The 60,948-nt window shown below is 44.8% G+C and overlaps 5 protein-coding genes across 6 annotated transcripts in view; 2 read left to right on the top strand and 3 right to left on the bottom strand.

The window, feature by feature from the left end:
* Positions 1-1,176: 1,176 nt before the first annotated feature.
* On the top strand, positions 1,177-30,206 carry mpv17 (mitochondrial inner membrane protein MPV17). Its single transcript, XM_084483566.1, has 8 exons — positions 1,177-1,234; positions 1,686-1,759; positions 19,934-20,049; positions 21,885-21,977; positions 26,239-26,334; positions 29,197-29,229; positions 29,384-29,436; positions 29,649-30,206. The coding sequence occupies exons 2-8, from the start codon at positions 1,687-1,689 to the stop codon at positions 29,716-29,718; spliced, it is 534 nt and encodes a 177-aa protein (XP_084339692.1). The 5' UTR covers positions 1,177-1,234; position 1,686; the 3' UTR covers positions 29,719-30,206.
* LOC311364190 (uncharacterized protein) lies at positions 8,145-13,772 on the bottom strand (the record flags this gene model as incomplete). Its single annotated transcript, XM_084484203.1, has 2 exons — positions 8,145-8,197; positions 13,046-13,772. The coding sequence occupies 2 exons, from the start codon at positions 13,770-13,772 to the stop codon at positions 8,145-8,147; spliced, it is 780 nt and encodes a 259-aa protein (XP_084340329.1).
* Positions 30,207-32,035: 1,829 nt separating the features above from the next.
* On the top strand, positions 32,036-33,952 carry uts1 (urotensin 1). The gene has a single exon (XM_084483611.1). It carries the CDS (start codon positions 33,215-33,217, stop codon positions 33,716-33,718), a length of 504 nt encoding a protein of 167 aa, XP_084339737.1. The 5' UTR covers positions 32,036-33,214; the 3' UTR covers positions 33,719-33,952.
* An 8,645-nt stretch (positions 33,953-42,597) lies between these two features.
* dnajc5ga (DnaJ (Hsp40) homolog, subfamily C, member 5 gamma a) lies at positions 42,598-59,221 on the bottom strand. The gene is made up of 7 exons (XM_084483922.1): positions 59,043-59,221; positions 52,037-52,175; positions 51,542-51,755; positions 50,998-51,154; positions 50,485-50,663; positions 45,772-45,799; positions 42,598-45,103 (listed from the first exon to the last, which is right to left on the bottom strand). Exons 2-5 carry the CDS (start codon positions 52,153-52,155, stop codon positions 50,488-50,490), a joined length of 666 nt encoding a protein of 221 aa, XP_084340048.1. The 5' UTR covers positions 52,156-52,175; positions 59,043-59,221; the 3' UTR covers positions 42,598-45,103; positions 45,772-45,799; positions 50,485-50,487.
* A 720-nt stretch (positions 59,222-59,941) lies between these two features.
* The window catches only part of cad (carbamoyl-phosphate synthetase 2, aspartate transcarbamylase, and dihydroorotase), a 36,145-nt gene continuing 35,138 nt past the window's right edge, over positions 59,942-60,948 (bottom strand). For both annotated transcript variants that reach the window (XM_084484179.1, XM_084484180.1), the window contains one exon: positions 59,942-60,766. In XM_084484179.1, coding sequence (XP_084340305.1) covers positions 60,667-60,766 — 100 coding nt within the window. In that variant the 3' untranslated portion in view covers positions 59,942-60,666. The remainder of the gene's footprint in view (positions 60,767-60,948) is intronic.

Genomic DNA, 60,948 nt, shown 5'->3' with positions numbered 1-60,948 from the left:
CTGGTTTCTTGGGGTCGCTTCTTGATATTCACGATGGGCCAACTGCATAATCAACCATCGGCAAAACTGTTTCCCAATCTAAATGCATCTTTGAAAACTCATTGCTGCCTGGATCCAGAGGTCATAGCCTGTGATCCAGAGGTCATAGCCTGTGATCCAGAGGTCATAGCCTGTGATCCAGAGGTCATAGCCTGTGACCCAGACCAATCTGCCTGCTCATGTATTATTTGCCCTCGTATTTGCTTATTTGACGAGCCAATCTCCAGCTACACAAGCCTGGCAGTACTTACCAAGAGACTGTGTTAAAGGCTGAGGTTTAGCTCTTTAAGGTCATTCCAATACTCCTTCCTTTCCAATTCAGTTGTCATTGATATTAACGTTTGATGACACTTTAAGCCCAGCGTCACAATCTATCATGGCACCACATTCTGTCGATGGCAGACATTAGTGTTGCTTTAACGTGCACTTGACTTGCAATGATACAATGCTTGCATATGATATGACTCATATTAATGTGTGTAGTCAGATATGAATGAAGCTTCTCCCTCACAAGGAAGCCTGTATTTGCTGCTGGCAGCTTGGGTAGCGGTTTAACAACAGCCATTCATCCAGGTTCAATACTTGAAGTTTTGTATGTAAATGTCTCCTTATTGTAAGTTTTATGTTAAGTGTAAACTGCATCCCTCCCTGTCTCCACAAAGCCTGGTATATTTATTGATGTGTTAAAATACCTAAGGTCATAATTTACCTCCACAAATTTACATTAAAAGTCATGATGCAATTTTACCAGTGAAGTTTGTGTTCAGTTTCTGTTGTCATTGTCGTGGGTTTGTTTTCATTTTGGGCTGCTATTCTTCTTTGTTTTTTAGTAAGTCTATGAGTGATGTGTTTTTTTGCGTGTTTTATTTTGCCCTCTTTTGTTCATGCCGTCCTTATTTTATTTTTTTTGGGAGTAACTGGTATGCATAAATCTATAGAGGCTAAATGATGCTGGATTCAAGGTGAAATAATAAAAATGTGTGAATGTACTTGAAACGACCTTTCTGTTGTAGGTGTTTCAAAGGGTCACTTACTCTGCTTCTTCATGTCGGGTATTGGATTCAACGGTCGGTCCTTGGTGTTGAAGGCAGGTCGGCGCACAGAACGGCCTCTAGGTGGCAGTAGAGGATCCACTGTTTACAATGGAAGTGACGTATCTGTAGGCGCACACAGATCTGTGGCTGTGAGGTTTGAGGTATGTTGTCCTTTTCATTATTATTGAAATAGTTGACTTTATAGAGTAGCTCGTCGGTTTATTTTATAACAGTCATCCGTCTTTGGAAGTAGATGCTTGTGGTTTGCTCCTCATAAAGTAACGTCACTGTGACAACTCATTCAGGGATAACATGGTGACATTACCAACTTATGTTACCGGTTGATGTTAAACCATAATGTTCCTTTGGATTTATGTTGAAGCGTTCACGATAGTAGACTGTTTAACACGCGGCCATGAAATTAACATAACACGTTCAAATAAATCGCAAAATTAACAAATGACGACTTGATATGGAAGAAATACCTCAATTTAATCAGACAGCCAGGGTTGCCAGATTGAGCGGAAAATCAACCCTGCTGACCTCACGTGTCTCATCAGCAACATCTCATTAGCCACTTATCCCTCCCTCCCGACGCGCATGCGTCCTCAGCATGGCGGGTCTGTGGCGGTCGTACCAGGCGCTGATGACCAGGCACCCCTGGTCCGTCCAGATACTGACTGCAGGTACACGACATTACACTGTGTGTGTGTGTGTGTGTGTGTGTGTGTGTGTGTGTGTGTGTGTGTGTGTGTGTGTGTGTGTGTGTGTGTGTGTGTGTGTGTGTGTGTGTTCAAGGTCTAGTCTGCCCTGACCAATGTATGACTGATTACTTTCCATGGTTGATATAATAATGGAATGAGTCTTTTTCTTTGTTACATTTAGTCTACAAAATGTCCTAATTGATGATGTGGTCAACCCGCCTGGTTAGTCTTACGTGCACCGAAGGATTCATTCATGGAAAGCCATAATGACATGATCGTTGGTCAAAAAGCACTTGTTGGATTGAAAGTGGACCCTGTGGACCGTTCAGTTCAATGTACTTCCTTTGCGGTCAAAGGACCTCGGTGTGTTGACCCAGGCTGGACCACTGGCAGTGATGTATTGATCATCCTACTTATATACGTAGCTAAGTATATAGGCCCAGGGGGGGAAATATTATACTAACAACTATACTTTTGAAAGGATGTACTAAATACACTTTTAGTATGTAACTGTATTTTGTACTCATTTCGTCGCATTCAAGTATACCAAAATGTACTCAAGTAGTCATTAAGTACTACTTTAGAAGTACTTGAGTATACTTTAAGTGTAAATAGTATGCTAAATTGGCCCAACTTTTGACAAACTTTAAGTGTACTGAAGTACACCAGTGATGTTTTCTCGCATTTGAAACACACTTGCAGTACAATTGCATTATATCACCAGTGTGTTTGAAATATACTTCAAAAGGCATTACAGTTCAATTGATGGAAGTGTATTTTGAACACACTATAATCATACCTCTGTCATATTTCTAATTAAATTCAAATACATTTTCTGACTATATTCAGTACTTTTAAAGTGTGCCATTATGTTAATTAAAATGTATTTATAGTAAAATTCGAACACAATTTAAGCATCAAAGGCATGTACCTTAAGTATGTGGAAGTGTATATGAAGTGTATTTAATCACTGCTTAAACTACAGAATAGAAGTCTATTTTGAACACACTATTATCATGTGTCATTTGTGTCATTTTCCATTAAATTGAGATACACTTTCTGACTAAATCGAACACTTTTAACGTGTGCTGTTAAGTTGGTAAAAATGTATTTATAGTTAACTTATATCACATTTTAAGCGTCATGAAGGCATGTATACTACAGAATATTGTGTATTTTAGTGTGTTTAAGTGTATTTTAAGTACAATACTGTTATACTTCATAGTACTTGCATTATACTGATAAAAATGTGGTACCAGATAAAACTTATAATGTAAAAATCCTTAGTAGATTGACCTATTATGTGAAGGGAAGGAATCAGTTGGGTATAAGGACACGACTCCTCCCCATCCAAATGATTTGACACTAAAACATTTTGAAACTATTCAAATTATTAACATATTTATTAAATAACTACAAAACTGTACAATGAAGTATTATTCGGGCAGTCCTCGACAGTTTATAATGTCAGCCTTTTCTGGGGCAAGGCGTGCTCTTTCCTGGAGTTGAACATATTGTCTCCGCTGGAGTGGAGGATGGTTTCCTCAGTGAACAGCTCCCCCAGTGCAGAGGCAGACATGCCTAGTCACAGCAGTCTATGATAGTATCAACGTAAAAACAAAGGAAAAAATCAAGATCACTTGAAATATGACCGAGTTATGATTATAGTGTGTTCAAAATACACTTCTATACTATCAATTGAACTGTAATGGCTTTTTAAGTATATTTCAAACACACTGGTGATATAATGCAATTGTACTGCAAGTGTGCAATTGTACCGGCACTGCAAATTTCACTGCAAGTTTTTCAAAAGTTGTGCCAATTTAGCATACTATTTACACTACTCAGTAGTTCTTAAAGTGTAATTCCGGCGAAAATTGAACCCAGGGTCTTCAGCATGAAGACCCATAAAATTAGCCTTCCAGACATTTTTTCGTTGATAATGGACCGAGTATAGAGCTTGCCCCAAGTTGCCCGGAGCAATGTAACAGCCCAAATGGCTTCCATGTTATTGGCTAGCGGCACAGCGAACGCTTCCAAATCTGCATTTTTTTTAACCACTAATTTTGCTAAAAATTGCACCAAACCTCTGCAGTAGCAGAGGTTAGGGTAGTTAGTTAGTTAGCGTACCGGGACTTGTGTGGACTTCCTGGAAACATGGACCTACCAGTAACCGAAATGTTGCCACATACACAGCAATCTTTTGTTTGGCCCATTCAGTATCATTCAGTACGTTTACATGCACAGCTTAATTCGATTAAAGCCATAGCTCGACTATGCTCCTCAATTGGACAACTGCAATTGTCTGCGTATACATGGTGGTGAGTAAATCGATTCATTGGCCGAAGCGTGTCATGCCCCGGTACGATAGGTGGCGCTGTGCCCATTTCAACTAGTGGTAATAGAGCCACCGGTTGACCTCTTTACGTCACCAGCAACAACAAACTCATTCGAGGAAGATGTTTTCAGTAGAAAGCTTTCAGTTCACTTCGGGTCCATATAATTTCTCCGAAGCTCCATTGTTCCGACCTCTCGGTCGTATGCCGAGTCCTCCGGCTGCTCCGCCGGCGGAGCAGTCCGCATACGACCGAGAGGTCGGAACAATGGAGCTTCGGAGAAATTATATGGACCCGAAGTGAAATGACAGCTGTCTGCTAAAACATCGCTTTCTCCTCCATGTCGTGTTTCAATCTGGACTTCAGAGAGTCAAAGCCAAAGTTAATTTCCCCCAATTCCTTTTCCCCATGGGTGAGATAAACCCGACTAGGAGTCTTTACTTGTTGTGGAAGTACCAGAGAGTCGGAGAACCCGACGTAGTCTGTAAGATTCATAATATCAGAGAATAGCCCCGTCAGTTCAGCCGCGGCGCAATGAATGAATAAAGATCGTAGTTATTTTACAACCTTGTTGATGAGCAACATTTAGAAAAACATGGACTTTTAATTCAGCCTTGGGTTAAATCGAAGCGTAGTGTGTACTGAATGCATGTTGATGATAATACACTCCTTATAGGGGGTAACTACATTGGCACGACACCGGCTTCCTCCATCTTCTGCGCCATCTTTTTAAATAAATCGCAGACCCAAAGTGAGTTGACAGCTGTCTGCTGAAAACATCTTTCTCCCGCCGGAGCAGCCCCTCCGCCGCCCGTCCGTATACGGCATTCCCGCCGCGGCGCAATGAATGAATAAAGATCGTAAACACGTCGGGAGAAAAAAACATTTATTTTGATAGATGTGCCCGAAGTTACTACTTTACAACCTAGTTGATGACCCACATTTAGAAAAACATGTACTTTTAATTCAGCCTTGGGTGAAATCAAAGCATAGTGTCCGTGTGCTTCCACCTTTAATGAATGCATGCCATGCACGCTCCCGCAGCCGGGACACAATTCTTATAGGGGGTAACTACATTCACCGGCTTCCTCCATCTTCTGCGCCACCTTTTTAAATAAATCGCTGTTTCTCGTTATCCCTTATCCGACGGCGGCGACAACAACACGACTATCGTCTCTTTCTACTTCCGGCTCACGGTCCCGGGAAAAGATCTCGAGCATGCGCAGAACGCAATTCAACGGATAATCCAATTCGACTCCGTACATGCACGCTTAGCTCGATTATCTAGGGGTCTTAATTAGACTATGTGTAACCCAATTTGATTCGAGTATAGCTCGACTAAGGTGTATACATGCATTTTAGTAATCCAATCATAGTTGGACTAAGCCAATAAGTCGACTTTCTTGAGTGTCATGTAAACGCACTGACTGCCACAGCAAATGCAAAAACATTTGCCACTTACCGCGCTTCAGTGGTTCTCAATGTATTACTCAGAGTGTACACGTAAAACCAATTGACCCAACAGTCAGATACTAGACACAGTATGGCTCATTTTGTGCACATCTACTTTGGGATTCTGTATTTTAAAAAAGTTAATAGTAACCACATATGTAGTATACATCACTGGCACCATCTCTGGGGGGGTGCAAAAAACCCTCAATATTGAAACGAAGTGAACCGGCACGTTTTCGTTGTCTGGCCCTTTAAATAAAGCTAGAGTGATAGAACGCTGCGCTGTGTGATAGAACGCTGCGCTGCGTGATAGAACGCTGCGCTGCGTGATAGAACGCTGCGCTGTGTGATAGAACGCTGCGCTGCGTGATAGAACGCTGCGCTGTGTGATAGAACGCTGCGCTGCGTGATAGAACGCTGCGCTGCGTGATAGAACGCTGTGCTGTGCTGCCCGGCTCTGCGATAGCCCCCCGCCACCTCCCTCCCCTAAAGCATCGCTGGCAACATTCCTGACATACTCAATGATTCCCTGCTTAGACTGGGTTTGTCCTGGTCAGACTGTAGTCAGGACAATGCTACGATGGGGCTGCAAATATGTCAGGGAGCAGGTCGGGCTTACAAGCGCACGTCAAGGACATACAAGAAGAGGCAATGTACGTGCATTGTGATGCCCACAACATGAACCTTGCCTTTCAAGATGCTTTTTCAAAGGTTAACATATGCCGAGATGTGATGAAGACAGTCAAAGAGCTGATCAATACAATCAGAGAGTCACCAAAGAGACTGGCATGGTTTGACTCTTTCCGTAAGCCTGCAGGTGGGAACAGTTTGTGCCCGCTTTGCCCGCACCCGCTTGACGATGCCAGTGAGCAGTGTGAAGTCAGTTCTTGTGAAGTCAGTTCTTGTGAAGTCAGTTCTTGCGAACTAAGAGAGCCTGCCGAGTTACTTCCATGATTTCCCAGAAAAATCGAATGGTGATGCCGGTAGCAAATGCTAACCCTAACCCTAACCACTACTACCTTAACCCTAACCCTTACCACTACTACCCTAACCCTAACCACTACTACCTTAACCCTAACCCTTACCACTACTACCCTAACCCTAATCACTACTACCTTAACCCTAACCCCAACCACTTCTACCTTAACCCTAACCCTTACCACTACTACCCTAACCCTAACCACTACTACCTTAACCCTAACCCCAACCACTACTACCCTAACCCTAACTACTACTACCCTAACCACTACTACCTTAACCCTAACCCCAACCACTACTACCCTAACCCTAACTACTACTACCCTAACCACTACTACCTTAACCCTAACCCCAACCACTACTACCCTAACCCTAACCACTACTACCCTAACCCTAACCACTACTACCCTAACCACTACTACCTTAACCCTAACCCCAACCACTACTACCCTAACCCTAACCACTACTACCCTAACCCTAACCACTACTACCCTAACCCTAACCCTAAAAGGCGGTACTTGACCCTACCATCCTACGAAAAAAAGATTTGCGGGATCGCTTTCCCTGGGCATCAGATATCGCCGTGGAGGGATTACAAATCCCCTGCTTCAAATGAAGACGCACAAGGACACCTTTTGCATCAATCAGTTGACGCCAAACCCCCTGGCGTCGATTTTTGACGAACTCAGAGTGAGAATGTGTTGCATCACAACCAAACTTTAGAATAAATCCAATTAATTACGGATGAGTAATACGTAAATAATTCATGAACTACTGTTCTGAACCTCAAATTCTGAAAGCAGGACTTTGGAGAAGTGATATAGCCTACTTTTTGGTGAAACACATTTGAACGAAATATTAGAAATAGAAAATAGGAATAATGGGAGAAGGTTCAATATTGTATGCTAAGTGTCTCCCTCTAATCAGCTAATTAATCAAAAACACCTGCAAAGGGCTCCTGAGCCTTTAAAGGGTCTCTCAGTCTGGTTCAGTAGAATTCACAATCATGGGGAAGACTGCTGACCTGACAGTTGTGCAGAAAACCATCATTGACACAAGGAGGGAAAGCCTCAAAAGGTAATTGCAAAAGAAGTTTGATGTTTTCAAAGTGTTTTCGATAGAAGGTTAAGTGAAAGGGAAAAGTGTGGAAGAAAAAGGTGCACAAGAAGCAGGGATGACCACAGCCTGGGGAGGATATGTCAGGAAAAGGCCATTCAAAAGTGAGGGAGCTTCACAAGGAGTGGACTGAGTTACTGCATCAAGAGACTGAGCCAAGACACACACATTTTGCATCTCATTTGAAAACCAATGTCCCAGAGTCTGGAGGAAGAATGGAGGGACACACAATCCAAGATGCTTGAAGTCCAGTGTGAAGTTTCCACAGTCTGTGTTGATTTGGGGAGCCATGTCATCTGCTGGTGTTGGTCCACTGTGCTTTATTAAGTCCAGAGTCAACGCCGCTGTCTACCAGGACGTTTTAGAGCACTTTGTGCTCCCTTCTGCTGACATGCTTTATGGAGATGCTGACTTCATTTTCCAGCAGGACTTGGCACCTGCCCACACGGCCAAAAGTACCACAACCTGGTTCAGTGACCATGGGCTTACTGTGCTTGATTGGCCAGCAAACTCCCCTGACCTGAACCCTGTAGAGACTCTATGGGGCGTTGCCAAGAGAAAGATGAGACATGAGACCCAACAATGCAGAGGAGCTGAAGGCCACTATTGAAGCATCCTGGTAACACCTCAGCAGGGCCACAGGCTGATAGCATCCATGCCACGGCGCTTTGAGGCAGTAATTCATGCAAAAGGGGCCCAAACCAAGTACTGATAACATAAGCATGATTATACTTTTCAGAGGGGCTGACATTTCTGTATTTAAGAGATTTAGAATTTGGGGGTTTCATAAGCTATAAGCCATAATCATCCAAATTATAACAAATAAAGGCTTGAAATATCTCCCTTTGTATGTAATGAGTCTATATAATATATTAGTTTCACCTTTTAAGTTGAATTACTGATAAACCTAATGCAGAGGTTGCAAGTGTCTCTTGCGGCTATTATACAGTAGGGGGAGCAGGGAAAGCTGCCATTTTTGCCGTGACAGGTAATTTAACCATGGCAATGATTTCTAAACTGTTTTATCAAGTTCCCCTTTAAATAAAAAATAATAAATACATAAAGTTTAACCATGAATTCAAACAATTCCAAAATTGGGAGGCTACTGTCAGTCCTTAAGTGCTGTGTGCCTTATTGTATTTGCTTGGGGCCTTTGAGGCCTTGACTTCTTATCTGGGGAGGGCACTTGAAGCAGGGCTCCAGGCCAGCTATGGTCATTATGGATGACGGGGTTCCATCCAGAGCCAGGCTGTTCCTGGTTTTGGTCTTATTTTGCCCCACCACATTTACATCAGTGGGGTTAACACCAGGACCACGCAGCTTTGCAATGGTGGCAAGACTGACTTAACAGACTTAACTCTGTCACCTCTGAAGAATGAACGAAGAAAACAGTGCAACAAATCGGTTTTATTACTTTGTAAGATAAGGCAAGGCAACTTTATTTATATAGCACTTTTCATACACAAGGCAGACTCAAAGTGCTTCACATATAAACATTGTCATACAATAAAATAAAATAATAGATAAGTAAAAAGTAAAATAGATAGAAAATAAAGGCAAAGTTAAAAAAAAACATTTTAGAAAGGCAGAGTTAATAAAAATGCATTTTAGAAAGTGAGAAAATAAAGGCAAAGTTACTAATAAAATAAAAAATAGAAGCATTGTAGATTTAAGATTTAGCAGAAAGCTAAAGCAAACATAAAAGTCTTCAGTCTTGTTTTAAAAGCTGTCAGAGTTGGGGCAAGTCTTAAATCCTCGGAGTTTATTCCAGCTATTTGTTGCATAGTAACTAAATCCTGCTTCCCCATGTTTCATGTTGACTCTGGGGATAATTAACAGATTGGTCTCAGAGGATCTTAGTGGTCTAGAAGGCTTATGTAGTGGAAGCATATCAGTTAAATATTTTGGCCCTAAACCATGTAGGGATTTATAGGTTAGCAACATGATTTTAAAATCAATTCTCTGACATACAGGGAGCCAATGTAATGATTTAAGAATTGGTGTAATATGTTCACATTTTTTGGTCTTTGTTAGAACTCTAGCAGCAGCATTCTGAACAAGCTGTAGTTGCCTTAGAGTTTTTTTTGGGAGACCTGTAAGGAGACCATTGCAGTAATCAAGCTTGCTAGTGATAAAGGCATGTACAAGTGTTTATAAGTCTTCGGTAGACATGAGCCCTCTAAGTCTTGCTACGTTTTTAAGGTGATAATATGCAGATTTTGTAACTGATTTGATGTGACTGTCGAAATGTAAATCTGAATCCATGATAACCCCTAGATTTCTGGCTTTGATTGAGGTTTTCAGGGACAGAGAGTGATGGTGTTGGGTAACTTTAAGCCTTTCGGTTTTAGCACCAAATACAATTATCTCTGTTTTGTCCTCATTTAGTTGAAGGAAATTTTGGCACATCCAGTCTTTGACTTGCTCAATGCACTGGCACAACAGATCTATGGGCTGATAGTCATTTGGTGATAGAGATACATATATTTGCGTGTCATCAGCATAGCAGTGATGGTCAATATTGTTATTTTGCATGATTTGCCCTAGTGGGAGCATGTAGATGTTGAATAGAGAGGGTCCTAAGATTGAACCTTGTGGGACTCCACATGTCACGTTTGTTGATTCTGAAACAAAGTCGCCAATGGAAACAAAGTAGTTCCTATTTTGTAGGTAGGACCTAAACCAATTTAAGACTGTGCCTGAAAGCCCCACCCAGTTTTCTAATCTGTCCAAAAGTATTGTATGGTCTACAGTGTCGAATGCAGCACTGAGGTCTAGTAGCATTAGTATTGAGATTTTGCCAGAGTCTGTGTTAAGACGGATGTCGTTTACAACTTTAATAAGGGCGGTCTCAGTGCTGTGAAGGGGTCGAAATCCTGATTGGAAGGTGTCATAGCAACCAGTTGATGCCAGGAAGTCGCTAAGTTGCTGGAGGACAACTTTCTCAATGATTTTACTTATGAAGGGTAGATTTGATATTGGTCTGTAGTTATTAATAATAGAGGCATCTAGGCTCCGCTTTTTTAAAAGGGGTTTGATAACTGCAGTTTTTAAGGCTTTTGGGAAAGTGCCTGATTGGAGAGAGTTGTTAACTATTTGCAATATGTCTATTGCTAGGCAGTCAAAAACATTCTTAAAGTGGTTGGTAGGTAAAGTATCAAGGCAACAGGTGGATGGCTTCAGTTGTGTCACAGTTTCTTCAAGAGTTTTAGAGTCTGTGACATTAAAGCATGTCATTGCCACGTTACTTTTGCCTGAATATGGTGGTAGTCCAGCATTTTTGTTTAAAGTGGAGACATTGATGGCGCGTCTGATGCCTTCAATTTTATCAGTATAAAATGCTGCAAACTCATTGCATTTCTGAGTGGAATGAAGGTCAGGTGGAATTTGTGTTGGGGGCTTGGTCAGTCTGTCAACAGTTGCAAATAGGGTTTTGGCATTATTAGTATTGGTTTTAATGATATTGGAGAAAAATGTTTCTCTAGCACTTTTTAAGTCTAAATTGTAAGCACGGAGGCTCTCTTTATAGATGTCATGGTGAATATGAAGTTTTGTTTTACGCCATATGCGTTCAGCCTTCCTGCATTCTTTTTTCTGGGCTGTTACAAAAGCAGCTTTTCTCCAAGGTGCCTTTTGCTTTCCAGAAATCGTTTTAACCTTATAAGGTGCAATGACATCTATGACTTTCAAAATTTTCAAATTAAAGTTTTCTAAAATATCATCAGCAGAACATGGGTTGAGAGGTGGTAGCAAGGAGATGGCCTTTTTAAAAAGTACATTAGAATGTTCATTGATATACCGTTTTTCGACAGTATTTGATTTTGTCTGTATGTCGGGAATAAAAGATATATTAAAGAAAACACAGAAATGGTCAGACAGTGAAGGATCAGTCACAGAGAGATCTGAAACATTGAGACCCTTTGTGATAATGAAATGAAAATGAAATGAATGAAATGAAATAATTAATAGGAAAACTCTGGGGGAACATTTCAATACAGCACAAAGGAAAATGGAAAATCACCAAATAGCATCTGTTTCCCCTGAAATACATTTTTAAATATAGCAGCAACCCCTCCACCTCTTTTTCCAGATCTACATACATCAAAAAAGTTATAGTTGGGAGGAGCTGTCTCTATCAGAACGGTTGCACTGTTATTTTGTTCTAGCCATGTTTCAGTTAAAAACATAAAATCCAGTTGAGAAGTGGTAATAAAATCATTAACTAAAAAATATTTGTTATTAAGAGACCTAACATTAAGTAGACCCATCCTGACGGTGTTATTGATAGGCTTTAAGGTTGATTTTGGTTTGGAGGGAATAGGTATGAGATTTGAGAGGTTAGCAGTGCGTCTAAGTTTCCCTTCGTTTACTCTCTTAGTGATTACAGCAGGAATGCAAAAGTTGCCATGTTTTGATGTAGGCAACCTTGCAAAACTTCCTTTGTGCTGTGTCTACGGCTGAACCCTTTTTTGTCCCAGTAATAATCAGGACTACTATCAGTACAGGGAGGGGGGGGCTGGGGCGCCCTCCGCTTGGGTGTTATCAGACTGTGGTCATGACATGGGGATGGTATCATTGACGCAGATGCAAGTTTGATGCCAACATTTCTCAGTTTCTTAAATTCATCTGGAAAATCATAAAGGGAGGAGACAGTGGAACTGGAGTTGTCGTTGTGGCTATGGGAGAGATGAGGCTGGTGGTCATCATCAATGGGGGACAGCTGGAGGTCATCATCGATGGGTGAGTGCTGGAGGTCATCATCGATGGGGGAGTGCAGAGGAGGGGGGTGGCCGTTCCTCGCCAAGCCAGCATCAGCAAAGGGGGGAGGCATGGTGTTGATGGTGTCGGGCAGGCTGTTGTCTCTCTTCAAGGTCTGTGGTCTGTCTGCTATCTGTGTCAGATAGTGGGACAGTAGATGTGTGGGGGAGGCTGTAGTCTCGCTTCTTCTCATGGTGGGAGAGTGAGAAGAGAAGATTGTCCCTTAACAGTTTTGAGCCTAACCTGTTTGGGTGTAGGCCATCTGCTCTGAAAAGATATTTGCGCCCCCAGAACAAGTTGAAATTGTCAATAAAGCCCCTTCCTCTTTCATTGCAGACTCTTGAAAGCCATGTATTCAGTGCAAGTAGACGACTGAATCTGTTTATTCCCCTGTCAACGGCTGGTATGGGTCCACTGATGAATGACCTAACGTGTAATTTGTCCAGTGTGTCCAATAGTTCAGTGAAATCCCTCTTCAGAAGTTCTGACTGTTCTCTTCGAATATCATTAAGTCCTGCATGCACAATAACCTGTGAGATTTTGGGGTTTTCCAATATAATTGTGGTTAGTTTCTGGTTGACATCACTAACCATCACATCTGGGAAGTAGCATGTTTTGATCTTCTTACCGGTTATATCCTTTATGGTTGAGTCTCCTACAATCAGAGTGTCTGGTTCATCTGCTTTCTGTGAGATGGGCCCTTGTTGGCTTGAGGTGGCGGTGGCAGACGCATGCACAGCTCGACTCCGTGGCGACTGGTTCTTGTTCCGTCTCTGTCCCCACCGTCCGTCCGGACGCATCCTGGGGCTCAGGGGTGCACGGGTGGCAGATGCATGCGCAGCTGGCCTCTCTGGCAACAGGGTCATGGTCGGTCTTTGTCCACACCATCCATCTGGACGCATCTCGGGGCTTAGGGGTGCATGGGTGGCAGGCGCGTTCGTGGACTCCTGGAGTGGCAGGAACCGGTTCTTCAGCGGCATGGTAAACTTCAGCGATTGGCTAATCCGGCTGATTTTAGCTTTGGGAAGCTTAGCATTTGGCGTTGAGTGAACTTGTTGATTCACTTTGGAATGTTGTTTGGGCTTAGCGCCGACTCTGTGCCAATGAGAGGCAGTTGGAATTGTCTCTCTCTTGTCCAGTTTCGGGAAGGATACAGTATAGCTTTGATCATCCTGTTGTGTATTTGTCTGAGCTAGCTCAGCAAACTCACCCATCGGCACTGTATCCTGGAGAAGTCCTTTGCATTTTTCTAATGCTGCTAGCCTCGTTTCAAATAAAGCCACTGTCTGTTGCAGTTTGGTGCAGTCTGTGCATTTCCCAGTCTCTGTGCCTGAGACATCCGAGTACAGAGGCATGTTGGCGATAGGAAAGTCCAAGGCTTTTGCTGCGGTCTGATCCGGTAGTCAAAGTGCCAAAAAGTATTGTTGACTCGAGCAATTGAGGTTGACGGAGTATTATGATCATGAAATAAAATAAAATAAAATAGACCTGAGCGTTGAATTAAGTACTTTTTGGTGTTCAAAGAGATGTGTGCAACGAAGCTGTTTCTCACGGTGAGATCCTTGGAGTAGATACGTCTGTATGTGTTGTACGCAATTATTGTTTGAGATATTCGATGTAAACACTTGTGAAAATGCCTCTAATACATTACTGTTATACGTTACTTTTGATTAAGAACACATGCTGGCATGACTAGCTTGCTAATTTCAACTCGCTAACTATGTAGCTCATGGTTATCATCCGATATGATTAGCATGTTGCTTGTGAATATAAAACATGTTGATGAGATAGTAATTTGACGTCATTCTGTTTATTTTTTTTATAGTTTTACAAAAAAGAATGAGAGCAACAATGTAAAGAGTGAAAGAACAACTGTGAACAGGCATGAGTTGTAGGGACCAAACCTTCAGTAAAGTTCATTGCATCGAAGAAACGTTCTGGAGCTTCATTCTTTCTAGTTAGCTATCTGTCTGCGTCTTGCAAGGACGCAATTGTTAGGACAGAATAGTAAAAGGACAGATACACAGCGGGTGAAGACAAAGGAGCAACCTCGTATCACTCGACTCATCAGAAATGCACAGCTACAAAATGACGACTTCTCAGGAAGAAGATAAAGCACATGTGACTTTAGAAACGAGGTCACACGTAAGCAGTTTGTCAGTTAGGTCCAGCGCATCAACAGCTAGCAGCGCTGCCACAAAAGCAAGGGCCAGGGCAGAAGCATCTAAAGTAAAATTTGCCTACGCTGAGAAGGAAGCTGCTATGCTTGGGGAGAAAGCTCGCATTGAAGAACAAAAGCAGAAAGTATTAGCCGAAGCAGCACGCCGCAAAGCAGAGGTGGAGGCTGACCTTCACATGCTACAACTAGAGAAGGAGGCAGAAGCAGTGTCCAGAGAAGCAGACGTCTACCAAGCTGCAGCCAAGTGGGAAGACGACCAGCCGCTGGATTTGGGAGATGAAGACAGAGCTCAGCGCACCGGGGAGTATGCGGAACACTCCAGTGCAACACGCTCCACAGACATTTCTTGGATCACGGCAGACGAAGGAGAACCAAGTCGTCCTCTTCAAACAACAACTCAGCTGCATCCTCCTCAGCCGCAACACCCTACTCAATTGTACCCCCATGCAACCAACCACGCACAGCCGAGCAGAGCCGACTACATGGACCCACACAACAATACAACACCAAGCAGGTACCCCCCAAGGCCCCCTTCTCATGCACCATCGGAAGACTGCACAATGCTCCATCTCCAATGCCTGATTTCGCCACATAATGATAAGAAGAGAGATGGTGATCTCAGGATTGACCCAATTCGACTATCGATTCAACTATTGGGCATGGAAAACGTCTTTTCAAAGCATCACACAAGACCTCAACCTGACACACAGAGAGGGACTCGACCTACTCGTCAAATGGCTCAGTCTGGAGTCAGCCACTCAGGGCAAACGAATCAGGTCAGTCCATGTCACAAGTCCAGATAAAGCAGCGCTGATCATATGGCAGCGTCTAGAGGACTGCTACGGATGCCCGGAAGTAATCGAACATGCTCTACTGAAACGGCTTGAAGATTTTCCTTGCATCTCAAACAAAGATCCTCGCCAATTGAGAGAGCTGGGGGATCTGCTGCAAGAGCTGGAGTCTGCAAATGGGAGTGGCCTAACACCGGGGCTTGCATATCTCGACACGGCTATAGTTGAAAAACTCCCATACAGCCTTCAAGAAAGATGGGTCACACAAGACTCCAGATACAAAGAAGAGCTCAAGGTATCCTTTCCACCTTTCAGTTTTTTCGTAAGGTTTATCTGCAATCAAGCAAAGACTCGGAAATGACCCGAGTTTTGTCTTCTCCTCATCCAACTGCTCAAACAGCATGAAAACAGACAGAGCAGTCAACGTGAATAGCAAACCGTCCATCTTCGTCAAGAAAACTGAGGTGTCAGCAGGAACTCAAAACTTTCCCGGCAACCATCAGACGAGCAAAACAATGAGCCAGACAAACATTGTGCCATCCATACAAGCCCCACCCCCTCTTCAAGTGTCGGGCCTTTAGAATTAAGCACCTGGATGACCGGAAGGCCTATCTTAGAGAAAATTATATTTGTTACCATTGCTGTGCCTCCACTAAACATGTTGCAAAGGACTGCAAACTATCTGTGAAAGGCATGTATCTGCCCTACATCCTGGTCCCGCCCACTGGTCATCTGAAGAGACCAGAAGTGAACCAGAACAAAGCGATGTCACTACGAAATGCACAGAAATATGTGTCAATTCTCCCCAGCCCAGGTCGTGCTCCAAAATATGCCTGGTGAAAGTTTATCCTTCAAAACATTGTGAAAAAGCCCAGCATGTGTATGCAGTATTGGATGACCAGAGCAACTGGTCGCTGGCCAAGACGCAGTTCTTCGACCTGTTTTGCAGTGAAGGCGACCCCTCTCCCTACACTCTGAGGATGTGCTCAGGCACAGTTGAGATGGCGGGGAGAAAGGCATGCAGCTTCACAGTGGAGTCACTCGATGGGAAATCTGCAGTAGCACTTCCTCCCCTCATTGAATGCAACACGATGCCAGATGACAAATCAGAAATACTGACGGCAAACATCACACAACTCTTTGCTCACCTCTCTCCGGTGAGAGACAAGATACCACCTCCAGATCCTGATGCTCAGATTCTTCTCCTAGGGAGAGACGTCTTGAGTGTGCACAAGGTACGTGAGCAGTACAATGGACCTCACAACACACTGTATGCACAGCGCTTAGATTTGGGCTAGGTCATTGTAGGCGAGATCTGCCTTGACAGGGCCCATCAGCCAGCTGAAGTCAATGTCTACAAGACTAACATACTTTCTAATGGCAGAACCTCATTCTTCACACCATGCACTAAAAGCATCCAAGTCAGAGCGCGAATAGGCCCTCAGTTTCTCTGGAACTGCTGTAATTGGCAAACGTTCACTCACTTGGAGTTTCTCTGGAACTGCTGTAATTGGCAAACGTTCACTCACTTGGAGGCGGGTGTCTGTTGAAGTTTAAAACTATTGGATCTGCCCAGTGCCACTCTGGATCTGCCATAACCAATCGCAATAACGTTTGGTCGTGACGTATGTCATACGCCGGGACCGGCCGGAAACTACGTTGCGCGCATGCGCAGGCTGTGTACACAAACAAAACAAGATGAAGCGTGAAGATGTCTGTCAACGATAGCTGCAGGTTTTGTTCATCTAATTTTAGAGTTCAAGGAACAATTACAAATTCTACATTAATATTCGATAGTAAGGACAGAGATAATGTTTGCAGTCAACTGTCGAGGCTGGGTCTTGTCATTGACAATACGTCGCTACTTCGACGTCATCGTTCTCAGCCACTTCCTCTGTTCGCTGATTGGTCACACAGAAATTTGTTCGGGCAAAATCCCACTAACAAGCCCCAGCCCCAGACTGACTACTGAAGGGAAAATGAAATTTGGGAGGAAGTAGGTGGGCGGGCGGAGCCAGGCTAGGACAAGAGCGTGTATCTGCCATTCCGCTCACCGAGAACACAGCTGCCGAACAACAAGGAGCAGGCAGTGCAGAGGCTGACCTCGTTACAGTGCACGTTCCAGAAAAAGACAGGTATGAAAGAACATTTCTTTGAATTCATGCAGAAGGTGATAGAGTCAATGTCAACTTTAAGCTTCATCAATGCCTTCCGTCGTTTCCTGGCAATCAGGGGACCAGTTCAACATCTGCGGTCAGAGAGAGGCACAAACTTTATCGGGGCCTGCAGAGAGCTTCAAAAGAATACAGAAGTGTGAATCACCCTCAGGGTCGAATCTCCTGATATACAAATGCGGAGGACATCTCTGAAATCGTATCATGACATGGGAAATCATGAACATAAATGCTGGAATGTTCCCTCAGGATTCTGTGGGAAATGGAGTTGTGTGAACCTGTGTTCACTGCAGCATCATCCACAGAAAGACCAACAAATATTTGCCAAGGAATAGCCTATTCTTCCAAGGTTGTCTTGATCTTTCTGAAGATGGCTTCTGCTGTCCCACACCTTGTTCCGCTAGTAGTAAACATCCCCAGGAAGCGGTGTTCAACCTTATCTTTCATAACTATCCGGATGGTCAGGGGCTTCATCTTCTCTACTCCTGCAATGATAGCATAGCTAAGCATATAAAACATCCCATCTTTTTATATACATGTCTAAAAACAAAATCATGGCAGATTATTGTGGAGGTGAGAAACATGTTCGATAGTTTGGGAAATACCCAAACTAGTCATATGAGTCATATGATCCATCTGTGATGAGGGTGTTCCCTCATTTGAACGACCAACTCCCTCATAAAATGTGGTGCCAGCGCCTTGTTTATGGAGGACGTTTTTGTCCTGGCACACCTGTATTCCTGGGCTGTTCATGTCATTTCCATCTCAGTCTTCTGTTACTTTAACAGCGGTTTGGTAATGAAATGATGCTGCCTCTTTAAGTTGTGTATGCCTGACATTTGCTCTGCCCTAAGAGGGCGTTTGTGTGTTTTATGTGTTATCTTTTATCATCTGTTTGACATTTCCTGAATAGGTTATGTGCCAATAGTCCAGCTGGGCCTATGAGCTCCACTTGGTGGGCGCTCTTCGGGACGCGAGCCGCGTGCTCGTCGTGACTGACTGCAGGTCTGATCTAAGAACATTAACATTAGCTCTGAATGGATCTTGGCCAGTTAGTGGGTTCATCATTTTCACAGACTGGGTTGGGAGAGTTGCCCAAACCATTGGTTGTTGGAGCTTTGGGATGGCTCTACGCTGTGGTGGGTTTAGATGGCTCTACACTGTGGTGGGTTTAGATGGCTCTACACTGTGGTGGGTTTAGATGGCTCTACACTGTGGTGGGTTTAGATGGCTCTACACTGTGGTGGGTTTAGATGGCTCTACACTGTGGTGGGTTTAGATGGCTCTACACTGTGGTGGGTTTAGATGGCTCTACACTGTGGTGGGTTTAGATGACATGAGATTTGTTTTGCTTATCATTAAAAAGTCAAAAGTACCAAAGCTTTTCCATAGCAATAATAAGATAAAAGCCTACATATGCATTGACATATTTATGTGTTTATATAAACATGTAGTATATCAGAAGTTGGACTAGGTCCAGGACCAGGACTAGGACCAAGACTAGGTCCAGGACTAGGTTCAGGACCAGGACTAGGTTCAGGACCAGGACTAGGTCCAGGACCAGGACTAGGTCCAGGATCAGGACTAGGACCAGGACTAAGTCGAGGACCAGGACCCGGACCAGGAGCAGGACGAGGGCCTGTCTGATCCTGTGTCTGGGCCAAACGTTCCACTCCGCTCCTCGTGTTTGGTTCAGACGTCAGACGTCTGTACTGCTGGAGGACGGACCGCGGGGCGGGTGTGTGTGGGTAGCTGTGGACTGCATCGTCCTAGGGATAGTTACCTCTCCGTCACTTCTAGTCTGTCCCCACGGTGGGTGCAGATGTGTGGAGCTCATTCTGGTTGATTTCGATGTTGGTGTCCAAACGGGGGTTAGGCTATCCTGTTGAGTTTACTATCGTTCTTTATTGTTCTTGATAGTCAATTGTAGTTGATTTAATAAAACCCAGAAATGTTTTTCCTCTTTTCTTCTTCTTCACTCCCACCCCAAATGTGTGAACGTGGTAACAGTCATAGTGTAGATGATTGATTATGTATAAAGGTGTTAACAGTCGTAGTGTAGATGATTGATTATGTATAAAGGTGTTAACAGTCGTAGTGTAGATGATTGATTATGTATAAAGGTGGTAACAGTCGTAGTGTAGATGATTGATTATGTATAAAGGTGGTAACAGTCATAGTGTAGATGATTGATTATGTATAAAGGTGTTAACAGTCGTAGTGTAGATGATTGATTATGCAGGGTTCATGGTACAGTAATCCCTGTAGAACATCATCTCATGTCCCCAGATACCTGGTCATACTGCCGTACTCCTCCCTATGTTTAGAAGATGGTTCTAGATGACTTAGGCATGTGACTTTATCTTCTCCAGGCTCATTGGTTGGTGCCGGTGATGTCATTTCCCAGCAGCTGATTGAGAGAAGAGGGTTGGCCAATCACAGCGGGCAGCGGACGGCCCGGATGATGGCCATTGGTTTCTGCTTTGTGGTGAATAACGCACCAATAACGCATATATATATATATATATATATATATAAAATTCATATTTATTTAATCACGATTAATCACATTAATGTCATAGTTAACTCGCAATTAACCACACATTTTTATCCATTCTAAATGTCCCTTGATTTATTTTTGTCCCATTTTTTTTTTCCTCATTTTAATGCTTTGTGCAAATGTTTTTTTATTGAAAACAACATTGGCATATACTGTAGTGTTCAATTTCACACTAACATTCTCACTGTCACCGCAGTCATTCACACTTGGAGCAAATAATCTCTATAATAATTAGGGCTGGGCAATGATTAAAAAATGTTATCCTGATTAATCGCATAGTATTGTGAGTTAACTAGAGATTAATCACACAAATTCTGTTTTAAATCCACTCCAATTGAAGTTAAATGAGATTATCAAATGGAATGACACATTATCATTCATACCAAATGTACTTAAAGGACAATTCCAGTATTTTGAACATTGAGCCCATTTCTGGTTTGTCTAGGATGAGATAGAGCGGTTGACACCGACATGTTGACTATTGGTCCTGTCTCGGTATTTGGCTCATTTAGAATCGCCCTGCCTGCTTCAGAATGGCTGGCTACGGGCATTCACAAACCTGTCCTTAAAACAACCCTAAACATTTGTTATCAGAAATGTGCAACTCACCGAGTGGTTAGTGGTGTTCGTTGATGTTCCAAATCAAGTATCGTAGTGAAATACAGTTTCTGTCCTGTTTTATTTGGCATTTTGTAAATTAATTGAAATGGGAACCGGACCGGAACCGGAAAGGGAGCTGTTGACGTTTGGTTGTAGTCTTTTCGCTCGGTTCTCCGTCTTAACAGTAGGGCTTTTTTCGTTTCCGGCCAACGAGCAATGAGTCTTCCAACAGAAATCAATGGATTTATAAAATGCCCGACAGAAACTGTTTTTCACTACGATACTTGATTTGGAACATCAACGAACACCACGAACCATTTGGTGAGTTGCACATTTCTGAAAACAAACGTTTAGGGTTGTTTTAAGGACAGGTTTGTGAATGCCCATAGCTCATGTTCAAAATACCAGAATTGTCCTTTTATAAGCAAAAACTAGACCAAGTGATCTTGAGGGAGTTTTATTGACTCACTCAGTGTGGGTTGAATATGAAACTTATGGAACACCACAGATTTGGGAATTGTAAACAGGCCAGTTTACACCAACAGTTACTACAAATGTAGTTAAATTCAAATCAGTAGCAGCACAGATTTGGGAATTGTAAAGAGGCTGTCACTTACTGCAATTGTAAACTGTATTGTAAAGTAAGTGGAACTAAAAACATATGATATCAATGTTGACATTCTGTAGGCAAAACCTTTCAAGAAAAACGACGTTAATGCGTCAATTTGGATTAATCGCGTTAGGACGCTACAGTCCTGTAGGTAGAGGACAGTCCTGTAGGTAGAGGACAGTCCTGTAGCTAGAGGACAGTCCTGTAGCTAGAGGACAGTCCTGTAGCTAGAGGACAGTCCTGTAGCTAGAGGACAGTCCTGTAGCTAGAGGACAGTCCTGTAGGTGTTCCCTGTCACAACGTTCTAAAGGTGTTCCGTGCTGCCGGCTCACTGTATGTGGTTGTGTCTGTAGGGTCCAGTGGTAGGCTCACTGTATGTGGTTGTGTCTGTAGGGTCCAGTGGTAGGCTCACTGTATGTGGTTGTGTCTGTAGGGTCCAGTGGTAGGCTCACTGTATGTGGTTGTGTCTGTAGGGTCCAGTGATAGGCTCACTGTATGTGGTTGTGTCTGTAGGGTCCAGTGATAGGCTCACTGTATGTGGTTGTGTCTCTAGGGTCCAGTGATAGGCGGCTGGTACAAGGTGCTGGACAGGCTGGTTGTTGGGGGAAGTAAAAGTGCTGCTATGAAGAAGATGCTGTTAGACCAGGTAAGAGATTATCAGGAAGTGTACTTCCAAAATACACATGAAATACACACTGCACAGTATTATAAATTAAACATCTGAGCCAAAGGGTTCAAAAACCAACCAATGAGTTCATTCAACTTGCTTACGGTGGAGGAGTCAATACACGGTAATACTGCCAAATACAAACTCATTCTTTTTAATCATTAAATGTTACTAACAACACTCAAGAAGTCGGAAAGCTTGAGGATGTTTTGGTCACAACCGAGTTTGTTTTGGAGCCAACCGATACACCTTAATGATGTCTTCCTCCAAATCTGCCGTCTCGGATGTTGGTGGTGTGTGGTGGTGTGTGTGTGTGAGCGTGACCTTCCACACCTCCAGCGGCTGGGCTTTCAGAAGAACCCCAGCTCCTGAACCTCTCAGAGGAACCCCGTCTAGCGTCGTGTACGACAACGTGTTCATCTTGGGCCTTCTGGAAGCTGAAGAGCCTTCAACAAAAACGGAATGCCAGTGTTGCAGTTACGCTCCATCTGGAGGAGGACCTTTGTTTTTACAGACAGAACGTTGTTGCTCAGAGAGGAGGCTGAGCGGCGGGTCGCGGAGGTCACAGCAGCCCAGCGAGTGGCTTCTATTTTGTCCCACAAGCAGCAGTGTTTCTCACGGGGCGTATGAAATATTGAGCAGAGCTAAAGTGTCTGCTTCTGCGCCTGAGCGAGGTCAACGCGCAGCGACTGTAGTGCCATAAAAAGAACCCATCGGGGTGCACCTGCGTCACATCTGTGTTCAAGCGGGAGGTTTACGCTTATTCCACTGCCTTTATGTAACCCTTACTGGAGCTGGGTGTGAACAGCCCCCCCACAGCCCACTAACAGCCCCCCACAGCCCACTAACAGCCCCCCACAGCCCACTAACAGCCCCCCCACAGCCCCCCCACAGCCCACTAACAGCCCACTAACAGCCCCCCCACAGCCCACTAACAGCCCCCCCACAGCCCCCCCACAGCCCACTAACAGCCCCCCCACAGCCCACTAACAGCCCCCCCACAGCCCCCCCACAGCCCCCCCACAGCCCACTAACAGCCCACTAACAGCCCCCCACAGCCCACTAACAGCCCCCCACAGCCCACTAACAGCCCCCCACAGCCCCCCACAGCCCACTAACAGCCCCCCACAGCCCACTAACAGCCCCCCCACAGCCCACTAACAGCCCCCCACAGCCCACTAACAGCCCCCCACAGCCCACTAACAGCCCCCCACAGCCCACTAACAGCCCCCCACAGCCCACTAACAGCCCACTAACAGCCCCCCCACAGCCCACTAACAGCCCCCCACAGCCCACTAACAGCCCCCCACAGCCCCCCACAGCCCACTAACAGCCCCCCACAGCCCACTAACAGCCCCCCCACAGCCCACTAACAGCCCCTCACAGCCCACTAACAGCCCCCCACAGCCCACTAACAGCCCCCCACAGCCCACTAACAGCCCACTAACAGCCCACTAACAGCCCCCCACAGCCCACTAACAGCCCCCCCACAGCCCACTAACAGCCCACTAACAGCCCCCCACAGCCCACTAACAGCCCCCCACAGCCCCCCCACAGCCCACTAACAGCCCACTAACAGCCCACTAACAGCCCACTAACAGCCCCCCCACAGCCCCCCCACAGCCCACTAACAGCCCCCCACAGCCCACTAACAGCCCCCCACAGCCCACTAACAGCCCCCCACAGCCCACTAACAGCCCCCCCACAGCCCCCCCACAGCCCACTAACAGCCCCCCCACAGCCCCCCCACAGCCCACTAACAGCCCCCCACAGCCCACTAACAGCCCCCCACAGCCCACTAACAGCCCCCCCACAGCCCACTAACAGCCCACTAACAGCCCCCCACAGCCCACTAACAGCCCCCCACAGCCCACTAACAGCCCACTAACAGCCCACTAACAGCCCCCCACAGCCCACTAACAGCCCCCCACAGCCCACTAACAGCCCACTAACAGCCCACTAACAGCCCCCCACAGCCCACTAACAGCCCCCCACAGCCCACTAACAGCCCACTAACAGCCCACTAACAGCCCCCCCACAGCCCACTAACAGCCCACTAACAGCCCACTAACAGCCCCCCACAGCCCACTAACAGCCCCCCACAGCCCCCCCACAGCCCACTAACAGCCCACTAACAGCCCCCCACAGCCCACTAACAGCCCACTAACAGCCCACTAACAGCCCCCCACAGCCCACTAACAGCCCCCCCACAGCCCACTAACAGCCCCCCCACAGCCCCCCCACAGCCCACTAACAGCCCCCCACAGCCCACTAACAGCCCCCCACAGCCCACTAACAGCCCCCCACAGCCCCCCACAGCCCACTAACAGCCCCCCACAGCCCACTAACAGCCCCCCCACAGCCCACTAACAGCCCCCCACAGCCCACTAACAGCCCCCCACAGCCCACTAACAGCCCCCCACAGCCCACTAACAGCCCACTAACAGCCCCCCCACAGCCCACTAACAGCCCCCCACAGCCCACTAACAGCCCCCCACAGCCCCCCACAGCCCACTAACAGCCCCCCACAGCCCACTAACAGCCCCCCCACAGCCCACTAACAGCCCCCCACAGCCCACTAACAGCCCCCCACAGCCCACTAACAGCCCCCCACAGCCCACTAACAGCCCACTAACAGCCCACTAACAGCCCCCCACAGCCCACTAACAGCCCCCCCACAGCCCACTAACAGCCCACTAACAGCCCCCCACAGCCCACTAACAGCCCCCCACAGCCCCCCCACAGCCCACTAACAGCCCACTAACAGCCCACTAACAGCCCACTAACAGCCCACTAACAGCCCCCCCACAGCCCCCCCACAGCCCACTAACAGCCCACTAACAGCCCCCCCACAGCCCCCCCACAGCCCACTAACAGCCCCCCACAGCCCACTAACAGCCCCCCACAGCCCACTAACAGCCCACTAACAGCCCACTAACAGCCCCCCACAGCCCACTAACAGCCCCCCCACAGCCCCCCCACAGCCCACTAACAGCCCCCCACAGCCCACTAACAGCCCCCCCACAGCCCCCCCACAGCCCACTAACAGCCCCCCACAGCCCACTAACAGCCCCCCACAGCCCACTAACAGCCCCCCCACAGCCCACTAACAGCCCACTAACAGCCCCCCACAGCCCACTAACAGCCCCCCACAGCCCACTAACAGCCCACTAACAGCCCACTAACAGCCCCCCACAGCCCACTAACAGCCCCCCACAGCCCACTAACAGCCCACTAACAGCCCACTAACAGCCCCCCACAGCCCACTAACAGCCCCCCACAGCCCACTAACAGCCCACTAACAGCCCACTAACAGCCCCCCCACAGCCCACTAACAGCCCACTAACAGCCCCCCACAGCCCACTAACAGCCCCCCACAGCCCCCCCACAGCCCACTAACAGCCCACTAACAGCCCCCCACAGCCCACTAACAGCCCACTAACAGCCCACTAACAGCCCCCCACAGCCCACTAACAGCCCCCCCACAGCCCACTAACAGCCCACCAACAGCCCCCCACAGCCCCCCACAGCCCACTAACAGCCCACTAACAGCCCCCCCACAGCCCACTAACAGCCCCCCCACAGCCCCCCACAGCCCACTAACAGCCCACTAACAGCCCACTAACAGCCCCCCACAGCCCACTAACAGCCCCCCACAGCCCCCCACAGCCCCCCACAGCCCACTAACAGCCCACTAACAGCCCCCCCACAGCCCCCCACAGCCCCCCACAGCCCCCCCACAGCCCACTAACAGCCCACTAACAGCCCACTAACAGCCCACTAACAGCCCACTAACAGCCCCCCCACAGCCCACTAACAGCCCCCCCACAGCCCACTAACAGCCCACTAACAGCCCCCCACAGCCCACTAACAGCCCACTAACAGCCCCCCCACAGCCCACTAACAGCCCACTAACAGCCCCCCCACAGCCCACTAACAGCCCCCCACAGCCCCCCACAGCCCACTAACAGCCCACTAACAGCCCACTAACAGCCCCCCCACAGCCCACTAACAGCCCACTAACAGCCCCCCACAGCCCCCCACAGCCCACAAACAGCCCACTAACAGCCCCCCCACAGCCCACTAACAGCCCACTAACAGCCCACTAACAGCGCTAAAAAACAGGTGTTTTTGGTGTTTAACCTGTAGCCATACAGTAAGCACACATGTGTGTGCATAGCATCCTTTGAGATGTAAACATTGGTGATTGACTGCTGTGCTTGTGTGTCCACACTTCCAGCTGGCTTTCGCCCCATGCTTCCTCGGAGCGTTCCTCAGTCTCTCCGGGGCTCTGAACGGACTGACAATGGAGCAGAACGCTGCCAAGCTGAAACGGGTGAGACCCCTTATCACCTCTACGTCTGTTCAGCTATATCACCTCTACGTCTGTTCAGCTATATCACCTCTACGTCTGTTCAGCTATATCACCTCTACGTCTGTTCAGCTATATCACCTCTACGTCTGTTCAGCTATATCACCTCTACGTCTGTTCAGCTATATCACCTCTACGTCTGTTCAGCTATATCACCTCTACGTCTGTTCAGCTATATCACCTCTACGTCTGTTCAGCTATATCACCTCTACGTCTGTTCAGCTATATCACCTCTACGTCTGTTCAGCTATATCACCTCTACGTCTGTTCAGCTATATCACCTCTACGTCTGTTCAGCTATATCACCTCTACGTCTGTTCAGCTATATCACCTCTACGTCTGTTCAGCTATATCACCTCTACGTCTGTTCAGCTATATCACCTCTACGTCTGTTCAGCTATATCACCTCTACGTCTGTTCAGCTATATCACCTCTACGTCTGTTCAGCTATATCACCTCTACGTCTGTTCAGCTATATCACCTCTACGTCTGTTCAGCTATATCACCTCTACGTCTGTTCAGCTATATCACCTCTACGTCTGTTCAGCTATATCACCTCTAGGTGTCTTCATTCCTCACGTCGTTCCTCCGTTGTGGACCAGGACTAGTAGGACTAGCAGGACTAGTAGGACTAGTAGGGCTTCAGCTGTCCTGAGGTCAGAATGGGATTGAGCCACCAGGAGCCAGTGAAGGATGCAGTAGTGGTGTAGAGTGGGAGGGGTACAGACCAACACATTCCACTACTGACCAATTGGCCTATCAATTATTAATTGGAGATAGACGGCAGAATGGACAGAAAGCAGATGGAGAACGGCCCGGTGAAGCATGCAGACGGTTGCCTAGGAGAACAAATGGACACTCCAAGGACATGGGCTTTGGCCGGATGAGGACAGCGTCTTATTAAAGCAGTTTGGCCCTGGTTAACACCTTTACTGGTGGAGAACAGGAGTTCAAATCCTTTTGTATTAGTATCATTAAGCCTAGTATTACGTATTCTATAAATGGTTATGGCAGGGTAACCTTATAATTAGGTTTGGATTTCAGTTTGGGTTAGTTAAGGGTTCAGTTAAGGAAAATCCTAATATTGTGGTGTAATGGTATTAGGTTAAGTAAGATTAATTGTAAGTGGACTGGATATGGCACGTTTCAAAATTTGCACTGGGTGATTGCCTTCAATCACCATTCAGTCTCTCCATGCGGCTGGTCAGGGCAGTTAGCGCGACCCTGGGTTTCGAACCAGCAACCTTCCAGTTGTCAGACAACCTTTACCTCCTGAGCCTCTCCTGAGATACTTCTGAATGGAGAGGCCACAAATTCTGTAACATATTTTTTGAATGACCTGTCATACAAACCTGTTTGAGAACGCCCACTTCAACTAGTCTGTTTCTTTAAAAAAACATGATAATCCAAACGTCACTAAGGCTTAGTTGGGCTATGGGTGTCAGGGGACTTTACATTACATACCCAAACATTTCAAAACCCAGGACTGTATCAAACACAGCTTACTGCCATTACTCAGTGAGATGTCAGATAAGATGCTTTGATGTTATTCTTTAATATCTAAAGGGCTGCTTTATTAATGAAGAAGCCATGACAGTTGAAACACCACTAGACCCCAATCCCTTTTCTTTAGTTTATATACCTTTCACCTAGACCCAGTAATCAGATTTAAGATGATAATAAAGTCAGATGGCAGGTGAGCTCAGATCAGGTGAACAGGACGTTTCCCCGGCTGGCCACTGGCCGTCTGAAAGCCCCGAGAGGCGGCACAACGGCCTCTATTTCATCCCTTTTCCCTAACCACAACGGGACAAGAAAAAGTGTGTAATGTGGATCAGACTGTGTGGTCAGAATACCAACTGCATTTAAGCTTGTTACCTTCTGTATGTATTTTAAGGTTTTGAATATACCCATGATCCATAGCGTGATGTAGTCCCTTTCGATTGATCCTGGAAGAAATTAAATCCTTTTTCACCCAAACCTTCTCCTAAACCTGCTTTGATATACGGTCAGCTGACATTCTTCCATCTGTTTTTGTTATGGAGTCTGGTTTGTTTGTCCGAGTTCGTCACGGTAACGGCGGGGGGCGTGACTTAGTGACAGGTCAGTTGCTTGTATTAGACCTTTCCCTGTAGGTATCGTTATGGCGGAGAATAGATATATTTAAAAATATACAATGTACCTGTATGAACAAACTAGGCAAGTTGGGTTTCCATTTACTGAAGTGAATACTCATTTATTCTTCCAAAAATCTTAAAAGTAGTTTGTTCTGTTTCAACTTTCTTCCTTTTGACAAGGACATCTTGCAAGTAGAAGTTGGTAGTTTTTTATCCTTCTTGTATTAAGTATTAGGCCAACATGTGGGCAGGTGTCTCCTGCCTGTAGCGCAGGGCAGGGTTTGACCTTAATTACAAAGTGGTCACAGTCCAGAAAGCAAACGACAACCCAAAAGGAAATGGCAAAAATTTGCTCTGTTTTTATTTGCTCCAAGTCAAAACATGTCAAGTTGACCTTCAAATCGATGACGTGTGTGTGTGTGTGTGTGTGTGTGTGTGTGTGTGTGTGTGTGTGTGTGTGTGTGTGTGTGTGTGTGTGTGTGTGTGTGTGTGTGTGTGTGTGTGTGTGTCCAATTAAAGGGAAAATATTGCATAAAGTTTTTATATTGATTGTGTTTTACTCATCAGCTGGCTCTACAGCGCTCTATAGAACTATAGGGTTTGCTTACTAGTCTACTGAGGATAAAATTATACGTTTAAATGATGGTTTATACTCAATGAAGAGGGCATTAACGTGTTTACATCTTCCTGTTTCACTTTTTTCTTTCAGGATTATGCTGATGCATTGATCTCAAACTACTATGTAAGTTAGCGATTAATGACTTCATATTTTCATGATTATCAAATTTTATTTATGATGGAAATGCAATATATATTTTTCCCTGGGAAGTGGCTCTTAACCGCGAAAAGGTTAAGCTCTGACCTGAACTACTAACGTGTTCTGCTCCCTGATGCAGCTGTGGCCACCAGTGCAGATTGCCAACTTTTATTTTGTCCCTCTGCATCACAGGTAAGAATCTGTGGGTCGTTACAGCTCAGGTGGTACGTACTCCGTTGAGGGAGCTCATAGCTTATCCATTTCTTTTGTAATCTTTTTCATTATTTTCCTGTCCTCTCTGTGTGAAATGTCCCTACTCCTCCTGTTTGGTTGTAGCTCCACATGGATGAGCTTCATCAGCCGTGGTTCTGGTTCTCATAGAATCCGCCCTCATTGTTTTGCAGACTGGCTGTGGTCCAGGTCGTAGCCGTCTCTTGGAACTCCTACCTCTCCTGGAAAGCCAATCAAATGTGAAGCTCGTCAGCATTACTAGTGATGTGTGCTGTGATATATTGTTAACTCTTTTACTATTCCAGTCCTGAAACACTTGACGTGTTGTGATTGAGTCATTTTGTAAAGGTTGCGGGGGAATGTTCGCCCAAATGACAAATTCACACTTGAAAGTCAACCTTGCACTAGTGTGAGAGTTTGTTCTCTATGCTAATTAGCTTTGCCATCACTCTGGCGACACACCAGGAAACATAGATAACACATACATTAAAGAAAAGCTTACATTATCAAAAGCTATCATAGGTCCTTGTGACTGCAACCTAACGTACTTATAAACACAATTTAATAATAAAGGGCTTAAATATTGAGGATGTGAAATTCTTTGGCATGCATAGTCTTATTAGGTTGGGCTTGTGTAGTTTATGATGGTGATGGTGATAGTGGGGTTGTGTAGTTTCTATGATGGTGATGGTGATAGTGGGGTTGTGTAGTTTATGATGGTGATGGTGGGGTTGTGTAGTTTATGATGGTGATAGTGGGGTTGTGTAGTTTCTATGATGGTGATAGTGGGCTTGTGTAGTTTCTATGATGGTGATGGTGATAGTGGGGTTGTGTAGTTTCTATGATGGTGATGGTGATAGTGGGGTTGTGTAGTTTATGATGGTGATAGTGGGCTTGTGTAGTTTATGATGGTGATGGTGGGGTTGTGTAGTTTCTATGATGGTGATAGTGGGGTTGTGTAGTTTCTATGATGGTGATGGTGATAGTGGGGTTGTGTAGTTTCTATGATGGTGATGGTGATAGTGGGGTTGTGTAGTTTCTATGATGGTGATAGTGGGGTTGTGTAGTTTCTATGATGGTGATGGTGATAGTGGGGTTGTGTAGTTTCTATGATGGTGATAGTGGGGTTGTGTAGTTTCTATGATGGTGATAGTGGGGTTGTGTAGTTTCTATGATGGTGATGGAGATAGTGGGGTTGTGGTTGTTTGGGGAATGCCATGCATGGCTGTCAATCAAATGCAATGCAAAAGCATTTTATAAAAACTTGTTTCCCACACAAACAAACCAAAGCTATATAAGGCAACAGTGACTGATGAATCCATTGAAGATGTGCCAGAATAGCTCACCTGGGATAGTCATCTCCCCGTGGAAGTTGGAACATGCTTTCTTTTCACGTCCAGGTCTGTCCTGCTGCGTGGCAACAGCCCATTAGCTTTGGGTAAAATAAAGATAGTTTTTTAATTTATCAACACAAAGAACTGTGATCCCTTCTGTTAAAACGATGGGCTGATGAGCAAGAGGACAGGGCAGCGGGTCTGAACCCAGAGCGTACCCACTGAACCGCTAGAGGAGGGCTGGTTAAAGTGGCCCGAAGGCCGGACACGTTCAACTGATGAAACGTCATTTAATCGTTTTTGGCATTGTTGTCCTTTGGCTCAGTTTAACTCAGAGGTAAATGTTCAACACGTGGTTTATTCAACGAGCTGGCACTCTGGAGGGGCCCTGAAGAACACAGGTACATAAGCCACGCCCACAGGTTCTAAATGACCCAGCTAAACCTCGGTCTGTCTTGGCCTGGTAGAGGCTTGTAGGGTCTGACTTATCTCAAACCAATAAAACGATGGCACTGGTTGACCACGCTGTAGAAGAAGAAGCTATTCAGCACCGGTGTTTGTGCTACAAATGTGTGGTCCAAAGAGGGACTGATGTTGGATATCATGTGGTCTAAATAAAGCATAGAAGAAATTAATTTACATCAGACAACAATCTTTCATGATAACGTGTGTTGAAAGGATTCAACTGCTTAAATGACACATTCAGCAGCCATTACCTCACTCGTTCATCTCTCAAACATAACCAGGTTATTAAATAGGTTGTAATTACGAAAACTTGACAATAACTAGAAAATGCATTTGCTGGAGAAAATGCAGCGAGTGCTGTAGTGCAAAGTGAGGTTGAAAATATGTTTTAGTAAAGCCACATAGATGAAGAAAGAAAGAAATGTAAAATAGCTTAAATCTAGTGAAGGGATTTGAACAATAAACAATGTAAACATGCACACCATTTAAAAAATTTAACATTTTTAAAGTAAAGCGATGGGTTAAACAAATTTTAACGTGATCAATTTTGAATACATTTGAGAAAATATAGAAAAGCTGAGATAAGCTGGTGTGTGTGTGTGTGTGTGTGTGTGTGTGTGTGTGTGTGTGTGTGTGTGTGTGTGTGTGTGTGTGTGTGTGTGTGTGTGTGTGTGTGTGTGTGTGTGTGTGTGTGTGTGTGTGTTAGTAACTTGGAAAAGTATAGCATGACGTTAAATGGATTGTTTAGCATTGTTGTTAGCATTTAGCTTCTACCGGGACTCGAAGTAGAAGTTAAATGGGGTCCACACACACAAACGGCCGATATATAATGACCATATTTCCAATCGATTCATCTTTTTAGCGCCAGTGTAACAAGAAATGACATAACCGTTTAAGCTTAGCATTGTGTCTCTGCAACGTCTGCAATGGTTAGCTTTGGTGATATCCACCGTGGGCTAGAGCGGGAACGCCCTCACGCCCTCACAAAGTATGAAATTAAACTGTTCACCTAATTCTGAAAGAAGTATAAATTATATTGAAAAGCTGTAATTGAAGATTGTGTGTTGATTTGTCAAATGTTTGAACGAAGGTTAACGGTTAGAATTGATCAAGTTACAAACTCTGAAGTAGTTTAAGTGTCAGAGACTGGGCAGACTGCTTCGCCGTCCTCCAATTGACATAATCAATAATATTTAAAATATAGAATATCTTAAGTTTAGAATATTTAAGAAATACGATTTTTTTCCCAAGATAATCTGAACATTTTAAAATTGGAATGAAGTCTCTACGTGGAAAAAATGTGGAAGGAGATAGGTACCAAAGTGTGTAGAGAAGAAAGAAAGAAGAAAGCCTAAGAAGAACAATAGTTGAGGTGAGGGTGCGGCACTCGTCAGTGTGAAGTCCTCAGCCGTCCCTGGACACGCTGGCCTTTCACATGTAGTCAGCCTGTCTGTGGCCCTCCGCCCTGACGTCAACAGTGCTGATGTATATAAGATGTCCGGTCCTCCCTCCGTCACTCCGAGGGACTCCGGGCTGCTTCACCAGGGGCCACACAGCGGATTACTGGATCTTACTGTGCAAGGTATGTACTGCGCTTTATTTTTCACTTTGGCGTATTCCTCAGTGTATTTAATTGTATTTATTTATTTTTCACAGAATAGCAGGTGACCGGTTCTTCATGAGGCTGACCGTGAGATTCACCTCACGCGTCACTTTGCGCGCTTAAAAAACATAATAAAACACAAACGACGAGCGACACTCGACACAAACGACTGCTACCCCGAGGAAATGTTTTTCAAACTATTTAGTGAATCATGTCAGACCAGACGTGTTCTGCGCTTCATCGCCTCATGGAGCCCTGGGTGTGTTTGTATTTACATGTGCACATGATCCAACTGACGTGATGTTAACCACGGTGCGTTCCAGGACGTCTGGTCACCATGACGCCCGTCCCGTTCGTCCTGCTCCTCGCATCGGTCCTGCTGGCCTCCCACGGCCGCCCCTCCGCCGCCCGGACGCTCCCCGCCCGGGACGAGGCGCTCCTCGGGGCCGTCTCGGACCTCCTCGGTGACACACTGCTGCGCGTCATCCAGAGGACCGGTCCGGCCGCCGGTCTCCCCCCGGGCTCCAGCCAGAGGACCGGTCCGGCCGCCGGTCTCCCCCCTTCGGTCGCAGCGCAGGTGGACGCTACAGCCCTCTTTCACCTGGCGCGCGCTGTGGCGTCCTTGGAGACAGACCTGCGCGCGCCCGGGATGGAGGGCGAGCACGAGGAGAACCGTGTGGATGACCTGGGGGGGGGGCTGGCCAAGAGGAGCGAGGAGCCGCCGATCTCCATCGACCTCACCTTCCACATGCTCAGACACATGATCCACATGGCGAGGGTGGAGCGGGAGAAGGAGCAGGCGGAGATGAACCGCCACTTCTTGGATGAGGTGGGGAAGTGACAGACTGAACACGGGGACAAAGAATATCAAGCCATACTATCAATATGCTCTTTAAAGTGTTTTTTATTTATTTTTGCCAACGTTGAGTAGGCGTATATCTGCCTTCAGCTTACATTCACGAATCACGCATAAGCAGTGTCGGTTTTACCCGTAACCATGCGTTAAAGTAAAAAAAACATGGAGCTATGTTTAGAAAATGGTTTTAGATTAATGGAAACGAACAGCACCACTCACCGTGAGCGCCTCTCAGATGGTCGGTAAGTAACCAGTGCTCAGAATAACTCCTCACTGGTTCGTGTCCTCTTCAAACTGAAGTCTCACGGATCATGAGGTGAGAACATACTTTGTGTTCTGTGACAAGTACATTCTTGACAATAAGTAAAGACTTGAAAAGGATTTGAACCTCACTGAATTATTATTTAAAACAAATATTAAAATATTTAGATGAAAAAATATGTTTTATTTGATGATCTACTTTAAATCCAAACGTAAAGACCCTTTGAGAGAGCGTATGCTGTCAGTAGGCCTACTGTACTGTACATGTTCTAACCTGCTTAAAGTCACCGCCGTGTTGCAGATGTGTTGGTGAGATGATGTGCTTTGTGGTTCAATTTGTAGGAGCTATTGAAACATGAATTATCCAAAACATACTGGAGGCTTGTTTAATCTTGAACTAGATCGATTGAACAGGGTGGCGTCTTAAGTCTGCCGAGAATGAACCCAGCGCTGTTTACGTGTTCATTTGAACATCATAATCATAACAGATGTCGTTCCAGACCCCACCCTCCAGATGTGTCGTTCTGATGGTCAGCTGGACGTTAGGTTGTAAACAGGGACCTTGTTTTAAGGGAACAGTTGGGAGGAAGGCAGGCTACTATTTTAATTCATGTGCAGAACTAATATAATATATTTTCCTTGTCTCAACTTCATTTTTCCTGCTTTAATTGATTTGATTTTAAAGGGCACACTTTGTCTGTAGCCTGTTCCTTCTGCAGCATGCTTAGCTTTCAAGAAGAACACCGCAAAAGGCATGTTTTTATCATCCATCGTAGCCTACAACAAGCTTTCACCATTTATTTTTTGTAATAAAACACTTAATAAAAACATAATATACAATATACCAAACACTTGGTATAATGACGTCCTTGTCCTCCTCTTACTTCCAAGTTTGATTGAATTAATGATAAACGGAGTGAGCGTGAATGAAATAAGAACCAGTCCTGCCTCCTATCGTGTATCTTGTTCTGGTGAACATCAGGTGGATCCAAGGTATCAACAATTTAGTATTTCTCTGGTAAATATGATACAAGGACATTAAATTTATGATCACATTCACAACATGCCTTGTGTGGCGGGAAGGTATTACAGTTTTTGTATTTACCATAGTGATATATAGTAAATACTACATATGATCTTTAAAACACATATTGAAGGCATAATGTATGAATAAAGGCATAATATATGCAGACTATATCTATATAGCAAATATAGAATGCATACTTAATGAATATAGATTATCAATATAGCATTCATAGAATGCATAATGTATGAGTACTAAAATATATTACAAATGTTTCTGCAAGTTGTGCATATTAATAAAGATTTGGCATTAAAATTGGTTGATACAATTTTAGCGAGTTTTATCTTCATAATATTTGTTCAGTATATGACGATTGTTATGACGAAAATTATTTTTGATCTTGCCAGAATTTTTTTATTATAGGCCTACTACGTTTTTTTTATCGTTGCTATGGTGGTTGCTATGGACACTGCTATTGCTAAAAACCAAACATGGCTGCCATTCATTTGATATAATGCAATAATACGCTTGGCATTAAACTGCTTTTTGATAACATTTCTAGCGAGAAATGTGCCTTTTATTCACTTGATGTCATTAACTTTGTTCAGTGATGTCTATTTAGTTAAAGGTACACTGTGTCCCGCCTTGCAATGCGTGTTTATGGAGCCTTTTACTTTTATTGGTTCTCAAGAAAATGTGACAGGCCGATTCTCCACAGAATTATTCTCTACAGAATTTAGGATGGCAGGAATGATCCGCAGCATTAGCTCCACTAGAGGTAGTTGTAGAACTGCTTTTCAATGACTGTTGTCAATGACTATAGACCCAGTGAGACCCAGCCCCCTCTGAGAGGCTCTTTGACGGACACAAACTGCCCATGTCACCTGCGGGTTATTTAATGTATTATGTGTAATGCAGAAAGGTTGACTGTGTGTGTGTGTGTGTGTGTGTGTGTGTGTGTGTGTGTGTGTGTGTGTGTGTGTGTGTGTGTGTGTGTACTACATACTTTCTTGGGCTTGGTTCTTCTAATGTTGGCTGTGTATTTTTTATTTCTCCATATGGCTACAATGACATCTGGTTCCTTGGTGTGGCTGAAGCTCCATGGCTCAAGCCCAAAACAACATCCATGGCTTTGACAATGTGACATATTTCAGCCATAATATCCTCCCATAGCCACAGGGAGCAGCGCCGAGCACATACAACAGTTAAAAGGTAATATCCTCCCATAGCCACAGGGAGCAGCGCCGAGCACATACAACAGTTAAAAGGTAATATCCTCCCATAGCCACAAGGGGGCAGCACCGAGCACATACAACAGTTAAAAGGTAATATCCTCCCATAGCCACAAGGGGGCAGCACCGAGCACATGCGGTAGGGCTGCAACATTTGCGCATGGTCAGGGGGCATTAAAGTGGCTTTTAAAGCCACAGAACACGCCCACCCCTACCTGCCTATTTAAACTCGGACTCAGCTATCAGACGAGAGAATCTCTTGGGCGGCGTATTGTAGATGTAAAGCTTAGAGACGCTCCGCGCGTGTTATATACTATTCCTCTCCTTTTGTTTCATAGACAATAGACTAAAACCGTTACCAAATAAAGTGAGTTAAAAGCGATCCTGTCTCGGTGGCCTTTCCTGGATTAAAAACAACAATGAGCAGGATTTCTATCAGCCGGTAACTTTCTGTTGGTGACAATTTTTATGACCGATGGTGTTGCTTTGTGCGTAAAGAATTAACTTTGTGAATGAAGAGCCTTTGTAGATACCCAGGGCACTGAGCAGGAGAACAAACACCTCTCTGATTCCTTGTAGACTAATCATAGGCGTCGATGACGCTGGGGACGAGCACCCACCAGTTTTCGTCAAGATTAATTTTGTACCCACCACTTAAAAAGACAAAAAACTTGAGTTTAATTATTATGGATTATTACACGGCTCTTCTCAACGCTGTGGAATGCGCCGTTCACTTGCAGGGGCAGGGGTGGTGAATTATTTTTCGATAATTGACCGTTGCTAAGCATATAATGACCGCTGTCAAGGAAAGTGGCTCTGATGCACGTCTCTCGTATCACTCCTCAAGTAGTTCAGTAACTTATCAACCCCAGCGTATTTGGTTGCTAAGCGACGTCAAAGTCTTTGGCGGACTATTTCTCTGCTGATCAACACCACGAATGCTGGTAACAAATTAATTGTAAAAAGACACACCGTGTGAAGTTATTTTTTCGTTTTGGTAAGTAGCCGTGTAATAAGCGGGATAATGTATAGAACGTCGCCGGTCATTATCGAAAAACAAGCCCCTTAAGGGCGAAGCAAGACCCCTCCGCTTCGCGTCGGTGTCTGGTTCGCCCTGTCGGGGCTTATTTCCCCGATAATGACCGGCCTTCTATACATTATCCCGTACTTATCTTTGTATGAGCTGCCAGCCTGGCTTGGACAATGAATGAGGTATTAATACCGATACTCTTTGGCTGGGATGCAATAATGAGGCATCAGACAATCAAGTCATTTTAGCCTGAATACATGAAGGTAAAAAGCACCAGAGCAGGTTGCTGGTACCCGTGATGTACACCCTGTGATGCTTTGTCTCTCTCTGGGTCTCTGTCCCCAGCACATTTCAAACCAAACTGACGCCCATGGGCTTAATGCATCGCAGTTAGTTTAGTGTTTCTGGCAATATATATAATTTATACTTTTACAACGAATGTCCATTTGTACATTCATTACAATACATATACAAGTATATATACATTTGTATACATTTGCAGTACAATTTACATTTTGTAATTTTACCCATGCAATAACATAGATTGTGTCCAGGCCCGGTTCCAGAACAGAATGCCTTGGGGTGCATCTGAGATTATAGGGGGTGCACCAGTACTATAGTAAAACCAGCTACCCAGCTTCAGTTCAGACTTCGCTTTTTACACTAGGCCTTTCTACCAGTAGATAGACAAGCACTTCTGGGTAGTTGTACTGACATGTTGGGACAAAAACATTTACTGTGCTTAAAAGATGGTATCACATCATGTCTTGTGATGTGGAGAACATTTCAGCTGCAACGTTAGCTTATTGATATCCAAGCTTTGGATATGAGAATGAATTAATAATGGTTAAATTAAATCAAATTTGAAAAGGCTCAAGAGGTTCACATACTTTCAAGCAGCACTGTAGCCTTGTGAGACCAAATAATTTAACAACATAAACATAAAACATAAAACATGCTCTGTATTTATATAAGTGAACCACTAAATGTCACAAAATAATTTTACATTATCATTCACAAGATAATGCTTGAAATATATCACTTCATGTCTAATAGGCTACATCTAGATTATATGGAACCTTTTGAATTAAATTACAAAAAAATAGCTTTTCCCTGATATTCTAATATTATGAGATGCACCTTTATGTGAACCACTTAATGTCAATAAGTGCTTATTCTGCTGCCCAAAACTTTTAATGCTGACAGATAAAACCCAATTAGTAAAAAAAAAGTAATCAGTAATACATAGTGCCTTTCTTAAAGTTCACAAGATTGTAAATAAATACAATCAAAACACAATTGGCAAATATGGGTTCTTATGAACAACACAGTGGCGCCGGCAAAGGCTGCTTGTCCGGGAGTGAGAGCTGCGCCGGCAAAGGCAGCGAGTCGGGCAGGATTGAGCTAGCGTTGCTAGTGCTAGTGTTCACAACGGTTATACTGTCTGATGTATTGGATTATTTTGCGGTGTTCTTTTTTATTTTCGGATATCCATTGTAAATGCCTAATTGTTGCTGCCGAAGAAGTTTAATGTCACTGACGTGCGCGCCGCCGGACGGGGCGCAGTTCACGCGCCAGGCCCGGTTCTACGGGGGTGCATAAGCATGCATTGCACCCCCAAAAAAGTTGTTTGCACCCTCAATTGAAAAAAGGAGGGAGTGAATTATTATTATTTTTTTATAAATATGATTAAAAAAATAAAACACTTGCTCACAAAACTAATTGTTCCATTAAATACCGTTGTTTGCTGCATTTATTTTGTTCACTAAACCGATAAGAACGTTATTATTATTATGACAGGTGCGCGTGAACTGCGCCCCGTCCGGCGGCGCGCACGTCAGTGACATTAAACTTCTTCGGCAGCAACAATTAGGCATTTACAATGGATATCCGAAAATAAAAAAGAACACCGCAAAATAATCCAATACATCAGACAGTATAACCGTTGTGAACACTAGCACTAGCAACGCTAGCTCAATCCTGCCCGACTCGCTGCCTTTGCCGGCGCAGCTCTCACTCCCGGACAAGCAGCCTTTGCCGGCGCCACTGTGTTGTTCATAAGAACCCATATTTGCCAATTGTGTTTTGATTGTATTTATTTACAATCTTGTGAACTTTAAGAAAGGCACTATGTATTACTGATTACTTTTTTTTTACTAATTGGGTTTTATCTGTCAGCATTAAAAGTTTTGGGCAGCAGAATAAGCACTTATTGACATTAAGTGGTTCACATAAAGGTGCATCTCATAATATTAGAATATCAGGGAAAAGCTATTTTTTTGTAATTTAATTCAAAAGGTTCCATATAATCTAGATGTAGCCTATTAGACATGAAGTGATATATTTCAAGCATTATCTTGTGAATGATAATGTAAAATTATTTTGTGACATTTAGTGGTTCACTTATATAAATACAGAGCATGTTTTATGTTTTATGTTTATGTTGTTAAATTATTTGGTCTCACAAGGCTACAGTGCTGCTTGAAAGTATGTGAACCTCTTGAGCCTTTTCAAATTTGATTTAATTTAACCATTATTAATTCATTCTCATATCCAAAGCTTGGATATCAATAAGCTAACGTTGCAGCTGAAATGTTCTCCACATCACAAGACATGATGTGATACCATCTTTTAAGCACAGTAAATGTTTTTGTCCCAACATGTCAGTACAACTACCCAGAAGTGCTTGTCTATCTACTGGTAGAAAGGCCTAGTGTAAAAAGCGAAGTCTGAACTGAAGCTGGGTAGCTGGTTTTACTATAGTACTGGTGCACCCCCTATAATCTCAGATGCACCCCAAGGCATTCTGTTCTGGAACCGGGCCTGTCACGCGCACCTGTCATAATAATAATAACGTTCTTATCGGTTTAGTGAACAAAATAAATGCAGCAAACAACGGTATTTAATGGAACAATTAGTTTTGTGAGCAAGTGTTTTATTTTTTTAATCATATTTATAAAAAAATAATAATAATTCACTCCCTCCTTTTTTCAATTGAGGGTGCAAACAACTTTTTTGGGGGTGCAATGCATGCTTATGCACCCCCGTAGAACCGGGCCTGATTGTGTCATGTGTACGAAACTGACATTGTGAACTGTGAACCAACATTCATTAAAAGTAACGTCAATAATGACATTTTCTACTTGATACTTATAATAACACTAATAATAAAAAAATTAAAAAATAACCTATTTTCTACGGGTTACAAGGGACCACACTGCTCACCGCTATGAGGAGCTTGGTGTTCTGGAGGGGTGGCCGTGGCCACCCCTCAATACATAAAATACATAAACACAAATACATAAACACAACACAAATACATAAACACTCAATACATAAACACATAGCAACAGTGGCGGAGCCACGTGGTGGCCAGGGGTGACCGTGGCCACCCCTGGAACCTGACTGGCCACCCCAGGTGCCACCCCTAGTCAGTTCACTGTATGTTCCGATGCTTTGTTCAGATTTCGCCCCCCCCCCCCCCTCGACAATCGCGTTCGTCCCGTCCCCCCCGTCGACAATCGTGTACCAACCCCCCCCCCCCCGTCGACAATTCAATATGGACCCCCCTATAAAAGCCTCGGCCACCCTCGTGCCACCCCTTGAGTCTGGCTCCGCCACTGGTGTTCTGGACGGGTTCCTTTGGTCCTCAAGTGTTTGAACCACCAGCACAATGAGCTAACACCACAAATACATACATAAACACACTACACACACCGCAAATACATAAACACACTACACACACCGCAAATACATAAACACACTACACACACCGCAAATACATAAACACACTACACACACCGCAAATACATAAACACACTACACACACCACAAATACATAGATAAACACACTACACACACCACAAATACATAGATAAACAACGGTCACACTGCAGCAAAGAAGCTGTAATAGGGTCGGAACCAAGCGTTGGATTGTTGGACTGTGTTCATTTTCCAAATTAAAGCTGGTGAAGACAAAACTCCAAAGCCTTTGTAAGGAGGAGAGGCTATCTGAACTGCTTTTGTTGGCCATTGAAAAGGATGTTCCAATCAATCACAGTGTTGTGATTGACATTTTCCGGGACATGGCCAACAGAAAGCTTCTCTTATGAAGAGTGCCGTATGGTTCAGATGCACACAGTCTCTTTTTTTTTTCTCTCTCTCTCTCTAAATAATTTTGTGATGCCTTGAGTGACTTTAGCCGATTACAGCATTGGAAAACGCAGCAGCAGAAAGGGTGGGGCCAGGGGAGCAGGAGTGATGGAGTTAGTGTGGTAGATAAACCGCATTTAACACTAAAACTTAAATAAGAGAGTTCGAGTCGACTGGAGCAAGAATGACAAAAGACTTTATTACTCACAAACAAGTAAGAACAAAGCCGAGTTGGTTTGACAAAGAACTGGAGAGCTGGTCACGGGCCCCTCCTTATATATCCATTTTTGTCCATCAAGAATGTTGTTATTTATGGATCCCCTGCACACACAACTAACTAGTTCACACTGTTATATTTCTAGTTTCCCTCGTGGCCCACATCTTGCCCCCCATCTTTTGGGAATGGGTTAAACAGTTTTACAACACTAGAATGGAGTGTCCAGCTTGCCTTTGCCCCTGGACTAACCTCAGTTTACCCTGATCCTTGACCTCTATGCCAGTGGCTAAAGACAAATAAGTTCGTCAACAGACCTTCCGGCGGAGCTTTTCTGGCATCATCGGCCTGTGACCTTCAGCACTCACTGGATCGGCTGGCAGCCGAGTGTAAAGCGGCTGGGATGAGGATCAGCACCGCTAAATCTGAGGCCATAACTCTTAGCAGGAGACCGGTGGATTGCCTACTCCGGGTAGGAAATGCGTCCTTTGCACAAGTGAAGGAGTTAAGTACCTCGGGGTCTTGTTTGCGAGTGAGGGTACAAAGGGCGGTATTGCGTTTGCTTTACCACACCGTTGTGACGAAAAAAGAGCTGAGCCGCAAGGCAAAGCTCTCAATCTACCGGACCTATGGTCATGAGGGATGGGTGATGACCGAAATAACGAGACTGCTGCTACAAGCGGAGGAGATGGGTTTTCGAGATGGCGTCTCCCTTAGGGATAGGGTGAGAAGCCACTTACTATACCACAGCTGGTGGTAGATGGGTTTTCGAGATAGTTTTCGATATATTATACCACAGCTGGTGGTATAATATGTCCCCCTTAAGTAAAAGATCAGAGTACTTACTACTTCTTCCACTACTGTAAACTCTGAACTACGCACTGGCACGCAAACAAGAAGACGTGCACATCATCAAAAACAAAGCATGGACATTTCCTTAGAAAATCTCCCTTTTATTTGACCGGTTTTCATGTTATAAATACATTGACATAATGTCCACCAGGAGCTGTACTGACCAAAACAAGAAACAGAACAAGACGGTCTAAGCTTCGTGGAGCCGTTGACCCCGTGGTCCTCCTCTTTATTCCTCCACAACATTGAAGTGCTTCTCCTTACTTCCTCGCACATTCACACTCACCGATTCAGACCAAAATGTATATAAATTGATAATTCCGACAATTTATATCATTATTTTTCATGCTTTTTCATTGGCAAAGGGGTATGAAAGTGTTTAATCTTGGAGAGATGATAAATCTCCCCCCCCCCCCCCCTGTTCATCTTCAATGGACATAAATACACAAGAAAACATCAACACCAATTCTATTGACAAGGATTTTGGAAAGTTCTTGTTTTAATACATCTATGCATTCTTAAACTATTTACAATTATCAAACAATTATAAAAAAAACATGACAGAAGTTTAGCAATATGGTCATATTTCATGTAAATGAAATATAATTAATTCTTTACTTTATGATTTCATTATCAAAAAACTAAACAATACCGACTATAGCATGTCAATGTCTGTGGATGCTGAGGTGAAGAGGTCATGACAGTAGACTTGAAAGTTTAACTTTTGATGGAAAATTCTTGTAGCTCATTTGAATTCTGTGTTGACCAATTAGGCTAATAGAAGACGGCATACAGCACTGGCTCATTCTCCGCAGGGAAACAGGGGGTAGGCAGCAGAACTACATCAATGGATAAACTTAAGGGGCTGTATTGTGTGTATGCTCATGTGAACGAGGCCTCCCATATGCAAATGATGCTTACATCCACCTGCTACCCAGCAAGACAAACATCACACTCCTAGTGGGCTCCCAGCCCCCTGGAGGGTGATGTGTTGTATACATCTCTAAGCGTTTGTGTATTCATAGGGGACCAAACCACAGGGATGAATTAAGTGTCAAAATCCAAACAGACGGGACGATTCAGTAAAAAATGACACCTATAGCCGCACACCTGGCCCCAACACTGAGGAAAGGGTCTGCAGCAGCTAGGCTAAATGAATGGACGAGGCAACGACAGCACATTACGAAGAAGGACTCGCCATTGGCCATTTCTGATGAACGTTAAGGGAAAAACAGTGGGACCACGTACACCATATTCTGAGTGGCCTTCAGAGGTCACCTTTAAATTGGGAAAAAGGATAGACATACAAGTACCGTACCATTGTTGATTTCAATCAGTGTATTTCATTGTGGGACATTTTAAAATGGCCACAAAGTCGCTCTTCCAGAGTGTCAAATCTCTATTTCTCGGAGGCATGACGACAGTATGATGCCTTACATTTCAACCGTTGGTCATCTTAACCTGCACACTGAGACAAGCCACACTCGAAAGAAGACCTAGACATGGAAGAATAACCGTTTACAATACTACCAATCCTCCTCCTGTGACCAAAAATTATATCATAAAGACAAGAAATTATAACCACATCTCAGTTGGCCTAAGTGCATGGACCTGTCCTACCTAACTATCACTAGTCCTGCAGGTAGCGTCATGAGCTCTACTTCCTCCAGGGGGCAGCGCGGGGCAGAGGGGAGACATTTACAGGGCCGTTATTAAAGGAGTAAAGGTTTAAAATCAAACATGCACTGATCCTGTTAAAACCCTAGTGTAAAGTGTGTACAGATTCTTTATATTAATATGTTTTGTGAACCCACAGGTTTCATTAGTACTGACAATAACTGGATGAGTTGAGGCCGTTTCTCGGGTATATTTTGAGTATTTTCTCTACTGATGGATGGCACAGGTTAGACGTTGTGGGGCTGGTGCTGATGTGTGTAGCAGTGTGGTTCTTGGGGAGAGGTCATACCTCGTATGCATGTGTTTGTGAGCAGGGATCATGTAAGGAGTCCCATGCTTTCAGTGGTGGCATGCATTTAGGGAAGTCACACATGCACAAATAGGTGGTCCTCCTATCCTCGTGTCCCCGTCTGGCTCAGAGTTTTGACAATGAGTGGGTGTCTGTGCACACACACGCACACACACACACACACACACTGGAATCCCACTCATGGTAGATGGTGAGGTCCCCCGCAGCCCAACACCGTCCTGCTGCTGAGCCCGTGGTGGGGGGGTGAGGGGGGCCCTCAGAGTCATCCTAGCTGGAGCCCTGGCTCATCTCAGGGGGCTAGGGAACTCAACTCAAACAGGTGGCTAAAAAAAAAAAGAATAATCCACTTGGCTGAACACTGCTCAGACCCAAACATTAACCCGTCTGGTCTCAGCCAATTTGAAGAAATCTAGGGAAACAACAGGGCTATCGCAGTGGTGGACAGGAGACTGTTTATCACAGCTAAAAGAAGGAAGGGCTAAGCTCCAGCGAGGGGGTTCTGCAGCCGGGCTCAGGGCTCAGGTCGGGGCTGCGGTGGCAGCAGGGGGCTGGCGTTGGGGGGCTCACCGCCTCTGTGGGCGGTGGGAGGCAGCTGGATCACGATGGGGGCTCGCGCACCTGAGGGCAGGGAGAAGAGCCGGGGAGAAGGAGACGCGTTACTTTAGAACCAGGCTGGATCCACCAGGTCTTCACAACACTCCTTTCTCCCCTCAACGGAATAACTCGTGAGAAAGCCGGCTCTGTGACGGAGGCGGATAATACCCCCTCTATACCCCCTCACTTTCACACAGGCAAGACGGTGAAATTACAGGGTGTGCCGAGCCGCGACCGTGCCGGCGTGGCAGTGTAAAAATGCATATTGATGGCTAAAATTTTATAAAACAATTGAAACTGTTTAAGGCTAAACTGATTTTCGTGAAAAGATAAGATATTGTTTGGCTAAATTATTCCTTCAGGCTACAGCAGAGTGGGCCTCCAACTCATTAACGCAAACTTCGATGAGTTTCATGATTTATCAATAATTACTTAATTTATGTTCACCTTAGTGTACATAAGTGTAGCAACAGAAGTACAATTCTATCGTGTTCATAAACACAATCTAGAGCGTGACCCGTTCTCTATGCAACATGATCTTCTGCACCTTTCACAAAGAAAATAAACACGTTGTGGGATTGGCAACAACAAGGAAATGGAAGAAACTAAACATAATGAAAATATGATGGAATATGAGTATAAGGTGGCAAACATTTGTGCACTCTGGGTAATGAAGAACCACAGACACCTACCTGCCCTGGCCAGCAGACGCTCATCTTCCTGTTGGAGCGGGATCAGAAAGACACACAGACACAAGACTGTGAGCACACTCAGCCTCCAGCCGGCACTGATACAGCTTAATCCAGAATACTGATAAAACACTCACTGAGCAATGTACACTAGAATCTGGGGTTGAAGATTAACATATTGATGTCTCATCAATTTTTCATCTGTTTGACAACAGAAATAATGATGCGATACCAGTACTCTTTAACAGTGGGACCAATAACAGTACGGATGCTTTTCCAGTTCATGTCTCCACTTAATGGCTCACATACATCCTCATGCAAGGTCGGAGCAACAAGGCAAATGGCTCTGAAACAGGTGCAGAATAGAAAGTAAAACAGCATCATTTCTAGTGCTCCTGTACACATTTGGAATAATAATTAAACCAAAGAATAAAAGCCTTTTGTTGAGTGCCATGTAAAAAATGTAGATGTAAACGGGACAACACAGCTAGGCTTGGCTCAGCTCGTACTGTAGGACACTCTGGGCAAAGCGCCAGTTTGGAGAAAATGATGAGTAGTGTTTTACTCCATCAACAGCTGTGGATTCTTTAAAGCTACTTGATGGACCTTTGTGAGATGGACATCACAAATGATTTTAAACACAAACCAAATCAGCCCCTCATAACTACAGATAACCTCCTAGCTATTCCTCGACTACGCCCCAAGATGGTTGAACAGACAGTTAATTGAAATCTGCTATAAAATTAAGTTTGACTTAAGCATTCTTGAAATTAAAGACTCAAAATACGACTAGCCCCTTTAACTCAAGGGACAGCTCTTTTACTGTCTGGTCGCCACAAGTAACAGCAGCGTCGGTGCCTTTCCTCCTTTTAAAGTCTTTACGATTATCTATTTTACTATTGAGAGTATGTTTTAGTCTTTACGATTATCTATTCTACTATTGAGAGTATGTTTTAGTCTTTACAATGATCTATTTTACTATTGAGAGTATGTTTTAGTCTTTACGATTATCTATTTTACTATTGAGAGTATGTTTTAGTATTATGATTATCTATTTTACTATTGAGAGTATGTTTAAGTCTTTACGATGATCTATTTTACTATTGAGAGTATGTTTTAGTCTTTACGATTATCTATTTTACTATTGAGAGTATGTTTTAGTCTTTACGATTATCTATTTTACTATTGAGAGTATGTTTTAGTATTATGATTATCTATTTTACTATTGAGTATGTTTTAGTCTTTACGATTATCTATTTTACTATTGAGAGTATGTTTTAGTCTTTACGATTATCTATTTTACTATTGAGAGTATGTTTTAGTCTTTACGATTATCTATTTTACTATTGAGAGTATGTTTTAGTCTTTACAATGATCTATTTTACTATTGAGAGTATGTTTTAGTCTTTACGATTATCTATTCTACTATTGAGAGTATGTTTTAGTATTTACGATGATCTATTTTACTATTGAGAGTATGTTTTAAAGAATGCTTTCTTCCAAAATTTATTGACACCTATTTTTGAACTAAATCCAAGGACATACATTAATCTTATGGACAAATAAAGGTGCTCTGTGATACAAGCAATCCAGTTTGTTTTCATAAAAGCTTGAATTTCAAAGTAACAAAGATCAGCATTGAATCCCAATGGCTGAGGTAGGACAGGGATGAGCTCCAGCGCCAGGCCGCCAGAGTGGCTCCAAAGACCCGCTGACAAACGGCACAACAGACGGACGGCAGCGGCCAGAGCCCCACAGAGGAGGCAGGCTGCATGTCCTCTCTCCTAGGCTACCTCCTCCTCCACATGTCCTCTCTCCTAGGCTACCTCCTCCTCCACATGTCCTCTCTCCTAGGTTACCTCCTCCTCCACATGTCCTCTCTCCTAGGCTACCTCCTCCTCCTCCACATGTCCTCTCTCCTAGGCTACCTCCTCCTCCTCCACATGTCCTCTCTCCTAGGCTACCTCCTCCTCCTCCACATGTCCTCTCTCCTAGGCTACCTCCTCCTCCTCCACATGTCCTCTCTCCTAGGCTACCTCCTCCTCCTCCACATGTCCTCTCTCCTAGGCTACCTCCTCCTCCTCCACATGTCCTCTCTCCTAGGCTACCTCCTCCTCCTCCACATGTCCTCTCTCCTAGGCTACCTCCTCCTCCTCCACATGTCCTCTCTCCTAGGCTACCTCCTCCTCCTCCACATGTCCTCTCTCCTAGGCTACCTTCTCCTCTACATGTCCTCTCTCCTAGGCTACCTCCTCCTCCACATGTCCTCTCTCCTAGGCTACCTCCTCCTCCTCCACATGTCCTCTCTCCTAGGCTACCTCCTCCTCCACATGTCCTCTCTCCTAGGCTACCTTCTCCTCTACATGTCCTCTCTCCTAGGCTACCTCCTCCTCCTCCACATGTCCTCTCTCCTAGGCTACCTCCTCCTCCTCCACATGTCCTCTCTCCTAGGCTACCTCCTCCTCCTCCACATGTCCTCTCTCCTAGGCTACCTCCTCCTCCACATGTCCTCTCTCCTAGGCTACCTTCTCCTCTACATGTCCTCTCTCCTAGGCTACCTCCTCCTCCTCCACATGTCCTCTCTCCTAGGCTACCTCCTCCTCCTCCACATGTCCTCTCTCCTAGGCTACCTCCTCCTCCTCCACATGTCCTCTCTCCTAGGCTACCTCCTCCTCCTCCACATGTCCTCTCTCCTAGGCTACCTCCTCCTCCACATGTCCTCTCTCCTAGACTACCTCCTCCTCCTCTACATGTCCTCTCTCCTAGGCTACCTGCGTCTAGCTCCAGCTTTGTAAACCCCACTCTCAAATTTCCTGTACTTTGGAAATTCACTTCCAGAAGCAGGGAGGTAAAATAATGTTTTGGGGTAAAATAATGTCCCCGGAACTTGACGCTGATCTTCTGAAGTTCCTCTAAAGGCTCCTAGTACCCAGGGAGAGTACCATCGTTTGAAACGCTGCTGGTCCACCGAGTGCATGCAGGGCCACTAGTACTCTCTACTTCCTAGTACTCCAGTGGCGTGTTTCCACCAAGCGGTGCGGTTAGGTGCAAAAACTCCTCTGTGCCAATTAGTTGGAGATACACACGGCGTCCGTTGATTGGTCGACAGAATCACTTCTGTGCGACAGGGAGATAATAACAAACACAATACCCGCAAGGTATTTCTGGACAACGGCGAAAGCTTAGTTTATTGAAGAAAATGTCTCACAAAAGTTTGCCGTCCTTCCTACATTGTTTCTTTGTTTAATGTGTGGCGTTCTTCTTTTTCCTTGGATTTATTAGCAGGCTACACTGTGTCGGGCTGCTATGAGATCATGATGCTTACGTATCTGCTGCGGCTATCGCCGTCCTGCTTAAACCTGCCCTACCATAAGGGTACTGTCTTAAACCCCGCCCACCATAAGGGTACTGTCTTAAACCCCGCCCACCATAAGGGTACTGTCTTAAACCCCGCCCACCATAAGGGTACTGTCTTAAACCCCGCCCACCATAAGGGTACTGTCTTAAACCCCGCCCACCATAAGGGTACTGTCTTAAACCCCGCCCACCATAAGGGTACTGTCTTAAACCCCGCCCACCATAAGGGTACTGTCTTAAACCCTGCCCACCATAAAGGTACTGGTGGCGGTGAAAACTTCAGCCGTAACTGAGCTGCGCCTAACCACACCTGTACTACACCTACCCTAATCCTACCGGACCTAATCATACCCGACCTAACTGCACCACTCTGTGGAAATGCGCCATAGTACCTTATGTCGAGTCATTTCTGTCAAATCAATAGGCAAAGGCACTTCTATTGATGGCTGAATTGAACCATTTAGTAGGGAAGGGAATCACCAGGGAACTCATGATACCACGTTTTCTGAATTTTATTTGTTGTTACTTTTTTACCGTACCTTATTGTAATTTAATGTTAGGTGGGCATCCTTTATAAGCCCTCTGGGGATTCTTTTGTCCCACCCGTGCATTTATGTATGTCTATGTGCATCTTATTTTTTGCTATTTTAATCTTGTTTATCTTGCACAAAGAAATAAAATAAGGTGGACCCTGCAGTCCTTTTTGGCTGAACCAAAAATAAAGAATAAGCAAAGAATGGTGATACACACATGTATTGATAATTTCCCTCATCCCTACCTTTTAAAAGGACTTGCTACATTAGCTACATGGATGGTTGGATCTGCATAGCGTTCAAGGCTGGTCATTCAAAGAAGTAATCCTTTAAAAAGGTTGTTTTAAAGCACGCCACCATTCCAGTTTGCCAATCTACTGTAGTGTGAGTAGGTAAGAGGCCGTGTGCAGCATAGTGTACATTGTGTATGAAACAGGGTATGAGCATCTGGTAATGTGCGTCCCATAGGCTTCTTTCGTCTGGTCAGGGAGAGGAACACTTTCCTTGGTATTGGAACACGATAGCAGAAGGAAATCTACGACCCAAATCATTACGGCCCCGGTTTAAGCAGACGCCATGGCTCATTAACAAACACACCAATACAAACACAAGATGCAACCGTACAACGGGAACCATGTGGTGCCTCACATGCCACATCCAACAAGCCCTAGCACCACTGCTTCTGGGCACAACTGGGAATGGACCAGGCAAACGGGGAGCGAGGAAAGGCCAAACAACGAGGACGGAGCGGCGGGATGCGGGATGCAAGGCGGTCTCTCGGCGGCAACAGAAAGCACAGACAGAACACAGAACGACGAGGTCTCACGAGTCATTTGGACTGCGGCAGCGTCTCGCTGGGGTTCTCTGCCCCCGCCGGGCCGCTGGGCGACGACAGAGGGGGCATGGGCAGAGGGATGGGCTGCTGAGTCTGGACAGGGGGGGCCTGGCTGTCTGGGTCTTCTGAACTGGGACTAGTCGGGGGCTGGACTATGATTATGGTGTTCCCTGTTGGGGTCAGAACACCAGAAACAGTGAACCCTTGTTCCCACATCGGCGCTCTCCGTGAACGACTGGTGGGCAACAAGAAGAATCCTCTCTCTCCGTCGTCGTCAGGCCGTTTGGTTCCAACTCAATTGATTTGAGAAATGATCCTGCATTGGCAGAAGGGTTCTGTTTACACTAGGAAGCGTAGGACACCAGAAGGCATCCATCTGTCTCCTCGCAATTTTAATCTTACCTACAGCAACTTCAACTGCTGCTTACGTTATGTACTTTGTGGAAGTTATTCTTAGGAACCATCTAAATGGTTGAGAGTAGTCATCTTTCACCACCATCATACCTCCGTCCTGCTCCGCTTTGATCTGGGCCTCCAGGTCCTCCGGGTCCACGTACTGGTAGTTCCCGTCGTCTTCTGGCGGCTTGCATTTCCCACAGCAGAAACAACAGCAGCAGCAGCAGCAGCAACACGAGAACACTGTGCAGCACAGCACCAGACTCTGAACACACACACACACACACACACACACACACCTTTATATTCCTGCACATAAACCCAAATGATTCTACCAATATCTGGTTTCCTTCCACCATCTTTGATTTGTCGATAAAGTTCAGAAATAAATGGATATCAACCGTTTTAAAAGTAAAACTAAATAACTTTTGAAATATTCAACCTACTCTTTTTACAACCCCTTAAATTGGAAATAAATACAAATCAATAAAAAATATTTTAAACATTAAAATCTTAATAACTTTCTCAATATTCAATATAGCCACATCCAACCAAAGCCAAATGAATCAACTCATATCTGGCCTCCTTCCACAACCTTTGTGAGGGATGAAAGATCTGACCTTGAAAATCAAGAGAGACAGAGCGCCCTGACCTTGAACCACCACTTGGACATGAGGAAGTAGTACTTGACACTGTCCTCTCCAAACTGCTCAGAGACGTAGAGGCCCATGGAGCCGTACTCGTCGTAGATGTTCCTCTTGGTGTCATCGTTCAGGATGGTGTTGGCGTTGTTGATCTCCTTGAACTTGTCTGCTGCCTCGGGGTTGTCCGGGTTCTTGTCCGGATGGTACTTCAGCGCCAGCTTCCTGTGGGGTGACATCATGTATGACGGTGAAGGACAAGGCGTGTGCGTGTCCTTGACATCAAGCACTATTCTGAATGTTTGAAATGTTGACCTACTCATTTCACTACTTGGGGAGATTTTTTTTTTTTGGAGGTGGCAAGTCAGGACGAACAAAGAATGAATCTTTCCTACGTCACATTGTTCACCAAGATGTTACCTCATGAGCATCCAACCTAGTAAAGGAATCTGGAGCCCAGCTATGAGGACGTCCTCCGTTACACAGACCCCCCGGAGGAGGTTTACCTGTAGGCCTTCTTGATGTCCTCCAGAGAAGCTCCTTTCTCCAGGCCCAGCACCTTGTACAGACTCTCCCCGGCCGTGGACATCTTCCTCTGGGGACGGCCGGTGATGGGCTCAGCCATGGTGCTCCTCTGCCTTCACCCTGTGGTGCCATTCATTCAGTAGATGTTACAACTAAAAACACCAAAGGAATAGTGTTTATACATTTGAAATAGCGCCCAAGTTTTACTGTAGCTCTTCCAAGCTTGACACATTTATCTTGAGATAAATGCATCAGAGATCCCCCAGAGTGACATTATAGACGTACGTGGTCCCTGCACTACTCTACAGTGACACGTGATGTCATTGGCGCTGATATAGATTACCAGGTGCCAGAGCATTATGCTGCGTTCCAGGGACACTTTTCAGCCCGTAAGTTACGACTTAAAGTCACGACTCACAACTTGGTAGCGTTCCAGGCAAGTCACGACAACAAGCCCGACATAGTGACAACAAGCCCAACGTAGTGACAACAAGCCCGACATAGTGACAACAAGCCCAACGTAGTGCAGCCCTGTGGGCTGGACTACGAACCTGGATCAGAGGGTTAGCGAGGTATGTTGCGCTCAAAGCCAGGGTATGCTGTGACACCAAAGTGGCTGTTTTAGCGTCGCTGTATGACCATGGTGTCTAGAGCAGTTTAAAAGCACCGCCGACTGACCAATCAATTATCTTGAAAGACAAAGTTATCTCACGTGTAATATTGTGTCATATGTAGTGCCGTCAGTTAAACGTGTTATTAACGGCATTAACGTGAACCCATTTAAACAGCGTAATTTTTTTTATAGCGAGATTAACTTTTTTTTTTACCCTTTTATTAATGGACAGTGTTACATTGTCTGAGAGATTATTTGCTCCAACTGTGAATGTTAGTGTGAAATTGAACACTACAGTATATGGCAATGTTGTTGTCAATAAAAAAAAACATTTGCACAAAGCAAGCCGATCCACTTTTCCATGTTGATAAGAGCATTAAAATGAGAAAAAGAATAATGGGACAAAAATAAATCAACGGACATTTAGAATAGATAAAAATGTGCGATTAATTGCGAGTTAACTATGACATTAATGTGATTAATCGCGATAAAATATTTTAATCGTTTGACCGCACTAGTCATATATGATACAGCTCCGCCTATCCAAACATTCTCACAGGTGCATTTAACACTGCTGCGTGTGCCAAAATGAAAATGTGTGCCACTAATATGGACGTTCATACCATAAAACATGTCCTAACAACCGATTGATTTGATTTTATAGATAGTACCAACAGAGGCTGACATTGTTGTTAACTGGGAGTACATCGATCTGGTACGAGGTCACGGGTAGTGAGTTTCGGGTTTGACTGCCGCTCCAGGGCACTTTCACGGGTAGAAGGTTGTGAAAACACGGGTTACGGGTTGCCTGGAACGTGCCATTAGCTCCAAAACCCAACCTGACACATCTTCAAGATGATGCATGCATTTAATTACGTTTGTTGGCCATCTTTTGAAATAAACAAAGTAGGGCTGGGCGATAAAATATGACGATATGTATTGCGATAGACACGGATCAATATCAATAGAAAATGCGATCATAGTACCATGTTTATGGTACTAGTGCGGCAGCAGAAACGGCATGTGAATACAACTTTAATACATTCATTCATCTGTGAACATTATTTTTGAGTCACGTTAGTTCAATATTCCCCAGCAATGGTAATGGTGACAACTCCCATACAGAGCTGTTCAGAGAGAAGAGCTTTAAATGGCTCTGCTCCCATACAGAGCTGTTCAGAGAGAAGAGCTTTAAATGGCTCTGCTCCCATACAGAGCTGTTCAGAGAGAAGAGCTTTGAATGGCTCTGCTCCCATACAGAGCTGTTCAGAGAGAAGAGCTTTGAATGGCTATATAAATCTATATAAATCTATAATCTATATAGATGAATTCATATATTATAAAATGTATATATTTATTGCCTCATTTATTTATTTCAGGATTTATTTTAAGCAATGTCCATATTTCCATAACCCTCCCCCATGTTGGATCGACTACTGATCTTAGGCACCATTCAAGGTTCCATGATTCACTGACTGTTCAAGGCATGGACTGCTGGACATGAAGGCCCTTCAGAGTATGCAGCACAATAACTGTGTCCCGGTCTCTGGCTAAAGAAGATTACATTTTGATGATCTTGCAGATTACTCGTCATCTGTTTCAGAGCCAGCGCTACGCACACGGCTAAACGGCTTGACGTACAACAGGACATGGGGGAGAAATACACCAGGAAGCAACATGGAGTGGAATTTACAATATTGATAATACCTCAGTAAAGAAAATAATATGCAATTTGATCTCTATCCATCAGTAGGCCTCTATGGTGACAACAGGTCCTCATGATCACCATTGAATCACTGCTGCAGTGTCATAGTAAAAAGCATTATTTTTTTAAACATCAGCTATATATCTTTATGTTTGGCAAAAGTATATTCTGCATGGGAATGGGGAGTAAATTAATATGTATCCGGTGCTAGACAACAAAGTCCCTTGGCAAGACAGTTCAACCACTTTAAAGATAAAATCAGCTCCACCCCATTCACCCTGTAAAGAATCAGGATGAATGGGGCTCTCCTACTGAACAGATATTAGGTATGAGAGCAGCTAGTGAACTACTACTAAATGACCAAGATTCAACATTCAACCTGTAGACCAGTGGTCGCCAACCAGTCGATCGCGGTAGATCTTTGAGACTCTCCCTGTAGCTTCCGAAAAATAGAAAAAACTACAAATAAAATATGCCAACGTTAAGTTTTGCATTACTTTTCCCTCCAAAAAATGATTGTAACGAGTGTAATGATGAAATGCACATTATGCCCTGGACAAAGTGCCTCTCCACGTCGTGTCAAGTCATTCGAACATCTTTCAACGTTGCTTCCATGCTTCCGTGCATGAACATGACCATGACCATGACCATGAACATGACGAAGCCGCTGTTGGTGAACGCTCGACGTGTTGTGTGATTTAATCGCTGTAATGCCGTTCCATGTCACACTGATCGTTTTTTTGCACAACGAGCAAAAAGCTTCTCGGTCATTTCCCATCTTTAAATGTCGGGTCGTCAACCCACGTTTGTGAAAACTTGCATTTCCCCATTTCTCATAGAGCTAGAAACGCCGTACGGAACTCTGAGGAGAAAAGGCGGAAAATGTTTGTGGCGTCGCTAGAGCAACCATGGAACTCTCAACAGCTACTCAGTTCAGGTCCCGTTAGCACCGTAAACTGTATTTTTAGGCTAGATGAAGTTAAAACATGTAAACACAAATATTAAGCAAAAAATGAAAACTCATTATATATTGAGGTGGTGATGAAAAATGTACTACCAAGTCAAATTGGGTTTGTTACCTTTTACTACCTTTCAAGGGCCTTAATTTTTATTTTATTTTTACTACCGTGCGGATACCCTGAAAATAGTGTAGCGAATGGCTGTCGGTGTTCTAAACTGTCACAATACAACTGCACACTGGAATGTTCAAAAATCAAAAGCAACCAATATTAACGTACCAAGGTGAAACATTCACTTTGGTGCCGACTACTATCAAGATGAATGATCAATACATATAACAGACGGCGATAATTACAGGTATACCAGTGTTTACCACTATTGCCGCTTTTCCACCGACAGTATCAGCTCGACTCCAGGCGCGTTTCCATCTAAAAAAGTACCTCTTCAATGTGGGCGGGTCGTAGAAAAGAACCTCTCCACCATGGGCGGGTCGTCATTAGGTTTTAATCACGGGAGACGCGATTCCCGGGAAATCTGATCAAGACTATTTCCTGATTCCCGGGAAAGGTTATGATGGGAAATAAAATAAAATAAAAAGCCCAATGACTGCGCGTCTATTGTTGTCATACGGTAACGTTGATGGAGGCGAAACTCGAGCCCTGGGAAAGGAACGACACTAAAACGAAACCGCAAAACACTGATCCTCGGGAGCCGGTCCGTGGACTCCAGCCACACACAACCACGCCCGCCACACACAACCACGCCCGCCACACACAACCACGCCCGACACACACAACCACGCCCGACACACACAACCACGCGCAGCCTAACTCTAGCCCCGGGAAAGGAGCGACACACGGCGAAACACTGATCAGTGTCCCCCTCGGGAGCGGGTTCGTGGACTCCAACCACGCCAGACACAACTTAACTTTGAGTTATTATTCCCATTTACAGCCGCTGGCCAATCAGTTATCAGCAGCCTGTTTACGTCACACAAAAGTACCTACTCCGCTCGCTTGGAACCTCGACGGAGGTAGTACTAAAAAAAAGTACCCGATACTAGGTACTTTTTTTGCCAAAGGAAACGCAAAAAAGGCGTGGCGAGTCGAGTCGAGCTGGTACTGGCGGTGGAAAAGCGGCATATGAATGCACCAAGAGCACTGCGTCTGATTCACTGCCTTAAGGAGTGAACAAAAAAGTAGTTTACGGCTGCAGATGTTGAAATGTCTGAAATAAAATGCTTCGAGTACTCGACCAATCAGCTGTTAAGAGCTGCAAGCCCCACCCCAAAATTCCCTGAGCAGGGACCTTTTCAAGTGTCCCGCACGCGACCTCCAGCCTCAGTGTGTAGAGGTCACGCTTTCGTATCAAGAAATAACGTTTACATGCAACTGTATAACATTGTGTATATTATTGTTTTATCACACTAAATAAGTGTATTATAAGTGTCTGACCAGCATAAATAACAAATTTTACTTCTGGGCTGAAATGGACTAAATAAGCCCCCATAGCAATTCGATAGATTTGTATGAAATATGAATTACAAAACTTAAATGAAAAAGAATAAATGGTTTAATGTTATGTACATAATATCAATACATATTTTTATTTTATATAAAACCCAGTCATCAGTCTATGGGTCAAATTCAAAAGGTCTGATAAAATTATTTAAAAAACAACTTGCAATTAATAAACCAAATTATAAAATAAAGTCTCCTTGCATAAACAAGTCACTTCTGAACAATAAATAATATATGCGAGGATGCCACTGTCTGATGTCAGGAAGTGGGGAGCGGAAAGCGTTGTCCTATGGAGCTGGGCCTGGGCTGGAGGTCTGCAGCCAGTGGCCAAGGGAAGCCAGGCTGCCCTGTTTTTAGACTGTAGTTGTCATCCAAAAAAAACATTTATATTAATAGTTTCTGTAATTCTTTGGTGCTGTGTTGCTGTCATTTCTTCCCCATTTTTCTCCTCTCATTGAGCATTTCACAATGCACGAAACAGCGAAAAGACTAGACGTTGGTTAGCAACAGAATCCGCTGGGGTTGATAAGTTACTGGACTACTTGCGGAGTGATACGAAAAAAATCGACTTTCCTCGACAGCGGTCATTATATGCTTAGCAAGTCGGGAAGGCCCATGCAAGTGAACGGAGCGTTCCACAGCATTGAGAAGAGCCGTGTAATAAATGAAAAATATTGAATAGCAACAGCTCCCTTTTAAAAGTCTGATTGGTGCGCCAATATCACAGCAGCATGTTCCGGTTTACATCATCTTTAAATTACATCCAAACCATACCTAGCCACAAAGATAACTAATCTTATGGAGAGCAAGTTTTGGTGAGCAGCAGGCATGTGGAGAACGGAGACGCAGTATCGTGAGAAAGAGACGGCAAACTGAAAAACATCTGATGCACAGTAGGGCACAGATTCTAGAGGTTTGTTGCTTACCATAATCCAAAGTAAAACTAATTACTTTTAAGTCATTATTTTCATTGTCTCGGCTATTCAGGCTTATTTTGCGTTTCGTCGCATTCGCACATTCTTTAAAGCAGGACATCAAGGGTTCTGCAGTCAAACACGTCTTAAAAGTGTTATTTTCAATGAGGCAGAGGTTATTCAGACAGAATCTACATGCGCTCTGTTTATAGACTAAGTTATGAGGGTGGGTTACTTCTCCCCCAGGGCCAGCGAGATCCCAGGAGGGCCCGAGGGCCTGGGGGCCTGGAGGAGGGCCCGGGGGCCTGGAGGAGGGCCCCAGGGCCTGGGGGCCAGCGAGAGCCCAGGAGGGCCCCAGGGCCTCGTTATGATACATTTTGCTTGTAGCAAAAATTTATTGTAGCAAATGAATGTTTGATAATACAAGACAAATTGACCTTAGTCAGTGGACACATCATGGGCCCCTGTTTGGCGGGCCCCTGCCCCACCTCGGGGTCGCGGGCAGGAAGACACTTTGGAGTCTAAATAAACACGTGCCTCTAAATGGAATACATGGCAATGTGACAGCAGAAGTGACTGCATTGTGCATCAGCAGTCAGTAAGGAGACATGAGATGTTGTTTCTCCTCCACCAGATCACAGACTGGTGCCTCTCTGGTTCTGGGGCCCATTCGCTGAGGATTGACAAAATGTGCGTCTTAAGATGAAACCCTTGAGCATGAAGACCAGCTCTGAATAGAAATAAATGCAGCATTCATTAGTTCTCAGCATCACAATGCTACGTCCTTGTGAAGACGTAATCCTTTCCTAATCTCTGTGCACTGGGAGGATTGCATTCCTTTCTACGCCCTCGTTACTCACAGGCACACCTTCTTGTACTTTATATGAAGGGTTTTATGTGCCCAAGGAGCTGTGGATGAAGGACTGTCGGACCTAGGGCATGGCACCCGGTACCAGTCTGGGAGGCACTGGTTTGGGAGGCACTGGTCTGGGAGGCGGCCGTCTGGACACCGATGGACAGAACGGTTTGGACCGCATTTCGTATTTCAAAGGAGCTGACCATGAGTCTCACTCATGTGTCTTGCTTTGAGATCCATGGCAGAGCTAACCCGGTTAGAAGGGATCCTTTATGGTCCAGAGCGTTATGGTACTGACGCTCCGAGGTCCGCCGCTAAGCTAACCCAGAACCACCGCTAAGCTAGCGCGGTGGCCGTCAGCTCGTCTCATGTCGTCCACACACACATCCACTGCTCAGCCCGACGTGTAGCCGGCTCACCTTCTGAGTAGAGCCGGGATAACGCTGCGTTCCGCGGGGTGTTGGTGTTCAGACGGGCCTCCGCGTCCACATGAAGAGCAGTCTGCGCCCTGCCGCCTCCTGTAGCCGGCTCCGGTAGCTCCGTGGCGCGGTGTGTGGCGGCGGAGCTCAGCCCTCTGATTGGTCCTGGCCGCGGAGCTCACCCGCTCACATTGGTCAGACGCGCTCTCCGTGTCCGCCGTGTCGCGGGTTCTGACTGGTACCGTTATCTGGCCGCGGAGCTCAACCCTCTGATTGGTCAGATGATCTGGCCGCGGAGCTCAGCCCTCTGATTGGTCAGATGATCTGGCCGCGGAGCTCAGCACTCTGATTGGTCAGATGATCTGGCCGCGGAGCTCAGCCCTCGGATTGGTCAGATGATCTGGTCACGGAGCTCAGCCCTCGGATTGGTCAGATGATCTGGCCGCGGAGCTCAGCCCTCGGATTGGTCAGATAAAGGCACCTTGATAATAAAACCAACCTGGGACTGAACAGAACATTGTCCGTAAATTCACCCATAGCGGTTCACACCAGAACCCTGCTGGTCATAGGACCTCAACAACGGCGGCAGGCAATATAAATAAACACTGTAACTACTATGTCGCCCCCTAGAGGTCAGCGAGCGGATGAGCAGGGGATGGGTTCATTTTCTTTACTTACCAAAACAAAAATAAATCATTGCGAATTTATTCCCTTCAATAAACTAAATTAAGAGAACTGTAAAGCGTGTTTCAGTGAATGCTAATTTACCTTACAAAAAGCAATAATTGATACATAACAGAATAGTTGTGTATCGATTTAATGTAAAATGAATGCATCAATCCAAATTGATATAGATGGTATAGATAGATAGAAGAAAATGACGTATTCTTGTATACTTTTACGTAACATTTATTTTTTATGGATTGTTGAGGAATGTTTAATCAGACGCACGTGGACACCCAGCAGCAGCTAAAACTCACTCATGGAATGACTAAGAACATTCAATCTTCAATGCAATTGTGGAAATTCATCCATTCACCGGTGATTGTATTGGACTTGACAGAAAGTGAGTGGTATAACAGGTGAATGTGACATGTTTCTTCATTTAGACAAAAAACGATGGCTTTAATCTCCCGTGGCACATTCTTATCCATCATTCAAGGGCACATCAGCCAATTTGAGGGCTGAGGTCATGAGAAATGCGGAGCACAAAATTAATCCCTAAAATCAATCCCAGGATCCCTCCCCATCATTGTCTGAATGATCTAATCCATTTCCCTTGTTCTATCCCAATGTTGTTGAAAGCATATTCCCTTATTATGGCTTCAAGGAGATGGCGTTTGGGCTTATTTTAGATACATAAATGAGCTATTTGGTCCATGTGGAGAACAAAAATACATCCTGGATGACCCATCACCTCCACCCCACACCCTGACTTAATACTCTAGGACTTGTTTCTCAATCAAGAAGACTACAGGGCTGATTTAACTGGGGATGTTAGTTTTTGACCTAAGTATTTTTCATCTATAACCTACAAAAAAAATTAAAAAAAGGAGCCCATCTCCTAGAACCCAGTCTCTATCTTCTCCTAGAACCCAGTCTATCTTCTCCTAGAACCCAGTCTCTATCTTCCGAGGACTGTGGCTAGCAGTGCCATGCGGATGTACATGCCGTTTTCAGCTTGCCGGAAGTAGGCTGCTCGTGGGTCTGTGTCAACCTCCGCACTGTGGAACAAAGATTGTGTTAAAGGAACGTCAACAGAACATATTCAGTTGGAGGAATTGACAGAGGATTCAAATTCAAGCATTAATATTGTCGTGTGGCAGTTGGTGGAGACCAGAGCCGTATAAAGATAGAGTTGCGACAATGGGGGATCAAAATTCCATTGGTCACGTGGTTTTGTTGT

This window comes from Micromesistius poutassou (assembly GCF_964030765.1).
Source record: "Micromesistius poutassou genome assembly, chromosome: 19".
Classification (NCBI taxonomy): domain Eukaryota; kingdom Metazoa; phylum Chordata; class Actinopteri; order Gadiformes; family Gadidae; genus Micromesistius; species Micromesistius poutassou.
Note: the sequence above shows the minus strand (reverse complement) of the source record. Positions and strands in the feature narration are given on the sequence as shown.

Bases quoted from the DNA above. Each gene is read 5' to 3' on its own strand.
- uts1 (XM_084483611.1), top strand. From the start codon at position 33,215: ATGACGCCCGTCCCGTTCGTCCTGCTCCTCGCATCGGTCCTGCTGGCC.
- dnajc5ga (XM_084483922.1), bottom strand. From the start codon at position 52,155: ATGGCTGAGCCCATCACCGGCCGTCCCCAGAGGAAGATGTCCACGGCC. The intron at 51,155-51,541 runs GTCAGGGCGCTC...GTGTGTGTTCAG, and splicing joins TGTCCAAGTGGTGGTTCAAG to AGTCTGGTGCTGTGCTGCAC. The intron at 50,664-50,997 runs GTATGATGGTGG...TGACCCCAACAG, and splicing joins CAAAGCGGAGCAGGACGGAG to GGAACACCATAATCATAGTC.
- mpv17 (XM_084483566.1), top strand. From the start codon at position 1,687: ATGGCGGGTCTGTGGCGGTCGTACCAGGCGCTGATGACCAGGCACCCC. The intron at 20,050-21,884 runs GTGAATAACGCA...TTGTGTCTCTAG, and splicing joins CCATTGGTTTCTGCTTTGTG to GGTCCAGTGATAGGCGGCTG. The intron at 29,230-29,383 runs GTAAGTTAGCGA...TCCCTGATGCAG, and splicing joins CATTGATCTCAAACTACTAT to CTGTGGCCACCAGTGCAGAT.